The 60,948-nt window shown below is 46.6% G+C and overlaps 1 protein-coding gene across 1 annotated transcript; it reads left to right on the top strand.

Annotated features, from left to right (window-relative positions):
* Positions 1-4,236: 4,236 nt before the first annotated feature.
* LOC142251771 (vomeronasal type-2 receptor 26-like) lies at positions 4,237-59,697 on the top strand. The gene is made up of 10 exons (XM_075324821.1): positions 4,237-4,283; positions 4,380-4,601; positions 8,573-8,864; positions 12,219-13,010; positions 14,889-15,020; positions 21,663-21,800; positions 24,911-25,123; positions 28,823-28,946; positions 45,403-46,293; positions 59,630-59,697. Exons 1-10 carry the CDS (start codon positions 4,237-4,239, stop codon positions 59,695-59,697), a joined length of 2,919 nt encoding a protein of 972 aa, XP_075180936.1.
* Positions 59,698-60,948: the final 1,251 nt, after the last annotated feature.

Here is a 60,948-nt window from a genome sequence, read left to right on the forward strand (position 1 = left end):
GGTTTCTAAACCCCATTCGTAAATAGTCAATAGTAATATTATGGGACCCTTACAGAAAGTCCTGACTATACATTTCCCCTTCGACATTGGGAGCATAGAAGATGTAAAGGACTCCTCTAATTAAAGGATCTCCATTAACGAGCAATTAGGTGGGAAATCAGTCTAGGGGTTATGGAAAGGTAATATAGGAGAAAAAAATACCAGACTTCTTTGTCTTGGGTGGCAAAACCAAGCACCATAAGGAGAGTTTGTTAGGAAGTCCTGATTTAAAGGGGTTGCACCAAAATGGTTGGTGGAGTATCAACTACTGGGACCTACAATGGTCATGAGAATGGAGTATCAAGTCTTCTATTTGCATGGAATGGAGGTTGATAATTTCCAGTGCAGCTCCATCTAAAGTCTATGGTACTGAAAGAGTTAATCGAGCCCTGTTATCACCTATCTTTCTCATGCCGTCAGCTTATGAATTTCACATGATCAACTAATGCTCAATTCAAACAAGGAGCTCGAATTCCTGTTTCAGGATTTGTGGTGGAGCCGAGTTGTCTTCCTGATTTCGTCACTTACCATCTATCCTCTAGGTGATTAGTTGCGATTTGTGATGCTAGTCACATCGACAGGTGAGGCAGGCGTGTCAAACATTACGGGGTCATATACCAAGAGAGTATATTGTGGACTAAGGGAATAGACAAATTCATAGTCAAGTCACGGTCCCAGATCACAATAACAGGAGGATAGAGGATCAAAGCAAAGAGACAAGGCAAATGCATGGTCACAAGAGGTCACAGGTCTGACAGCAATAGATCAGAACACAGAGCACAGATGAACAGAGCCAACAAGCACCACAGAGCAAAACACTATGACTGGCAGTGAGCTGGGATACAGGAGAATAGAGGATCAAAGCAAAGGGACAACGCAAATGGATGGTTAAAGGAGGTCACAGGTCTGGCAGTAATAGATCATAACACAGAGCACAGATGAACAGAGCCAACAAGCACCACGGAGCAAAACACTATGACTGGCAGTGAGCTGGGATACAGGAGAATAGAGGATCAAAGCAAAGGGAAAAGGCAAATGGATGGTTAAAGGAGGTCACAGGTCTGGCAGTAATAAATCATAACACAGAGCACAGATGAACAGAGCCAACAAGCACCACTGAGCAAACCACTATGACTGGCAGAGGTCTGGGATAAGAGGAGAATAGAGGATCAAAGCAAAGGGACAAGGCAAATGGATGGTCACAGGTGTGGCAGCAATAGATAAGAACACAGAACACAGTTGAACAGAGCCAACAATCACCACTGAGAAAAACGCTATGACTGTCAGAGATCTGGGACTAACTGCTCAGCTAAGCAGCTGGGCAATAATAGAGAACAGGGAACATCTGAATAAGCCCAGAATAAGAGTGGATGGCTGAATTGTCAATCAACACACCGACAGCTCAGTATTAGATTGGATGACTCACCAAACTGTCACTCATTGCGTCAAAGACACACTGAGTTGAGGAATCGGGACAAGATTTTGGTACAACTTGAATAGATGCTGACCCCTAGCATACTTGCTAAAGTTGAGTGCAATGACATAGATTATTTCTTGTTCTGGAGGAGCCGGCATGTACATATTATATACTAACTGCCCAATGAGGTCAATGAGAATTGTGTAATGCTTTACTTCCCCGGTGAATGCACTGCAGGAATACTGAATACTTGCTCCTGAGAAAACCTACACATTGCAGCTGGTCAAGGGAGGTGCCACGTGTGCTCGGTCTGGTCTGGTATCTGTTTTAACTTTCTTTTTAAGCAATTAATGAACAACTAAAAGGGATATCAAATGGAAATCCAACCACATGTAAACGGCCACTCAATATAGCATTGCAGAAAAAGAGAAAGGAACTGAGTTTTATAAGGCCATACATAATCAAAGACATAAACGCACCCAATAATATATAATTATTTATTAATGTAGTAAAGTTATATAAATAGGGGCACTGTCATAAAAGGTGAAAACATAAAATTATAACAGTGGCTTGGAGTACAGAGAATCAGAGTGTCCCATACTAAGACCTCAACAGCATCATACTGTATAGGAATAGTTCCATCGTTTACTAGATGTAATATACAGTCTCTAAGTAGTCAAAACTAATCAGCCCACCAGGGCATATATAAATATAAAAGACGGTATACTATATTCAGGGTTGGAACAAGTGCTTACCCATGTTAAGATGCCAGTATGAACGCCGTATCAAGGGCCCATGTAGAAGAGGGGGGAATCCCCGACGCGTTTCGCAAATATGCTTCCTCGGGGGGGCAGTGTGAACCTGTATAGTGAGCTCCATATTTATACTAGTGAGGAAGTTTCATAATTGCCGCTGTTCTGAGCGCCGCATGCGCCGTGACAATGCCAGAGTCCCGCGCGTCACTTCCGGGTCTCCCGGCGGAAGTGATGTTCACAAGGGGAATGTCACCACTCGCCGAACGGAGCTCCTCAGTGCGCTCGAGATCACAAGCAGCACGGGGCATGCGAACCACGCGCGGCCATGTTGGATGCTGGCAGATTCATAGGTAAGTGGAACCGTTGCCCATAGCACGAATATCAATATATTAGGGCAAAAATCATAGTCCCATCATTATGTAATCAGGCAGAATAAGGCACACGACTAAAGGATGCCTCAGGATAGTGTGCACCCGCCGTGACTCAGCAGCATAGCACATAAGAAAAAGTGCAAATATAAGCATTTACGGGTTCAGGTGCCACAAAGGACATAGTATCCTACAACCCCATAAACACTATATATCACAATAGATAACTAATTGACCATAAAACTGGCATATATCAGTCCCATGCTGAATCAGGGCGGAGCCAAACCAACAAGAGACATAACAACTCTCCCATACATTCTACGGGTAATTTTGTAGCTCTTTGAAGGGATAAAACCCTATACTCACACAAGAAAAACAGTATACATATTAATATAGAGATATAAACACATAATCCCGAATGTTCCTGGACACATAATCAGTACAAATATATATCAATTGATCCAAACATAAGCAATTTTTTTATCTATACACATAACATTACAAAGATGCATAGGATCATTAAAGAATATATACAAGACTTAATCATGGATCATAAGATTTAATACATGGAATATGTAATCATGGTGGGGAAAGAGGGGAAAGGGAAGATGGGGATGAGGATAGGGAAAAGGGAGGGGAGGGGGGAGGAGGGAGAAGGGGAGGGGAGGAGGGAGAACCACAGAAAAACAACAAATCTTTTTAAGTAATTAGTAGACATAAGGGGATTTTCCTTTTTCAGATTATCCCTGTTTCCTGGTTAAAAAAAAGCTCACTGATTGGCAGCAGCGCTGTCGACATAATGTCAGCTGAAAACAACACAGTGCAGAGGGAACTACCCTATTCTCATCAGCACAAGGAAAAACAAGAAGCAATCTGATGAAAGTTAAAGGAAGGAGATTCAGATTAGACATTAGGAAAAACTTTCTGACAGTGAGGGCAGTCAGGGAGTGGAACAGGCGACCACAGGAGGTGGTGAGGGCAGTCAGGGAGTGGAACAGGCGACCAGGGGAGGTAGTGAGGGCAGTCAGGGAGTGGAACAGGCGACCACAGGAGGTGGTGAGGGCAGTCAGGGAGTGGAACAGGCGACCAGGGGAGGTAGTGAGGGCAGTCAGGGAGTGGAACAAGTGACCACAGGAGGTGGTGAGGGCAGTCAGGGAGTGGAACAGGCGACCACAGGAGGTGGTGAGGGCAGTCAGGGAGTGGAACAGGCGACCAGGGGAGGTAGTGAGGGCAGTCAGGGAGTGGAACAAGTGACCACAGGAGATGGTGAGGGCAGTCAGGGAGTGGAACAGGCGACCAGGGGAGGTAGTGAGGGCAGTCAGGGAGTGGAACAAGCGACCACAGGAGGTGGTGAGGGCAGTCAGGGAGTGGAACAGGCGACCAGGGGAGGTAGTGAGGGCAGTCAGGGAGTGGAACAAGTGACCACAGGAGGTGGTGAGGGGAGTCAGGGAGTGGAACAGGTGACCACAGGAGGTGGTGAGGGCAGTCAGGGAGTGGAACAGGTGGCCACGGGAGCTCTCCATCAATGGAAATCTTCAAGCGGAAACTGGATAAACATATAGCTGGAATGATTTAGGAAACCCCGGACTCCAGGAGGTTGGACCCGATGGCCCTTGAGGTCCCTTCCAACTGTACCAATCTATGATTCTATGATTGCATGACTTTGGGATCAGTGCTGGAAACTCAACGCTGGACCCGGCGAGAGTGAGTAAAGCATAGAAACTCCTTTAAAGTTTAGTTTACAAGTTCTTCCCTTGTTTTGTCAATGTCCTACTAGATAACTTGTTGTTTGCTCTACAGAGAGAAGTCAATGAAAGCAGTTGTGACTCTGATCCTGCTATGTATGTTATGGGTGACAAGAGCAGAAGATAAGAAAGTTATGTGTAGTTTGAGAATAGGTGGAAACAGAAAACGATACACGAAGGACGGTGACGTGATCCTGGGTGGAGTGTTTCAGTTATTCCAGTTTACGTATGGAAAACCTGTATGCCAAACGAGACCGATCTCACAGCTGTGCCACGTGTAAGTGACGCATTGTAAAAAGTTTACTTATAAATTCTTTTACTTATAAATTCTTTTCTTTGACTTCTATACTAAGCGTAAAAATCTAATGTTCAGCTTCTGTAATTGCTCAGTAGAAGGGGAGCAGGGCCGGCTCCAGGTTTTTGTGGGCCTTGGGCGAAAGAGTCTCAGTGGGCCCCATCCACACATAGACATGCACAGATACATACACATGCAGGCATATGTACGCATACTTATTTAAAGAGAAATTCACAAAAACACATATAAATAGACATAAATCTATACACAGTCATATAAACTGACATACATAGATACACATCATACATGCACACAGACACATTAGAGATATTTCTAAGGGCTCATTCACATGACCATTCCGTTTGTCCCGGTAAGTTCCTGTTTTTTTGCGGACCCACGGACAGGACCATCTTTTCAATGTCTTTTGTGTAGGATCGGATGGCACACGGAAGAACTTCCGTGTGCATCCGATTCTACAAAAAAACACATTGGATGCCGTATGTCCATTCCGTTATTATGGAACATGTCCTATTCTGTTCCGTAATAATGGACCGTGACTCAATACAAGTCAATGGGCCCGCAAAATGCCTGGAAGCCACACGGAAGCACTTCCATGTGACCTCCGGTGGGTGCCCGTGCAGTCAGTGTCCCGCTTCCTGCCAGCTCCGCGGCTGCTCACACTGCAGTGCCGGCAGCCACGGGGATGACGAGCACTGCTGTCAGGAGGTTAGATGAGATCATTACCTGCTGTGACGATCTCCTGCTCTCCTGACGTCAGCGCTGTCACTGACTTCTATGCCCCCCGCGTTCTCATGTCACGTCTCGCGGGCGGCCCGAGACTGTCACTAGCGGTGACATTACAGGCTCCCGCGATTCTTCGCTGTGAATCCGCCTGCATAGAATTCAGTGACAGCGCTGACGTCAAGAGTGCAGGAGATCGTCACAGCAGGTAATGATCTCATCTAACCTCCTGACAGCAGCGATCGTCATCCCCTGCAGTGACCTGGGCTGACCTATTGATGTTGGCTCAGGTCACTGCACTACTCTCCCAGCCAATGGGGAACATTCTGTTGACTGGGACATTGACTACGGTATGGATCGTCGTGGGACCCCCTTATTGGATTATGCCGGACCCGGATTTGATTGTTCTTTTCAATAAATTGGTGAAAGAGGGAAATTTTTGGGGAGTGTTTTTTCAAATAAAACTTTTTTTGTTGTCTATTTTTTTTTTTTTATTACTGACTGGGTTTGTGATGTGACATCACTAGCCCCAAGGCCTGATGCCAGGTGACATTACACATCTGGCACCAACCCCATATATTACCCTGTTTGCCACCGCACCAGGACAACGGGATGAGTTGGGACGAAGCGCCAGGATCTAATGGATGCGCCACTTCTGGGGCGGCTGTGACCCGCTAATTTTTAGGCTGGGGAGTGTCCAATAACAGTGGACTTCCCTACTCTGAGAATACCAAACCACGGCTGTCTGCTTTACCTTGGCTGGTGATCCAATTTGGGGGGGACCCCGTGTTTTTTATTTCAAATTATTTATTTAATTTAAAATAACAGCGTGGGGTGCCCTCTGTTTTGGATTACCAGCCAAGGTGAAGCTGCCAGCTGTGGTTTGCAGGCTGCAGCCGCCTGCTTTACCCTAGCTGGCTACAAAAGATAGGGGGGACCCCACGTCATTTTTTTTTTTTAATTATTTATTTATTTTTTGGCTAAGTACCCTTTATTAGTGCCACATGAAAGTCACAAAAGGGTGCTAGCTTAGAATATGCAGGGGGGTAGGACATTATATATGTCTTACTCATCTATCTATCTATCTATCTATCTATCTATCTCTCTATCTATCTATCTATCCCTCCATTCATTCATTCATTCATTCATTAAGTCAGTCATTCATTCATTCATCCCTCTATCTCTCTGTCTCTATATCTATCTATCCATCTCTATATCTACTCATCTATTTATCTTTCTGCTTCCGTTTTTTTCGGTCCGCAAAAAAGGAAGGCACACGGATGACACACAGACTGTATACGGAACGGAACGGATGTCACACGGATGCCACGCGGATGCATCCGTGAAAAAAAACGGACCGTTTTTTTGCGGCCCGCAAAAACGGAATGGTCATGTGAATGTAGCCTAATATTGAGAAGCCAGCAACAGCCTCATTCACCTCCCCGCTTGTCTCCATCCAGCTCCTTCTGGGCATGTGTCTGTGGCACGCTGATTGGTGGCCGTCACTAACAGACATGGCCGCACATAGAGAACACTAACACTGCTGTATATACAGTACATCACAAGAGAGGCTGGGGACATACACATTACTTGGGGGCATACATATTATTGAGGACAGGGATATACAGCAATGGGGGCCATACAGCTCCAGAGGGGGGCAGTGGCTCTGGGGTGGGGGGACAAACGGCTCTGAGGTAGGGAAGTGACATGCAGCTCTGGGGGTATACACAGCTCTGAGGGGGTATACAGCACTGGGGTGGAGGTGACATACAACTCTGGGGTATAGCAGTATGCAGCCCCCATATTCCTCCATATAGTGTTATGAAGCCCCCATAGTTCTCTATGCAGCCCCCATATGGCACTATGCAACCCCCATATAACATTAGCAGCCCCCATATAGCACAATGCAGACCCATATAGCATTAGGCATCCTCATGTGGTATACAGCCCCCATATAGCACAATGCAGACCCAGATAGCAATAGGCACCTTCATGTAGCATACAGGCTGCATATAGCAGAATGCAGACCCACATAGCATTAGGCACCCTCATGTATTATACAGTCGCCATACAGAACAATGCAGACCTAGATAGCATTAGGCACCCTCATATAGTATACAGCCACCATATAGCACAGTGCAGACCCACATAGCATTGGGCAACTTCATGTAGTATACAGCCGCCATATAGCACAGTGCAGACCTAGATAGCATTAGGCACCCTCATGTAGTATACAGCCGCCATATAGCAGTGCAGACCCAGATAGCATTAGGCACCTCCATGTAGTATACAGCCGCCATATAGAACAGTGCAGACCCACATAGCATTAGGCACCCTCATGTAGTATACAGCCGCCATATAGCACAGTGCAGACCCAGTTGGCATTAGGCATCCTCATGTAGTATACAGCCAACATATTGCATAGAGCAGAGCCAGATAGCATTAGGCATCTGCATGTAGTATACAGGCTGCATATAGCACAATGCAGACCCACATAGCATTAGGCACCTCCATGTAGTATACAGCCGCCATATAGAACAGTGCAGACCCATGTAGCATTAGGCATCTCCATGTACTACACAGCAGCTATATAGCACCGTGCAGACCCTGATAGCATTAGGCACCTCCATGTAGTCCATGTAGTATACAGTCCCCATATCATTTAATGCACCTCCATGGTCGTCTGGCCACCACAATTACATAAATATTCACTTCTCCTCATTCCCCTGCTGCTCCGGTCTCCTCGGCGTGTTCACTGCTGTCGCTCTGACCTCTCAGCAGACGCGCAGTGATGACGTCACCGTGCTCCGCTGCTGAGCTGTCAGAGGCTCAGAACGCTGACAGTGTCAGACATAGCAGGGAGAATGGTGAGAGAGGGAGCACGCCGCTCTGTCTCTCATCATTGCTTTCAATTGTATCGGCAACTGCGATGCCGATACAATTGAAAGTGCGATCCTCAGCGGGGGGGTCACCGGGCACCCCTGCCACCATGAGTGGGCCCCCCCGGCAGCCCAGCATTTGACCAGGTTTGCAGGGTGCTGACGCCGGGCCTGAAGGGGAGTCCACCTTGAAAACAGCTTTGTGCTGTCAAATAAAGTGTAAGTGACTCCGCTAATTAATTTCATAGTTCACAATGACTGGTGGACTGAACTTTTTTTAATTAAATTTTAAAATTAAAGATTCAGTCTCTTAATATCATATTTCTTTTTCAGAGCGTCTCCTCGCTTTCTAAGGCATTTCCTCGCCGTTGACTTTGCCGTTGAAGAAATAAACAAAAATCTAAATATTTTACCAAACATCTCTTTAGGATATGATATTTTTGATTCCTGTTTTTATGAAGTTACTGCTGTCGAAGGGGCTCTGCAAATTTTATCTGGAGGTACAACTTTATATCCCAATTATGATTGCCGCAAAAATAATAAGGTGGTCGCTTTCATTGGACACTTACTATCGTCATCATCCCAAGTCATTGCAAACCTTCTTAACATTTATGGCTACTCCCAGGTAAGGTGAATCTTGTCTTGTTTAACATTGTCGTTAAAAGATGGAACAAAGCTTTGGTAAATTTTTGTTTGGCAATTTTTTTTTCTTATTAAATGATAATGTGCATTTAGTTTTCCCATCTCTCATTCAATGGCAAATATCATGTAAAAGAAGGGTTAAAGGAATGATGGATTTCAAAAGGTAAAAGTTGACATGGAGAAAAAAATTAAGACCTACCACTGAATCTCTTCTCCGTTCCACCGTTTCCGTTCTGACAGTCTTCATCATACTGAAAGAGATGACATCCAGATCACCAATCTTCCTGGGTCTGCAGATAATCCACTGATTGTCTGCAGGGGTCAGGAGATAATTGATCAGAACGTCATCGGTTTCGGTCCAATGGAGACTGTTGTAATATCAACAATGGAGTAAAGTGCAGATTCCAGTGGAACGTCTTAATATTAGTCAATTTTCATTTATGATCTAGTGGAGACCAGTGGTAAGTATGTCCTTCTTTTTACTTTACCCAGACTGTCATGAATAAAGCTGATTTTAATCAATAGATCTTCAAAGCAGGAGAGGAGAAGTTGCGCAGATGCCAAAAAAGATGTAAAATTGTTGATTAACTAATAATTATTTTATACCATAGGTCTACACGTTTCGACGTATGGGGCCTCTTCCTCAGGACCAAAAAATCAACAATACAATTGTATTGTATTGCAGAGCAGTGCATCAGCCGGCAGCGGAAGAGACAGGGAGATAAATCCCTCCCTATCCTCCGCAGCGCTAGCCCTCCCTTCTGTAGCGCCGGCCCTCCCCTCCGCAACTGTGGTCCGATCGCACGATTGGACCACAGTCGCATGACTCTCGCATGACACTCCTGCTGTGCTGTGAGCGTGAGCCAAGTGTCATGCGAGGACTCGCACATATCCTCGTGTGGCCTCAGCCGTAACCCCAAAATGGTACAAAAAAAACTGTGAAGGAAGGTGCAGATGCTGGACAATGAGGGCTCCGCACACCTTTTCCAGGAAGAGCTAGTACTTGTAAACTGCTGTGTGTAAGGTATTCAACACTTATTGTATCTTCAGGGCAGCGTCAACCAACCCGCAGCTGGTCACCGTCATAGACATAGTGGAGAGACACAGGACACTGGAGAATTCTTGGCAAAACAATAGTAAACGGTTTATTATATCTTCCATCTTCTTGACAGACATGACCACACTTATACGGTTCTGTTGCCGATTTCTTCCAGGGAACTCAGTCTCGGCCTATCCCACTATCTAGGAGGTCCTAGTCCTCCAGCTGCCGGCATATGTCTCCTCCTTCCCCTTTCTTACTCCATGGCTAAGCGTGGTCCTTTCCACTGCCCTGGACAGCTTTAGTCACTCAACTTCCTTTGGCCCATCCAAGGTATTCTACCCTGATGGCTATCTAGTCTCTGGACTCATCCAAGCCCATCCAGGTGAGCCATAGGATCCGGACCCCTCGAGGATACCTTCAGGTTCCCTGATGGGACCAAATTACAAGGTCTTGTCTACACTCCAGTAACCTCACTGCATAAATGGCACCAACAAGGCCCATCTCTCTAACCATCCCACTAGCCATCTGTCACTCCTCCCATCACTCAAGGAAGAGTCTAAAGCCTGCTTTATACAGGACGACCGATTGTGCGATTTCACAATCGATCGTATTCGCCCCCGTCGTTTTTGCGTCACGGGCAAATCGCTGCCCGTGGCGCACAAACTCGTTTAACCCCCGTCACACGTACTTACCTGCTGAGCGACCTTGCTGTGGGCGACGAACGTCCACTTCCTGAAGTGGGAGGGACATTCGGCGTCACAGCGACGTCACACAGCCACCGGCCAATAGAAGCGGAGGGGCGGAGATGAGCGGGACGTAACATCCCGCCCACCTCCTTCCTTCAGCATAGCCGGCGGGTGCCGTGGGACGGAGATAAGCTGCTGTTCATCGTTCCCGGAGTGTCACACGGAGCGGCGTGTGCTACCCCGGGAACGATGAGCAACCGGCACCATTTTAATTAAACGAGATTATGAAACTTAGCGATGAGTACACGACTCACGATTTGTGAGCGATACTGCGTCGCTCGGAGGTGTCACACAGCCCAACGTCGCAAGCGATGCCGGATGTGCGTCACAAAAACTGTGACCCCGATGATCTACCGTGCGATAGATCGTCTCGTGTAAAGCACCCTTTACACTGCTATAGCTGTATAACCTCCACCGTCAGCTTATCTGGCTAATACCTCTCACTATACATCCTTAATACATTTGCATCACATTAGACATTAAACTACTTTACATTGGGATAAAGCACATAAAACAGCATAGAACACAGTAGGAGTGGGGGTCACACGACCACTTTCTACAACTACATCATCGAATAACAAGTCCTACAAAGCTCCATTGATGGAAAAAAAATAAGAGCAATAGTTCAAACTTCCTGAAAAAGTTTTCACTACTAAAATAGAAAAATAATCTTTTTTTGATGTGGACTTATCACAAAAAAACAGTGGGTGAAATGTGTGTTTTGTTTCATCATTTTACGACACTTGGAATTTTTTTTACCATATTTCTGTACATTATATGATAAAGTGCATGGTGTAATTGAAAACAACAACTCATCTTGCAAACAACAATCTCTAGTACTGCTATATAGATGGGGAAAAAAGAGGCTGCTTTACACACAGCGACATCGCTAGCGATGTCGCTCGTGAAAGCACCCGCCCCCGTCGTTTGTGCGTCACGGACAAATCGCTACCCATGGCGCACAATATCGCTAGGACCCGTCACACTATACTTACCTTGCTATCGACGTTGCTGTGGCCGGCAACAGCCTCTTTTCTAAGGGGGCGGTTCGTGCGGCGTCACAGCGACGTCACACGGCAGGCGTCCAATAGAAGCGGAGGGGCGGAGAGCAGCCGCATGAAAGTCACGCCCACCTCGTTGCTGGAGGGCGCAGGTACGGTGTTGTTCGTCGTTCCTTGGGTGTCACACGTAGCGATGTGTGCTGCCTCAGGAACGACATCCAAAATCAGCAACGACATTTGGGAAATGGACGACGTGTCAACAATCAATGATTTGGTGAGTATTTTGCATCATTAGCGGTCGCTCGTATGTGTCACACGCAACGACGTCGCTAACGAGGCCGGATCTGCGTCACGAATTCTGTGCCCTTAACGACATCTCATTAGCGATGTCGTTGCGTGTAAAGCCCCCTTTAGAAGTAGCGGAGGAAACAACTAAAAGGCAAAACCCGTTAAAAAGCCATCAACAAATAGGTCCTTTTCTAGTCTTACAAACTCGATGACCTCTTTAATTTTGTCTGTTACTTTATGTGCCTGATTTTTATTTCTAGGTTAGCTATGGTGCCACCGATCCCATTTTCAGGGACAGAATGCGCTTTCCGTTCTTATTCCGTACTGTGCCCAATAAACAAGTTAAGAACAGAGTTTTGGTGAAGTTACTGAAGCACTATGGATGGACGTGGGTTGGAATTGTCTACTCAGCGGATGACAGTAATCAAAAAGCAGCAGAGGAACTGATACCCCTCATACTAAAGAGTGATGGTTGTGTGGCCTTCACAGTGAAGATATACCAGGAGGACAGTGAAGCTTTTGAGGAGGCTCTCCGTGTGATCCAGAACTCTTCTGCTAATATAATCATAGTGTTCAGTCCATTGGAACATCTGCTCCTTATGGTGGGCCATTTGCAGAGACATGATCTACTTTTTGGAAAGGTCTGGATTTTACCCAATTTTCCAATAGTCGAACATCTTGCGCTTAAAAAGTACTTAATTGTCTTCAATGGTTCTCTGATCATCTCACCTTATAGAGGGGATATTCCCAACTTTAAGGAATTTCTGTACAATGCAAATCCATACAAGTATCCTAACAGGTTAATGAGGCTATTATGGTACTATACATTTAATTGTGAAATTCAAACACCAGATAACAAATACCTGCCATCACAATTGTGCAAGGGGAACTTTTCTCTTAGAACTGTCCCTGTCTGGAAATATGATGTAGACAATTTCCGACTGACCTACAGTGTATATATAGCCGTGTATGCATTGGCTCATGCCCTTCATAGCATGAACCTCTATCACCTTCAGAAGAAAGCCGCTCCGGTATTCCATTATCCTGGAAAGGTAATGTCAGGCAAAAAGTTATCCAACATCTATGCAATCGAAACACATATCCTTCCTGTATTCCCTACTCAGAATGTACAAGAGGGAGTGAGCTTAAAGGGGTTGTCCAGGAATACCATATCTGAAGGATGGCTCATTAATATTGGCACTTTAGTGATCCAACACTCAGAACCTTTATGTAACTGAAGTAATGTGGCTCAATATATGGTGTAGCGGATACTTGCGAGTGCTGCACCTAATCTTCACTATTCAATTGAACGGGAGAAAAGGTGCAGTGCCTAGGAGCAGTCATGAAGCAATGTCCAAAACTGTACTATTCTTCCTCTGTACATTGTTTACATCCAGTCACTGGTTGGGCAAATAACTTCTGATGGCAACGAAAGGTTTTGTCACAGGTGTGTTAAGGGTAACAGACAGCCATGTGGTTTCTGGCAATAGAGAGTCACAGCATTTGGCTGCGCAAAAAGCTCCCTGACTTTCTATTCTTCCTGCTGTTAGTATTCATTGGACTAGGTAGCTTTCCTGCTGGATTTTTGTCTCTCCCCCTTTTAGACCCAGCAGGAGCTCGACTTCCACCCAGCTGCTGATCATCAGTATTCTCTTGGTGCTTAAATACTCCCTTCTTCCCTGAACTGGTGATAGTGATATTATTCAGTTCAGTCTAGCTTTGATTGCAAGCAGGTGGCTTGCTCTTATCTGTAGTATTTTTGCTGCAGCTTTGTTAAACTTCTGCCTGCGTCATCTGTGGATAAGTAGTTCATGCATTTTCTTCTTTGTGTCCTCCTTGCGTCTTCCTTTAGCATTTAGTAGGGTTGTCGAAAAGCTCATCCAACCCATTCCCTATTTAGGATCCAGCACTAGGGTCAGGTATCCGGTTCGATGCATAGGTGCGAAACCTATCTAAGGTGGTGAGGGATCCCGGGGACCAGCAGTAGGTTTGCTCAGGGGTCACCATCTCCCCCTTCCCTAGACACATGTGACTTTACTACAAAATCATAACATTATAATCAGCCCACTCCATTTTTTGTGTGCTGAGAAGCCATCATGGACTCTGTGGACGCCCTGGCCGCAGAGTTACAGTCCTTGTCCTTAGAGGTGGCTGACATTAAGTGGTAATCTGCCTCTACAGAGGTTCCAGTCCACGAAAAAAATGTTTGCTGAATTTAAGTTAAATTTACTGGAGTGCTTCGAAAGGGACCAAAGTAAGATTTCTGTCTTTCTTTCTTCATGTAAGTTGTCTTTCCATCTTCTTCATGTTTCATCTGGAGGAGAGAGTCAACAAGTGGACATTATTCTATTGTTTCTCCATGGAGATCCTCAAGGTTAGGCTTTTTATCTGCCTGAGGATGCTCCAGTTTTTTCTTCAGTTGACAACGTTTTCTGTCCCCTGGGGCTCACATATGACGATCCCGATAAAGTTGCTGTTGCTGAATCAATGATTTGCAGTTTGATTTAGGGAAATCGTAAAGTGAAGGGCTACTGCTCTCAGTTCAGACATTGGGCAGTGGAAACCTCACCAGTTGCGGTGGGATGTTGCTTTGTCAAGAAAAAAGATGGAGGGTTGCATCCTTGTTTGGATTTTAGAAAAATTAATAAGATTACCGTATTAAATCCTTACCTTCTACCTCTTATTCCTGACCTGTTTAGCCAACTGGTAGAGACCAAGTGATTTTCTAAACTGGACCTGATATGAGCATATAACCTTATATGTGTTCATTGGGGTGATGAGTGCAAGACTGCCTTCAATACACTTGAGGATCACTTTGAAAATTTGGTGATGCCATTTGACCTAAGCTTTGTTTTGAAACTTCATAAATTATTTTTTCTTCTTTAGTGGGCAAATTTATAGTGACATTCTTGGATGACATCTTGATTTAGTTAGATTCTCGTGAAGAGCATCAGGAGCATGTTCGACAGGTACTTCAAGTTCTTCATCCATTTGAGGTGCTGCAGATTCAGTTTTTGGGTCATACGGTTTGTGCTAATGGTTTTCAGATGGATCCCGTTAAGGTACAGGCTATCCTTACTGTGTACAACCTAGTAATTTCAAAGTTTTACAGAAATTCTTAGGTTTTGCTAATTATTATTGAAAACTCATTAAGAACTTCACTGTGGTAGTCAAACCTCTCACTGATATGATGAAGAAGGGTACTAATTTTTCCGCTTTGTCAACTTTGATGCCTTTTCAACTCTCAAGACCACTTTTTCTGAGTACCCTGTCCTCAATCAACCCAATATTGATTGGCCTTTTGTGGAAGAGGTTCTTGTGAGAATCATGTTTGACATGTATTTCAAGTTCTTTGTGAATTTGAGATGCAACAGATTCAGTTTTTGGGTCATTTGGTTTGTGCTAAAGGTTTTCAAATGGATCCTATTAAGATACAGGCCATGCTTAATTGGGTGCAACCTACTAATCTCAAAGCTTTACAGAAGTTCTTAGGTTTTGCTAATTATTATCGTAAATTCATTAAGAACTTTTCTCTGATAGTCAAACCTCTCACTGATATGACCAAGAAGGGTACTGGTTCCGCTTGGTCAACTAAAGCGGTTGATGCCTTTTCAGATCTCAAGACCTGTTTTTCTAAGGCCCCTGTCCTCAATCAACCCAATTGAGTTGCTTTGCCTTTTGTGGTTCAGGTAGACGTCTCTTCTGTGGAGATGTGTGCTGCTCTTTCGCAGAAGAAGAATGGTTACCTTCACCCTTGTGCTTATTTTATTAGAAATTCTCACAGACAGAATCCAGCTATTGTTACATTGTTACATTGTTACTAAGGTTGAAAAAAGACCTAGGTCCATCTAGTTCAACCTTCCTCCACCAGTTCTACACCTGGTCACCAAGTCATTTATAACCAACAATGTTGTGTACTGAGGAAATCATCCAGCCCTGATATAAAAGCTGTTATAGTATCTGCCATTACTATCTCTTGTGGTCGGCATTCCACAGTCTGACTGCTCTAACTGTAAAGAACCCTTTCCTATTTAGCTGTTGGAATCGCTTTTCTTCCACTCGCAGTGAATGCCCCCTGGTCCTTAGTATTGTCTTTGGAAGAAATAAGTCATGTGCCAGTCCTTTATATTGACCACACATGTATTTATACATATAAATGAGATCTCCTCTGAGACGTCTTTTTTCTAAGCTAAACATATCTAACTTATTCAATCTGTCATCATATGGGCGGCCTCCATTCCTTGTAGTAGTCTAGTTGCCTGCCTTTGAACTGACTCTAACTTCTGAATGTCCTTTTTAAAATGTGGAGTCCAAAACTGAATCCTATATTCCAGATGTGGCCTTACAAGTGATTTATAGAGGGGTAACAATACGTTGGGATCACGGGATCTAATCTCTCTTTTTATACACCCTAGAATCTTGTTTGCTTTAGCAGCTGCTGCCTGACATTGAGTGCTGCTGCTCAGCTTATTTGTAATGAGAATACCCAAGTCCTTCTCCTGTTCTGTAGTCCCGAGTTTACTTCCATTTAATGTATACGCAGTTATAGGATTACTCCATCCTAGGTGCATTACTTTACATTTATCAACATTAAATCTCATTTGCCAAGTATCTGCCCATTCTGACATCTTATCCAGATCTTTTTGTAATATTATACTATCAAGTTCAGTTTTTAATATCCTACATAGTTTGGTGTCATCAGCAAAGACTGACACTTTACTATCAATCCCATCCACAAGGTCATTAATAAAGAGATTAAAAAGAATTGGTCCTAGCACAGATCCCTGCGGCACCCCACTGCTGACTATGGCCCATTTAGAGAATGTTCCATTTATGACTACTCTTTGTTTCCTATCTTTTAGCCAATTCCTTACCCAGTTGCATATAGTTTCCCCTAGTCCTTGCTTCTGGAGCTTTAGTATAAGGCTATTATGTGGTACAGTATCAAATGCCTTTGCAAAATCCAAATAAATCACATCAGCTGCATTACCAATATCCAGGTTTGCACTTACCCCCTCATAGAACCCCAACAGGTTGGTTAGACACGACTTATCTTTCATGAATCCATGCTGTCTGTCAGTTATTATTATTTTATTTTCTGCAACATATTTTTGCATGTCATCCCTTAAAATGCCCTCAAAAACTTTGCATACTACTGATGTCAGGCTTACTGGACGGTAGTTGCCTGGATATACCCTCTTACCTTTCTTAAATATCGGTACCACATCAGCAATCCTCCAATCCTGAGGCACGAACCCTGTTACAAGCGAGTCTAAAAAGATGAGATACAGCAGTCTGTCAATTACGGAGCTCAATTCCCTCAATATTCGTGGATGAATGCCATCTGGCCCTGGGGATTTGTCAATGTTTAATTTTCTCAGACGTAGGCGTACTTCTTCTTGTGTTAAATTAATTATATCGGGTGGTGAACTTTGATTTTTCACTTGTTGAATAATGCCTGGTACAGTCAGTTCCTTGGTGAACACAGATGAGAAATGCCTATTTAATATCTCAGTCTTTTGTTTGTCCTCTAAAACTAACTTGTTATTATATTTTAAGGGGCCAATACTATCCTTTGTTTTCCTTTTGGCATTAATGTATTTATAAAAGATTTTGGGATTTATTTTAATGTCATTGGCGATTTTTGTTTCAGTAGCTAGTTTTGCTTGTTTGATTTCTTTTTTGCATTGCCTATTGATATCTTTATACTCCTGCAATGCTATTTCTGTATTCTCAGCCTTCAAGATTTTAAACGCCCTTTGTTTTTGTTTTATTATACTTTGTACAGTCTTATTTATCCATAGTGGTTTCTTTTTATTCCGGGACGTTTTATTACCAGAGGGTATAAGTTTATTACAGGATTCTAGCAGTATATCCTTAAACTTTCCCCATTTATGTTCAGTATCCCCAGTTACCATGACTTTGTCCCAATCTACACATTTAAGCTCTTCCCTTAATTTGTTGAAATCAGCTTTCCTAACATTCCAGGTTTTAGAATTTCCTCTTTGAAATGTTCTATTGAATATTACGTTGAAGCTTACCATATTATGATCGCTGGTGCCCAAGTGCTCCCGGACCTGTAGATCTGAAATTGTATCCGGTCTATTTGACAGGACCAAATCTAGCAAATTATCTCCCCTCGTCGGTTCATCTACCATCTGAGAGAGGAAATGGTCTTGAATGGTAGATAAGAATTTACAGCTTTTAGCACAACCAGAAGATTCTATGTCCCACTGTATGTCTGGATAGTTGAAATCCCCCATAATAAGAACCCGATTATTATTATTAGCTGCCTTGAAAAAAAAACAAGGAGAAAATTGTAGAAAAAATACCCTGACTATAAATAAATAAATTGCAAGTGCTTAATAAACAGGGTACTTAGTATATACATTTTTGCAAAAAGGTAAGAAGCTGTCTCACCTCGTCACGGTGTACCCATCTGAGACAGTCCCTAACCTACTAAAGTTAAAAACATATTCTGTACCTGACTTGTGTCATGTCAAAACTTCAATATGGATGGTAAAGTGGTTAGCTGGGTCCCAGATTAAATACACAGCAAAAAGTGAGAAGCAGGTAATTGTTCAGCCTCAGTATCAGGAGGGCTGCACCCCCAACTTGCATTAAAGCAAGATAACAGACAAAAAAAAACAAAAAACTGAGCTGTGACAAATGTTCAATAAACATGCAACATTACAAGCATGTGAATTGCAGCCTCAAGACTAGAAAAAAAAAAACAAGGAGAAAATTGTAGAAAAAATACCCTGACTATAAATAAATAAATTGCAAGTGCTTAATAAACAGGGTACTTAGTATATACATTTTTGCAAAAAGGTAAGAAGCTGTCTCACCTCGTCACGGTGTACCCATCTGAGACAGTCCCTAACCTACTAAAGTTAAAAACATATTCTGTACCTGACTAGTGTCATGTCAAAACTTCAATATGGATGGTAAAGTGGTTAGCTGGGTCCCAGATTAAATACACAGCAAAAAGTGAGAAGCAGGTAATTGTTCAGCCTCAGTATCAGGAGGGCTGCACCCCCAACTTGCATTAAAGCAAGATAACAGACAAAAAAAACCAAAAAACTGAGCTGTGACAAATGTTCAATAAACATGCAACATTACAAGCATGTGAATTGCAGCCTCAAGACTAGAAAAAAACCAAGGAGAAAATTGTAGAAAAAATACCCTGACTATAAATAAATATTTGTTTCAGCATTTCACCCTCTATTTGTTCAGGTATGTTAGGAGGCTTATAGCAAACTCCAATTAGCATTTTTCCATTATTCCCCTCCCCATGTACATTTACCCATACTGACTCTACATTGTTGCAGTTCCCCCCCAATGTCATCATTCAACACAGGTTTTAGGTTAGATTTGATAAATATACACACCCCACCACCTTTTTTGTCTTTCCTGTCCCTCCTAAATGTACTATAACCCTGTATGTTTGTCACCCAGTCATGGCTTTCATCCAGCCAGGTTTCCGTAATGCCCACCACATCATAATCCATGGTTGACATAAGAGTCTCCAATTCATTCATTTTGTTTGCAAGACTTCTTGCATTTGCCAGTAGACATTTAATCCTATTAACACCTTTATTACTCCTAGCCTCCCTACGTTCCTTGCATGTCCCATCCCCCCCCTAATCCTTCATTGACCCCTACCATCTCACTGTCTCTATCTGCTTTATTTATCCCCTTTTTTGCTCCACTACCCTCCCTCCCCCCCGATCCTAGTTTAAAAGCTCCTCCATCTGTCTGACCATTTTCTCCCCCAGCACAGCTGCACCTTCCCCATTGAGGTGCAGCCCGTCCCTACCGTAGAGCCTGTAGCCGACTGAGAAGTCAGCCCAGTTCTCCATGAACCCAAACCCTTCCTTCCTGCACCAATTTCTAAGCCACGTATTTATCTCCCTAAGCTCCCGCTGTCTTTCTAGTGACGCTCGTGGCACCGGTAGTATTTCTGAAAACACCACCTTGGAGGTCCTGGACTTCAGCTTCTCTCCTAGTTCCCTGTAATCATTTTTAAGGACCTTCCACCTGCCTCTAACTTTGTCATTAGTACCAATGTGCACCATGACCGCTGGGTTTTCCCCAGCCCCACCCAGCAATCTGTCTATCCGATCCGCAATATGCCGAACCCGATGTTCGCTATGATATAGCGATTGGAAACTTTTGGGTGTTAGAAGTGCTTTTGAGGAATGTAGGCATTGGTTGGAGGGAGCTAGGTATAGAGTAACTAATAATGATCTTAACAGATCTCAAAAATTTATGATGACACTGCTAAGTGCTTGAATACTCTCTGTGACATATCACCCTGGTACTAAAAATATTAAAGCTGATGCTTAATCACATAATTTTGTTCTAGAGTTAAGAGATCAAAATCCAGTCAAAATTCTAAGTGAAGGGGTGGTATTGGTGCTCTAGTGATTGATCTCAGACAGTGAATTTTTGAAACTCAGGTTGGTGCATTGGAGGGCTTGCCACCTGTCAAGCTGTTTGTGACATCACCTCTTTGTACTGACCTTCTTGACAAAGTGCATGACTCTGTCTTGCCTGGAAATTCTTGTTCTTCTGCCACCTGGAGAGCTGTTTCCAGGTCCTTTTTGGTGGCAGAGTGCTTGAAAGGATGTTGATGAGTATGTTTGTAGGTGCAGAATTTGTGACACATCTAAAGCCTCTTGCCAGGGCCCGGCATGGTTTCTTTTGCCTAACGAAGCTTAGTCTCCCCCTAAGGTGGGCTTTACATGTTGCGACATCGGTAACGATATATCGTCGGGGTCACATCGTTAGTGACGCACATCCGGCACCGTTACCGACATTGCAGCGTGTAAACCCTAGGAGCGACGATCACCGATTGCAAAAACGTGAAAAATCGATGATCGGTGACACGTCGCTCCATTCCATAATAACACATCGCTGTGTGTGAAGCCGCAGGAACGACAAACATCTCCTACCTGTGTCCACCGACAATGCGGAAGGAAGGAGGTGGGAGGGATGTTATGTCCCGCTCATCTCCGCTCCTCCGCTTCTATTGGCCGGCCGCTTAGGGACGTCGCGGTGACTGACTGCCGAACAATCCCTCCTTCAAGGGGGAGGTGCGTTCGGCGTCACCGCGACGTCGCCGACCAGGTATGTGCATGTGAAGCTGCCGTAGCGATAATGTTCGCTACGGCAGCTATCACAGGAAATCGCAGGAAATAGCAATTGCTAGCGATGTCGCAGCGTGTAAAGTACCCCTTAGACTAATTTCTCCATGGATTTTGTCTGGATTTACCTAATTTTGGTGGTAATATGGTAGTATGGGTGGGGGTGAACCATTTCAGCAAGATGGTTCATTTTTTTACTCTACCAAAATTACCTATGGCTAAGAGTTTAGCTACATTGTTTATCTCTCATATTGTTAAGCGACATTGGGGTCCTAAAGTCATCATTTCCAATAGAAGGATTCAGTTTATGGCTACCTTTTGGTGTAGCTTTTGTTCCAGGTTCCAAATTCAGCTTTCTATCTCCTCAGACAGAAAGAATGAACCAAGAATTAGAACAATATTTAAGATTTTGTTTCATGTAATCAAGAGGACTGGGGGGATTTTCTTCCTCTGGCTAAATTTTCTCTCAAAAACAGAACCTCTTTTGCTATTGGTACATCTAATTTTTTGTGTGGAGTTTTTCATTAAATTTTTGGAAATTTCTTGGGTTTTCAGTCCTCTGTCCCAGAGGTCGAAAGATATTCTTCTTGTTTGATTAAGGTCTGGAGAGAAGTTGAAAAAGATTCTTTGATAACTTGCGATCGGAACAAGACAACTTGGAACTGCAAGTGTAGGAGGGCTTCTGCTTTTAAGGTAGGATATATTGTTTGGCTTTCCTCAAATGATCTTTGTCTTACAGTTCCGTCAAGGAAATTTGCTCCTAAATCTGTTTGTCCGTATAAAATGAGTAAAATAATCGTGTGACAGTTAAGTTCGGACTCCTGGTGGTGTGGCGGCTCAATAATTCTTTCCATTGCTACTCTTCTTAAAAGCTTTAAGGGAACATCAGGATGTCATGACAGATATACTTGTAGGAGCAGAAGGAGTATGAGATGGAATGAGTTTTGGGTTCTGGACGTGTCAGATGTTGACTACAGAATCTTATTAAATGGAAAAGTTTTGGTCCAGAGGATATTTCCTGGGTTCATGCGCATGATTTACATGTGGATTGCCTTCTGAGATAATTGTTTCAGCAGTTGGTTCTTTGTGGGTCCAGTGGCCACTTGTAAAAGGAAGGGGTACTGTCATACGTCAAGGTTTGAACCCTTGAGGCTGTCCTTTAAGGTTGACTTGTCAGAAAGCCACGGACCCACTTGGGGGGGAGGGGCGACATGACCAAGGGGGAGGTAGGGAGTGATGGGGTTAATAGGGACAGTTGTGTGTATGCCTAATATGGCATTTGGGGATGGTCTTAGCCTGGGAGGAAGAGGAGGAGTAGGGAAAGGGTTAGTCCGGGAGAGGGAAGAGTTACCTCCTCTTCTGTTTCCGGACGCCGAACAATCCCCGCCCACCCTCCCTTTGTGTTGTTATGTGGGGGATGTTTTTTGGGTAGTTGGGATGCTATTTGTCACAGCAGCGGGGGGGGTAGGTCTGGTCCAGAGGTTTGGAAGTGATTGGTGGCTGGACCGGGAGTCATTGTCTTGGTATGGTGGCTCTCGGTTCCGGGATGTGGCCGGCACGGGGTTCTGCCAAAGTGTGGGGGTCAATCCGTGGGTGATTGGCACCTCGTCTCTGGGTCGGTGTGTTGCGGCCGGGGACAGGGGGAGTAGTAGTTAGTGGACTGGGCCTACCCCGGGGGGTATTGTAAATGTTATTGTCTATTGTTACCTTTATGTGGTTGTTTTGGGTCGCCCGTTGGACGGCGTCCCTAAGGTGCTAGTTTGTAAAATGATAGGCAATAAAAGGCTGCTGTGGCCATTTTGAACCAAGTCGCATGCAGTCCGTGTGTTTATTCTTAGAGGATAAGGGGGTTTGGTAACACAGACATCACGACCGGAGAATCCTCCCTCAGCTGGTCATGTCCACTGAACCACAGCAGATACACCTTTTCTCTGGATGTTTATTATCTGCTACCCTTGCTTTGGTTCGGCTAGCATGTGTTTTTAGTTACTTATTTGTCTGTCCAGTCTCTTTTAGAGTGTGGCTATAAAGACCTTCCCTTGCTGGTGTTTCCTGTTGGTGATATTTTCATTTTGTTGTCATTTTGATACTGCCATTTTTTATGCCAGTCAGTGAAAGACCAGCTAGGGGTTTTTCTCTCTGTTGTTTAAGCATTTCACCCTGCACCCTCTATCTTTTTCTTAATAGGAAGTTGGTGGTATACTCTCTCTCTCAGTGTTTACCTTATCCTTTCTCTAGTATTTTGTAATTTAGTGTTACTCACTTTGGGAACCTTTTCTCTCTCAGTACTTCTCTTCTATAAGTATATTGCACACTGCTCTCCCCTTTATTTCCATAGGAAGAATATGAAGAACTTGATAGCCTTTCAGGCTGTGTAGGCTCAAGTTGCCACTATTTAGTCTAGGCTTAGGACCATTCCAGTCCACACAGGGACCACTAAGGATTACAGAGCCCGGATCTCTAGTCTGCACAGGAACAGGGTGGGTCAGTTGCAGTATTTTCAGTGTTTTACCAATTCATCCCTCTGGAATTTACTGCACAATCATAACAAGCACTTGCATATGTTCTGATCTTCAAATAAATGGTGTTGGTGTAAGCTTTTGGAGGCTGAGTGGTGATGCAGGTGATGCCATCTATATCAATCACATGGAGTTGTCATTGGAAGGTACAGAAAGGGTGGAGAACATGATGTGCATCAGACTGCTCAATCATGATTATAAAGTGGAAACAATTACAAAACTAGGTGCTTTTTTTTTTGATATAGAAAACCTGACAGTTTTATTTTAATGCCAGATGTAACATATTGTAATGTAATGTTCAGTACTTGAGGTTAGGTAGTACTGCCTCTATCCCAAGACCTGTGTCATTTTGCTTGGCTATACACTGAAAAAAGTTTAGTGACTTTTTGTAACGCCTGCCTGGAACCACAGACTCAGACTGGCTGTCTAGGGAGGCCAGAGGAAAGCCACTCGCAAATCAGGACCCCGAGAACTCCGCAACCTTTTAACCCTTTTACAGGGATTTGGAATTACACAGAGCCCCAGAGATCACCACCTGTGGTAGTCAGGCAGGGTGAAAAACTAGGAAATGCAATACAGGAATAGAATCAGCAGGCAAGGACCTAATCGGAAAACATAGCAGAGGTCAAATCCTGATCGAGCAGCGAGGTACATAAACATCAGGCAGGAGGGTAGTCAGGAAACACGCAGAAGTCAGAATACAAGAATCACTAAGCAGATCAGGGCGGGAAAGGAGCCAGGAATACAGAACTATCTGTGGCAGTGGTCAGATGACAGGAGGGGAAATAAGAAGGGTGTGGTGTCTTCCCATTGGTTGTAGCTGAATGATGGTACTTCAGCTGGGGGACACACACCACCTACAGTCAGCCAGTGGTACTGCAGATCCCAAGGAAACCCAGCCCAGTGGATGAGCGGAGCCTGCACCCACCGGCGCCGCTGGCATTGACTCCTCTCCCATCACCAGCACTATACACAGCAGGAACAAGGCGTAGCCTGGTGATCAAAGTAGAAGTCGCAGGAGCGGACTCCGGTGGGGACGTAAAACTTTACTTTTTATGGATGGGGATTATTTGGATTGGAGTGTCATCTCATATCCATTGCTAGAAATTTATGGAAATCATATAGGGACATTAATGGTCAGATATATCTTCCCTCAGTGAGGTTACAAAAAACAATTCGTGCTTAAGTAGTGTTTCATCTATTTGTATTTTCCTTCTGAGCCAAGAAAATCTTTTATCCAATGCTGTCATTGAACCATGATTCTTTATTCTTTATTTCCCTTAGTTGGCTCATTTTCTAAGACATGTCTCTTTTGAAACTAACTCCGGAGATAAAATATATTTTAATGAACATGGTGAGACCCCGGGCCGTCTAGAAATCCAAAATTGGTTAATATTTCCAAATGAAGCTACAGAAAGTGTGAATGTTGGTAGATATCTTTCTGAGCAACTCTCTCTCAATGACAGCAGCATCCAATGGCCATCAAATAGTTCTACTGTAAGTTTATACATAAAGTTTGCATTTGATTACTTTAAAGCGGACCTCATTTTGAACTGAACACTGTAAGGCTTTGTGCCCACGGGGAAAGTGTCCTGCGGATATATCCACAGGACATTCCGCAGGAGCTCCCAGAAATCCGCAGCACAGCTTTGTCTGTTTCCATGCTGCGGATGTATTGCGTAATGTCCTGCGGATATGCTGCGGTCATTCTGCATTGAGGATACAGTACCATGGCTTCGGCACTGCATCCTCAATGCAGAACAAGTGCTGCAGTGATCGGGGAGTTCATACTTACCTCCATCACGCAGCAGTTCAATTTCTGGCCGTGTCTGTCTGCATTTTGCAGGAGAAGGTGGGCGGGCCTGAACTATCTCCGGCTGTCACATGACCGGAGCTCGTGCAGGCCCCGCTCTCCACCTCCTGCTTCCTTCTCCTGGCTCCACCGCGCTCCTCCGCACCGGAGGAAGTGACTCTGGTGTCTTCTATCAAGGCAGGTAAGTATAGGATCGCGTGGAAAAATCCGCAGGATAATTGACATGCTGCAGATATTTCCGCAGGGAAATCCGCATTATTTTTGCTGTGGAAAAAAATGGAGCATGGGCACAGCAGTTCCAAAATGCCATAGAAATGGATGGGGACTAGCTGTACTGCGGATTTTTGAGAAATCCGCAGAATTTCCGTGAAAAAAATCGCGGCAAATTCCACAAATTTTCCGTAGCGTGAGCACATAGCCTAATAATGACTTCAGAGCAGAATAAAACTTTTATTTTTAATTCAGCTTTGCTCAAGTATTTGGCACCTATTACTCTAACCTTCTGTAATGTCCAAGTGGGTGTTATCTGGGGGAGTGTACACTGGGGGTGTGTAATTCTTCTCCCTGTATGATGCTGACAAATCATAAGCAGGCAGTCATACCTACAGTAAAGAACATGCCTCCACCATACTTTAGAGCAAGTTTGTGAGTGTATGAAATGCATAATGAGAACAGCCCTCATGACTCACAGCTTTCGGAAAAGACATGGATGTGGGCCAAGAGGCAGTACAGCTGAGCTTAGCTGTGTCATACTACAAAGCCTTCTTTCAGCTTTCCTGCTCATGTACCACTGTTAGCTCTATTGTACTCTGCTTGGAATCCCCAGTGCAAATTATCCACCAAATTCTTCGACACCTGGAATGCTGTGTACAGGTCTGGGCACCCAAATTCAAAAAAGACATCGATATATTGGAGCAAGTCCAGAGAGGAGCAACCAAGATGGTAGAAGGTCTGCAAACCATGTCATATGAAGAACGGCAAAAAGAACTAGGGATGTTTAGTTTGAAAAAGAGAAGGCTGAGAGGAGACTTAATAGCGGTCTACAAAGATCTGAAAGGTAGTCACAGTGCAGAGGGAACCACCCTATTCTCATTAGCACAAAAAAGTACAAGAAGCAATGGGATGAAACTTAAAGGAAGGAGATTCAGATTAGACATTAGGAAAAACTTTCTGACAGTGAGGACAGTCAGAGAGTGGAACAGGCAACCACGGGAGGTGGTGAGCTCTCCATCAATGTAAATCTTCAAGCGGAAACTGGATAAACATATAGCTGGGATGATTTAGGAAAGCCTGCACTCACAGGGGGTTGGACCCGATGGCCCTTGAAGTCCCTTCCATTTCTACCATTCTATGATTCCATGATCATGGGTTGTTAATTCTGTTCTCCACTATTGGAAAATCCAGTTTGAATGCCACCAGTGTGCTAAATAAAATGATTAAGATGCATACTTACTGTAACATTGTTTATATTACTGGGAGGACCGCAGCCTTTCATTACCCGCTGATGGATCACAGATTTCGTAATTCTGTCAAATGGAACCTGAAGGCTGCGGCTCCTTATGCACAAATGTGAAGGCCACTGCTCATATGGAACATATGAAGCAGTGAGGTATCAATCAAGTCAAACTGGCAGAAGGCAGAAACATGGGGCCCATAGCAATTATCATCTCCTTTGCATGTGAATAAATATTTTAATTTCTCAAGAATGCGGCCTTTGATAGAAGCTATAAAGGTATCAATGGATATATCTTTCAAAACACACATACCCATATATAGCCTGGGAATTGGGTTATCTTTGTAGTGGAGCCCGTGAGAAACTACCTGGCAGGACTTAAATATGGTACGGTAGACGAGGAGGCAGAAATAAAATGCCCCCTTTATTAAAGGACAGAAGATTTTATGTAGGATAATGCAATTAACAGTTTATTTGCTGATAACAGTAATAACAGGTACAAGGAAGGGTAGCGGGAACGTGTCACACCAGCTATGCTCCAGCTATTGCAATGAAAAGTTCAACACCAACAAGATAAACAATTTCTACAGACAATTCTCCTTTGAATTCGTAACTGGCTTCCGCTAATCGGGCCATGCGGTTACAACACGCTAACTAATAAAGCCTGCTCTAATGCAGATGACCACCAGTGTCACACTTACAGTATTACAGCGATGAGGAGGAAGTCTACAGACTTCTGCTTGGTCCCAATGTACCTGAGCTGAGTTTACTGTGTTGCCCTCTCCATTAAGGCTAATGTTTTCATGCTTTTCCAGGGCTGGAGCAGGCATAGTCCTGCTTTCTATCTGCTTTCTATGGTGAGAGGCTGCTTGTTCCACCGTGCTGCGTTTCTCTCTATCTTTGTGTTACAGGTGCTGGAAGCAAACCGCCTAGGCTCTGCTTCGTGACCCTTTACCTCTGACACTGTCCTGCTAGTTGATACTGCGGTAGCGAGGCACTATGTTCTGCATCTAGGCCGCTGATCTGAACAGTGTCACAATCTCAGATACCTCTTCCGGTCCATCTTCCTGCCACAGGCCAGCATGCTCGCTCTCCTCACTTCTAGCTCTATCTCTCTGCACTACAACAACCCACGCTTAAATCAAGACACAGTACACTGCATGGAGGGTGGACTAGTCCAAGTGCACACAAATCAGAGGAAAACATTGACTCTTAAATTCAGGAGCTGACAATTACACCTTACAGAAAAATTCCCTTTAGGTCTCTTTCACACGTCCGTGCAAAACACACATTTTGCACGGTCCGTGGAGTAGGTGTATATGTGTTTGCGTGTGTCTGTGTGTGTGTTCAGCGTGTGCTTTCAGTGTGCTATCCGTATGACATCCACATAGCACATGGACAGCACGAATCTATATACTTACCTGTCCATGGTGCTGCTGTGTCCGGTGCTGCTGCTGCTTCTGGTCCTTGGTGCAGTGCATATTTAATGAGCATAATGAGCGGGGGTCAGAAGCAAGTGACAGCAGCGGAAGAGACAGCAGTGCTGGAGAAGGTGAGTATAGAAATTCATTTTATTTCAATGTGGTTTTCTCCGAGACCACATCAATGTGTGGTCTGTGGGCTACCCGTGCTGCCGGAAACAAACGGATATGTTGACATGTGGAGCACACGGACGCATGCATGCTCCACACGGACACAATGTCCATGGGAAAACATGCACGTGTGTGCAAACCCATTGATTTTACTGTGTCTAAGTGTGCCCGTGTGCCCGATACGTGTGAAAATGGACCTCACACATACCGGAGACACGAATGTGTGAAGGGGGCCTAAGGAGTGAAAAGTCATCACATATCAGTTGTCACAGAAAATTAACTATATTAAATATATTTTTAGAAATTTTACAAAATATGATTTTGTCATTACCTTTCAGATCCCTCGCTCAGTTTGCACAGTGAGTTGCCCATCAGGATTTCGAAAATCTGGTCGAGAAGGAAAACCCATCTGCTGCTACAACTGTGTTCCCTGTTCTGCCGGAGAAATCTCGAATACCACCGGTGGGTAGATATAGACCAGTGTGAGGAGAAGTCCATCGCTTAATTGTTTTTATTTAACAGTTTTTATGCATAAAGTCTAGTTATAGTCTACACTATGTTATAATTAATAAAATTAAAATTTTAATTTCATGACTGATCAAATATTTTGATCAGTCATGCATATTATGTGACACCATCGTACTATAAACTATCACTATTATTTATCTGCTATAAGTGCCAAGTTCCTTGTTTGCTATTTAAAACGGCTGAGACCCTACTTGATCACTAAGTATTATACAGGAGCGCCTTCCTATTTATTTACAGATTGTACTAAAAACCTCATGTTCAGTTTTTTTTTTAATTTCCCTTAGCTGCAATAGATTAATGTATAAGTTTTGGATTTGTGGTCCATGTCTTTCTCTACATCTGTGGTATTGTCATGACTAATGCGGGCGTCACACGGTACGATATATCTGGCGATATGTCGTCGGGGTCACGTCGTTAGTGACACACATCCGGCATCGTCAGAGATATCGTACCATGTGACACCTATGAACGAGCAGAAATACTCACCTTCTCGTTCATCATTGAAATGTCGTTCATTTTCATAATCTCGTTCCTCCTTCTGTGCTCCGGTTGTTCGTCGCTCCCTTGGTAGCACACATCGCTCCGTGTGACACCGCAGGAGCGACGAACACAGCTTACCTGCGTCCCGCCGGCAATGCGGAAGGAAGGAGGTGGGCGGGATGTTACGTCCTGCTCATCTCCGCCCCTCCGCTTCTATTGGCCGACTGCTGTGTGACGTCTCTGTGACGCCGAACGTCCCTCCCCCTTCAGGAAGAGGCTGTTCGCCGCCCACAACGAGGTCGTCCGGGAGGTAAGTACGTGTGACGGGGGTTAACGACTTTGTGCGCCACGGGCAACTAATTGCCCGTGACGCACAAACAACGGCAGCGGGTGCGATCGCTTATGCGATCGCACGATTTATCGTCCCGTGTGACGCCCGCATTAGTCTCGAGAGTCAATTCAATGACGTCTTGCTGCTTGGTCAGTTTCCTTCCCTTAAATATGAAAAATAAACAATTCGTGTCAGTTGCTTACCCAATGTAGCTGCAATTAGCAAAGCAAGATATGGTCTCAAAAGTAATGTGGTAACAATTTAAAATATAACTTTTAATAGTTTATGATAAAAGAAATTTTTGACCACACAACATAAAAGGTTGTAAAACCAACCTAAATGACTAGGGCCCGAAATAGGCTCCTACTATTACCAAATTAGGACACAGGCACGGTAGGAAAGTCACCCACCGTAATCGTAAAAATAAGGTGACCAGACAGAGTTGTCACCCTGATATGCACACCAAGATATACCACACTTCAATATACAGTGCTTAAAACAGTCACTAGGACCAATAGTTAGGTCCTGCTATGGTAAATAAATGATGCAAAAGGTTGTCCAATAGAGGGGGGGGGCAGACCCTTCAGCCACACAATACCCCTCAAATGGCAACACTCTGACCTTAGTTTGTGCTTAGACCTCCCAACGCGTTTCTTAATTCACTTAGTCATCAGGGGACTGTGGTCAAGAAACCAAGGGCTGCAAGAAACGAGCAGTATTGTCAGAATCAAATAGAACAAACATGAATGCATTAAGAGTCACAGCATATATCCAGAGAACATGTCCCTACCTTCAGTATGAAGCAGACTTCCTGCATGGTGTGTCAGGGCATGGCATAAAGCACAGGGCTTTGAATTTGCCGCCCTTAAATATCCTGTGGGAGTGTTAGAATATCGTCCCACGTCAGAGGTCCCGCCCAACCACATGTCTCTCAACAAACAAACAGTACGGGACGTTTAACAGTGGTGCCGCCCATAGGCAGGTTCTCTGATAACCCCCAAGAGTCTGGAGCAAGGGAGTGACACCTGTTACATCTCGTGGCTCTCCTGAGGCAAGGACTGAGGCAGTCTCCCATTCCTTGCCTGCCACGAGCACTCCTGCTCAGCAGCGCCGAAGGTCTGCCAGACTGCGCAGTGTGCAGGAGATGCCTTCTCAGAGAGGCAGCAGAAGGGTGACACCTAGTGGTTCTCCTGTTACAAGGAGTGAAGCGGTCTCCCATTCCTGGCCTGCCGCAGACTCTCCTGCTCAGCGGCCCCGAAGGTCTGCGAGGCTGCGCAATGTGCAGAGGTTTACTGCTCAGGGAAGCAGTGAGATTCCCGTTATCTCTGCACATTGTGAGACCGAGGATCCCGCCTCTATTTCCCAGAGGCAGGAGGGTGAGCATGTGCAATGCGTGGTGGGTCCTGATTCGCTCACTGACGTCACACGGCTTGATGACAAGGCTGGTGACGTGGTGAATCCTGACTGGCCAGGCTGGGACGTCGTGGACCCTGATTGGGTCAAGTCCGTCATCTCCGCCTCGCGCCCGCCCTTGGGTGGAGCTGCACCTCCTTAAAAGCTCCCCCTGCCATCATGGCGGCGCGCGACCGTCCTTCTATGTTTGGATGTCTGGCAGCGTGCTGCCACGCCACTGCTCAGGCATTTCTGTCTCTTGTGGGCTTGGCCCTTGCTGCTCCGGCAGTACCTCGTTTGCAGGCCGTGTTCCTGCCTTGCTGCTCCAGCAGTACCCCCGTCAACAGGCCGTGTTCCTGTCCCAGGTGAGCTCCTCAAGTCTCCATTGGACTCACCTGGTTATTGAAAGCACACGTGCGTGGGCACCTCTGTGCTACCCTCGTGCCATATTCTCGTGACTTCCACTGGCACACGTGCGTGGGCACCTCTGTGCTTCCCCGTGCAACAGGTACACCGAGCCGTGAGATCTGTGCCATACAACCCTCAGGGGTTAGGGCAGATCGGTGTACATAGATCGTCTGTGACATTCCAGACGATCGCTAGCAGCAACCCGCTCACTCTTCACCCACCATAGCGGCGGTCCCTTACACCGCACAGTGGACCTTGACCGGCGGAAGCAGTCCATTTCCCATCTTGGCACGCTTCCCCGGGTCCCCCTCGTAACATTACGGTCGCGCCAAAGGTCTGCCCATGGCTGAAGAGCAGCAGCAGTTGCTGCGTTATGTGCAGCAGTTGGAGTCACGATTGGCAGCAGTGGAGCAGTCTTCCTCCGATAAGACTACTCTGACGACAGTCGCCACCCAGGCGGCTACCCAGGCTGTGCTATTGGGCGGAAGGTCTCCTCGCCTTGCGCTTCCAGAGCGCTTTAGCGGCAACAGCTCTGAGTGCCGTGGGTTTATAAACCAGGTTACCACCTACTTAGAGCTGTCCGTGACTCTTTACGCTACCGAGAAGGCGAAGGTAGCCTTCGTCCAGTCCCTGCTCACAGGGAGAGCGCTGAAGTGGTCCACGCCGTTGTGGGAGCGCGGAGATCGTGTGGTGAATAACTTAGCAGCTTATCTTGGGGCCATGAGAATGGTGTTCCTCGGGCCTCAAGTCACCCACGATTCCGCGCTGCGCCTCCTACGACTTCGGCAAGGGTCTGCTTCAGTCGGGGACTTTGCTGTACACTTTAGGACACTGGCCGCAGAGCTGGACTGGCCGGATAAGGTCCTTGTCCCTGTGTTTTGGGAGGGCCTGGCAGGGTTTGTCAAAGACGCACTGGCCACACGTGAGGTGCCTGCCACTTTAGAGTCCTTGATTCAGGTTGCCTCTCGCATAGACATCCGCCAGGCGGAGCGAAGGCTCGAGGTCTCTTCAGCACCCACGTCTTCTCGGCCTAAAAAGCGTCTGACTCCCGTCTTCCATCAGACAGGTCCCCCAGCCAGTCCTGTAGGCGACTCCGTGGATTCAATGGAAGTGTCCAAGGTGGTCTCCTCTGCCCCAGGTTCTCGGTCTTGTGTCATCTGCTTTTCCTGTGGGCAGAGGGGACACATAGCTACCCTATGTCCCAAACCGTCGGGAAAAGACAGCGTCTAGTTTCTATCAGAGGGGGGACTCTAGACGCTACTTCTCCCTCTAGGTTGACTATCAGCGCCCAGTTGCAGTTCGGCACTACTCTCTTCTCTGCCCTGGCTTGCTTGGACTCAGGCGCTGAAGGCAATTTCATCTCGACCTCCCTGGCAACCCGATACTCAGTTCCCCTGGTTCTGTTGCCCAAGCCACTCAGGGTCCGGGTAGTCGACGGGTCCATACTACTCGATCCTATCACCCAGATCACCATCCCTCTCAGGATGGATGTACCACCGGGACACCATGAGCAGGTGTCCTTCCTGGTGCTTCCAGGGGGGACGGATGAGATCCTACTGGGTCTTCCCTGGTTGAGACAGCATGCTCCTATACTCAACTGGGCAACAGGGGAGATCTCATCCTGGGCAGGATCCTGTAGAGAGCACCTCGTGACTACCGAACCACCCGCTACCATTAGGTCGGTTGGGTCCTCAGGGAATACTGAGGGGCCGGGTTTACCGACACCTTATGAGGCCTACAGGGATGTCTTTTCCAAAAGGGCCGCAGATACTCTTCCTCCCCACCGGCCATATGATTGCCGAATAGACCTGAAGCCAGGCTCCGAGCCCCCTAGGGGCAGAGTGTATCCACTCTCTGCTCCAGAGACGGAGGCTATGTCCAAATATATTCAGGACAGCCTGGCGAAGGGGTTCATTCGCAAGTCTATTTCACCGGCTGGTGCAGGGTTCTTTTTTGTGCAGAAGAAGGAAGGGGATCTGCGCCCCTGTATCGATTACAGGGGATTAAATGCAATCACAATCAAGAACAAATACCCTTTGCCCCTCATTACTGAGCTATTTGATCGATTCCGCGGGGCAAAGGTCTTCACAAAGCTGGATCTACGCGGGGCGTATAATCTAGTGCGAGTCCGAAAGGGCGATGAGTGGAAGACCGCCTTTAACACCAGGGACGGTCACTACGAGTATCTAGTAATGCCCTTCGGACTCTGCAATGCCCCCGCCGTATTTCAAGACTTTGTGAATGACATTTTCCGGGATTTGTATCTTTCCGTGGTTGCATACCTGGATGACATTCTTATCTTCTCCCCCGATCTTACCACCCATCGGAGGGATGTCATCCGAGTACTTAAGAGGCTCCGCACCCATTCGTTATATGCTAAGCTGGAAAAGTGCGTTTTTGAACAGGAATCCTTGCCATTCCTGGGGTACATAGTGTCCAGTCAGGGGTTAGCAATGGATCCGGGGAAGTTGGAGACAGTGATGAACTGGCCTGAGCCCCGCTCGCTGAAGGCGATCCAGCGATTCTTGGGGTTTATCAATTATTATCGCCAGTTCATTCCCAACTTCTCGACGGTGGCAGCACCCATCATTGCCCTTACCCGCAAGGTCGCTAATCCCAAAGCATGGACACGGGAAACGGTAGAGGCATTTCACACCCTCAAAACTCACTTCTCCAGAGCTCCCATCCTTCATCGTCCAGACATCTCCAAACCCTTCCTACTGGAGGTAGACGCCTCTTCGGTCGGTGCAGGTGCAGTCCTGTACCAGAAAAACGAACGAGGAAGGAAACATCCGTGTTTCTTTTTCTCCAAGACCTTTTCTCCGGCCGAGAGGAACTACTCCATAGGGGATAGGGAGTTACTGGCGATGAAACTAGCATTCCAGGAATGGCGGCATCTCCTGGAGGGTGCGAAGCATCCATTTGAGGTTTTTTCTGACCACAAAAACCTCACATACCTCCAGACAGCACAACACCTGAACCCAAGGCAGGCCCGTTGGTCTTTATTCTTCTCCCGGTTCCGCTTTATTATCCGCCACCTGGCCGGTGAGAAGAACGTACGGGCCGATGCCTTGTCACGTTGTATGGTTGTGTTGGAGGAGGACGAGGAGGAGCCTCGTCTTATACTACCCCCGGACAGCTTGAGGATGGTCACTCCCACTTCTTTGGACCAGGTGCCACCTGGCAAAACCCTCGTTCCCCCTGAACTACGGAACGAGGTGCTATCGTGGGCCCATGCCTCCAAGGTCGGGGGTCACTTCGGGGTCAAAAGGACCAGAGACCTGGTGACCAGGCATTATTGGTGTCCGAGACTACCCCAGGACATACAGGAATATGTGGGAGCCTGTATGTCGTGTGCTCGGAATAAGCCGTCCCGGCAGAGACCGGCAGGTCTTCTTCACCCACTGCCAGTGCCGGATCGTCCCTGGGAAGTGGTAGGGATGGACTTCCTGGGAGATCTGCCCAAGTCAGCAGGGCACAGGGTCGTATGGGTCATCACGGACCACTTCTCTAAAATGGTCCACTTGGTTCCTCTCCCACGACTCCCGACGTCACGTGCTCTCGCCACCTTGTTCATTCGGCATGTATTTAGGTTGCATGGCATGCCTGACAAGGTGGTGAGCGACCGGGGTCCCCAGTTCGCGTCTCGCTTCTGGAGAGAGCTCTGTAAGCTCCTGCAGATAGAGCTGAACATCTCCTCCGCATACCATCCCGAGACCAATGGACTAGTGGAGAGGACTAATCAGACCTTGGTAACTTACCTCCGCCATTTTATATCCGCGCACCACGACAACTGGGCTAACCTCCTTCCTTGGGCCGAATTTGCCATTAACAATTCGGTCCATGAATCCTCTGGCCAGACTCCGTTCCTACTCAATAACGGACAACATCCCAGAATCCCGGTTCCGATGCCCATTACGTCACCCGATACTAGAGTGGAGGATTGGGCGACCAAGGCCCGGGAGATCTGGGATGACACCCAAGAGGCTCTTAAAAGGGCCAAAGACCGGATGGTGACAACGGCTGATGTTCGCCGCCGCCCTGCACCATCCTTCGCCCCTGGTGACCTAGTATGGCTGTCCTCTAAGAATGTTAACCTACGGGTACAGGCAGCCAAATTCGCCCCTAGGTATCTGGGTCCGTTTAAAGTACTACAGCAGGTAAACCCAGTGGCATATCGACTCCAGCTCCCTCCACGCTGGGCTATAGCCAACACCTTTCACGTGTCCCTCCTGAAACCCGTACGACTTAATAAATTCTCGGGGTCCCTGCCGGCTCAAACTGACTCCCCGTCCGACGACCCTGAGGTGGCAAAACTTGTGGAGACAAAAGTCATACAGGGCAAGAGGTACTACCTCGTGGAGTGGGCCGGCCGTGGTCCGGAGCATAGATCCTGGGAGTTGGAGGATCATATCCGCGCCCCGGGTTTGATAGCGGCCTTCGAGCACGGACAGGGGGGGGGGCCTAGACGGGGGGGTAATGTTACATCTCGTGGCTCTCCTGAGGCAAGGACTGAGGCAGTCTCCCATTCCTTGCCTGCCACGAGCACTCCTGCTCAGCAGCACCGAAGGTCTGCCAGACTGCGCAGTGTGCAGGAGATGCCTTCTCAGAGAGGCAGCAGAAGGGTGACACCTAGTGGTTCTCCTGTTACAAGGAGTGAAGCGGTCTCCCATTCCTGGCCTGCCGCAGACTCTCCTGCTCAGCGGCCCCGAAGGTCTGCGAGGCTGCGCAATGTGCAGAGGTTTACTGCTCAGGGAAGCAGTGAGATTCCCGTTATCTCTGCACATTGTGAGACCGAGGATCCCGCCTCTATTTCCCAGAGGCAGGAGGGTGAGCATGTGCAATGCGTGGTGGGTCCTGATTCGCTCACTGACGTCACACGGCTTGATGACAAGGCTGGTGACGTGGTGAATCCTGACTGGCCAGGCTGGGACGTCGTGGACCCTGATTGGGTCAAGTCCGTCATCTCCGCCTCGCGCCCGCCCTCGGGTGGAGCTGCACCTCCTTAAAAGCTCCCCCTGCCATCATGGCGGCGCGCGACCGTCCTTCTATGTTTGGATGTCTGGCAGCGTGCTGCCACGCCACTGCTCAGGCATTTCTGTCTCTTGTGGGCTTGGCCCTTGCTGCTCCGGCAGTACCTCGTTTGCAGGCCGTGTTCCTGCCTTGCTGCTCCGGCAGTACCCCCGTCAACAGGCCGTGTTCCTGTCCCAGGTGAGCTCCTCAAGTCTCCATTGGACTCACCTGGTTATTGAAAGCACACGTGCGTGGGCACCTCTGTGCTACCCTCGTGCCATATTCTCGTGACTTCCACTGGCACACGTGCGTGGGCACCTCTGTGCTTCCCCGTGCAACAGGTACACCGAGCCGTGAGATCTGTGCCATACAACCCTCAGGGGTTAGGGCAGATCAGTGTACATAGATCGTCTGTGACATTCCAGACGATCGCTAGCAGCAACCCGCTCACTCTTCACCCACCATAGCGGCGGTCCCTTACACCGCACAGTGGACCTTGACCGGCGGAAGCAGTCCATTTCCCATCTTGGCACGCTTCCCCGGGTCCCCCTCGTAACAGACACCCACCCTCTCACCGCTCCAATAGTGAGCACATGCCCACATACCGGCGTCAGCCAGAGCGACGCCCACCATCGCGTTGCTGAAGGCAGTAACAGACGCCGTGTTACCGGCCGAGGTCACGCCCCCACGACGAACGTCACAGGCCTGACGCTACACTGTCCCGCCCCAACAGTGACGTGTATGCTCACCAAGGGGAAGCCCAGGGCAGACGTCATACGGGCACTGCTCACGCCCCTTAATTAGCCTCGTCGGCCAGCCGGTCCCGCAGCAATAGCAGACGCCCCCATACCATGTCACTGACTAAGGCCACGCCCCCTCACGGAGCCTTATAGGTCTGACACTGCACAATACCGCCCATACAGTGACGTGTGTGCTTGTCCATATAGATGCCCCAGAACGGACGTCATCCAGACACTGCTCTCCACCTCTCCATTAACCCCATGAGGTGGCCGCTCCAACCAGGCACTTAGGAGTGTAGACCAATCCCACTACTGCATCACCCATTGATGGTGGGAGCGTTTTCATCAAAATAAAAAGGGGCATAAAACGATGCTTGTAAAGTGCCAAACGCTACCCACTAAGGGTACCCACCTATGTAAACAGGCAGGGTAGTGATGCCTGGGTAAACATTATATGGGTGGGGAGGAGGAGGGAGAGAGAGTGATTGGTGTAGGGGGGGGGGTTTGATGTGTGTGGGTGGGTATGAGGGGGGGGGAATAAATAAGAGATATTATAAAAAGAAGGTTGAATATATGCTGGACTCACAGGTCCCAAATAATATCCCCTCGCCGAGAGAAGGAGGGGAAAAGGGGGGACACGTAAATCGGATAAGCGACTGCTCACAAACAGGTAACAATGACAAGGGAAGAAGGCAATGAATAATTTCCACAAAGAATTTCAAAAACAAAAAAACCCCTATGTGAAGAAATTTGAAAAAATATATTTTGGAGAAAAAAACTCATTTTGGAAAAATGTTTTTTCTTATCAAGAGAGCGCAAAGGGGTACGGACCCGGCGAGGCAGAGGGAAGGAGAAGTATCCCTACACTGCCCTGCTCTATTTCCTACCTACCGACGGAGTGTAACAACACCATAAAGTACCAGGTGCCCCCGTACCACAGCGGCTTTCCCTGAAAACCCTATGCAGCCCTACAATTTATAAGAAGCAACCAAATGTTAAGATCTCATTAAGGCCTAGTGGTGTTTGTGTTTTTAGTGTGTGAATCCATCTACATTCACGTTGGAGGATCTTTCGGTCCCAATCTCCACCACGGACCAGATAGTTGATGAGGTCAATGCCCATAAAGACTAGGCCCGAAACATCCCCATTGTGCATAGTTGCTACATGTTTTGCCAAGGGGGTGTCTCTTTTGTTGGCTATATCTCTGAGGTGTTCTCCAACCCGCCTCCTGAACTCCCTGCTCGTCTTTCCCACATACTCGAGGCCACAAACACGTCTAACCTTGTAAATCACGCCTCTCGAGCGACAGTTAATGAAAGCCCTATTGTGGAAGGAGTCCCCTGTTACTGAGCTGGAGAAGGTTTTGCCAGTCTGTATGTGTGGGCACGCAATACACCCACTACATCTGAAACAACCTTTGAGATCTGAGTGTAGCCAACTAGTCTCACGTGGGCGAACAAAGTGGCTATGAACAACCCTGTCCCCAATAGAACAGCCCCTTCTATAGGTGCATTTAGGATATGTTCCCACTGCATCGCCGATGTCGATATCCATCTGCAAAATCGGCCAATGCCTCTCAAGAATCCTCCGTATCTCCGCAGAACAGTTATTAAACGTGGAGATAAACCGGAATTTTCCTTCTGTCATTTCGTTCTTCTTGGGAGAAGGAACCAGTAGACTTGCCCTCTCTCTTGATTGTGCTGTCTGAAAAGCCTGGGAGAGGATATAATCCGGGTATCTTCTCTCCTTGAAGCGGCTACGCAAATCAACCGCTTGTCTAGAAAAAGTTAGGGAACTGGAGCAGTTCCGTCGTGCTCTCAAGTACTGGCCTTTGGGGATCCCAGCCTTAAGAGATCTGGGATTGTTGCTTTCCCATCGCAGAAGTGAATTTGAGGAAGTTGGTTTGCGGAAAGTACTAGTTGTCAATGTTCCGTCTCCATTTTTAGTAACCAAGATGTCCAAAAAAGATATTTCCCTATCGTCACTTTGTGCTGTAAAGTGCAAACCCAGAGGGTTGTGATTAATGGCCGAGACAAACTGTGAGAAGGTCTCCTTTGTTCCCCGCCACAAGACGAACACGTCGTCTATGTAGCGGGTCCACAACACGATCCTGTCCAAATCAAACGGGGAACACTCCCCAAAGACTAGGTTCTCCTCCCACCAACCCAGAAGCAAGTTGGCATAAGAAGGTGCACATGGACAACCCATGGCAGTGCCTCTGAGTTGGTAGAAGAAGGACCCGTCAAAGAGAAAGAAATTCCTAGCAAGGCAAAAGCAAAGTAGCCTAATCAGCCACGTGTTGTGTCCAACAAGATGGCAGCCCCGCCCTCTCAAAAAATATTCCACCGCTCTTAACCCGTCACTGTGTACAATGGAAGAATAGAGAGCCTCCACATCAATCGAACACAGTAAGGTTTCCTCATCAAGTTCCACACCCTCAATCTTCCTCAGAAAGTCCGTGGAATCTAGGGTGAAGGAATTTAGAGCACTCACAAATGGTTTCAAAACCTGATCAATATAGGTGCCAATATTTTGACAAAGGCCTCCCACCCCGGAGACTATCGGTCTGCCCTTCAGGGGTGCGAGGCCTTTGTGGACCTTGGGGAGGCAGTAGAATGTAGCCAGAGTCGGGTGCAAGGGAAGCAAGAAATCGAATTCATTTTTGTCAATGAGCTTAGCTCTTAACCCTTCTAATAATAGTTCCTTGAGTTCTAGCTTGAACTCATTGAGGGGATTACTCGTCAACCCCCCCCCTCCTCCAATCCCTCTCTCTCCCTCCTCCTCCCCACCCCTATAATGTTTACCCAGGCATCACTACCCTGCCTGTTTACATAGGTGGGTACCCTTAGTGGGTAGCGTTTGGCACTTTACAAGCATCGTTTTATGCCCCTTTTTATTTTGATGAAAACGCTCCCACCATCAATGGGTGATGCAGTAGTGGGATTGGTCTACACTCCTAAGTGCCTGGTTGGAGCGGCCACCTCATGGGGTTAATGGAGAGGTGGAGAGCAGTGTCTGGATGACGTCCGTTCTGGGGCGTCTATATGGACAAGCACACACGTCACTGTATGGGCGGTATTGTGCAGTATCAGACCTGTAAGGCTCCGTGAGGGGGTGTGGCCTTAGTCAGTGACATGGTATGGGGGCGTCTGCTATTGCTACGGGAGCGACTGGCCGACGAGGCTAATTAAGGGGCGTGAGCAGTGCCCGTATGACGTCTGCCCTGGGCTACCCCTTGGTGAGCATACACGTCACTGTTGGGGCGGGACAGTGTAGCGTCAGGCCTGTGACGTTCGTCGTGGGGGCGTGGCCTCGGCCGGTAACACGGCGTCTGTTACTGCCTTCAGCAACGCGATGGTGGGCGTCGCTCTGGCTGACGCCGGTGTGTGGGCATGTGCTCACTATTGAAGCGGTGAGAGGGTGGGTGTCACTCCTGTTATGGGGGAACCGGCAGATTAGGACCAGGGGGTATATATCCTAATCGCCAGTCGGGGCCCACCGTGCTCCAGATGACAAAGGAGCTGCTGGCACCTGAGGGTTAGGCGGAGACTATAGAGCTGGATGGCTCTGAGATAACCCAGGAACTCTGGGAACCGGTCACGTGTGTTGGGACACGTCAGACCAGACGACAACCCGATTAGCGTTTTGGTGCACCTAGCGCTACACCAACCACGTGTGCAGGAAACACGTCAGGCCGGGTGGTAACCAGGTAGCGTTGACCGGAAGACCGCCACGAAAGCACCCTGTCGGCCACGTGTGTAGGACACGTCAGGCCGAGCGGTCCTCCGATTAGCGTTTCTGGCCACCTCTCGACTGGCCACGTGTGTGTAGGACACGTCAGGCCAGATGGGTACACCAGTAGCGTTGACAGGGAAGCCGAGGAAAATAAGGAACACCCTGTTAACTCCACAGGGGTCCTGGAGTACGCTGTCCGTGCGCGTAGGGGGCACAACCGGACAGGTGGCGCAGCAGGTGCGTTGTCCGTGTGCGTAGGGGGCACAATTGGACAGGTGGCGCAGCAGGTGCGTTGTCCGTGTGCGTAGGGGGCACAATCGGACAGGAAGCACAGCAGCCGCAGCCCAGTTAACACCACTGGGCTGCTATAGCAAGACTGGAACGGCAGGAGGGAAGCACGGCGCCTGACCCTGATGTGCCGAGCCACGAATCTTGGCGTGACAGGCACCGTTCGCCTAACCCTACCTACCGCTTCCCAACATAGGCTTATGCCGCAATGAGGCTCTAACATGGAGGTGTGCTCTGACTGAGCAAAAGTGAAGACTGCGCACCTCCATGTTGTCTCCAGCCCCTTTTATAACCTGGGTCCGCCCCAAACCCAGGGTGGAACCACCAAGGTCCAATAGCAGAGTGCCATGTCATCAGTGACGTCACATGCGATCTATCCGGAACCGCCACGTCATTGATGACCTCATGGCAGCCACGCCCCAAACACTTCACCAGTCATCGTCTGACGACCAATACTGAGGTGCCAGATCATAGGGGCGGGCCTCTGCGAGCCAGTCCAGAGTTACCACGTCATCAGGACACCTGACACCCTCTGCCCTATCAGGGCCTACCACCTCACGGACATGCTCAGTGAGGTCCTTACCGGACCTAGCCTCTGGTGCACTAAGTGCCTGAGCATGCCCAGTAGCCTGAGCAACAGGCTCAGAAAGCAGACTATCAGTTTGAGCATGCTCAGTAGGCACATCCCAGAACTTAGACACAGCACGAAGTCCAAGTACCTGTGCAAAGAGGCTGTTAGGGTTAATTGTGGGAGCATGCTCAGTAGCCTGAACTGAGGACTTAGTCTCAGACATAACACAATCAGGCTGAGCATGCTCACTAGGCAAAACACCGGGCTTAGACTCTGGCTGGGGTAAATCGGCGCACGCATGCGCACTAGCCGCCTCTCCACACTTAGACGTGGTGGAAGGAACACCCAACTGGACGACCCGAGACACGGCCAAGAACGGCAGCCGGCGCCTGGGCGCAACAGGAACCGCAGCAGGCTGCTTGCGGCTATGGCGACGCCGGTTCATAACAACTCCCTTGCTCCAGACTCTTGGGGGTTATCAGAGAACCTGCCTATGGGCGGCACCACTGTTAAACGTCCCGTACTGTTTGTTTGTTGAGAGACATGTGGTTGGGCGGGACCTCTGACGTGGGACGATATTCTAACACTCCCACAGGATATTTAAGGGCGGCAAATTCAAAGCCCTGTGCTTTATGCCATGCCCTGACACACCATGCAGGAAGTCTGCTTCATACTGAAGGTAGGGACATGTTCTCTGGATATATGCTGTGAATCTTAATGCATTCATGTTTGTTCTATTTGATTCTGACAATACTGCTCGTTTCTTGCAGCCCTTGGTTTCTTGACCACAGTCCCCTGATGACTAAGTGAATTAAGAAACGCGTTGGGAGGTCTAAGCACAAACTAAGGTCAGAGTGTTGCCATTTGAGGGGTATTGTGTGGCTGAAGGGTCTGCCCCCCCTCTATTGGACAACCTTTTGCATCATTTATTTACCATAGCAGGACCTAACTATTGGTCCTAGTGACTGTATTAAGCACTGTATATTGAAGTGTGGTATATCTTGGTGTGCATATCAGGGTGACAACTCTGTCTGGTCACCTTATTTTTACGGTCACGGTGGGTGACTTTCCTACCGTGCCTGTGTCCTAATTTGGTAATAGTAGGAGCCTATTTCGGGCCCTAGTCATTTAGGTTGGTTTTACAACCTTTTATGTTGTGTGGTCAAAAATTTCTTTTATCATAAACTATTAAAAGTTATATTTTAAATTGTTACCACGTTACTTTTGAGACCATATCTTGCTTTGCTAATTGCAGTTTCCTTCCCTGCTGAGCCTGGACTGTCTCTGCCCAACTGCTGATGGTTCTCTTTTCCTTGGTTTTCTTCCCTTGCTGTGCTGCTAGTTTGATGTTTTCCACTTTCCTTTTTTGTCTATGTCCTATCACAGCTTGGGTGGGGCTATTTATACTGACCTTGCGCCAGTTTTCTTTGCTGGGTATATTTATAGGTGGATTTTAGCAAAGGAGTTGCAGCCCTACAACTAAGGTATTTTGCTTGCTAGCATAGACCAGTTTTGTTACTGCTATGTGTTTGCTCATTTACACTCCCAACACCTTTCCTTGGTCCTCAGTTAGGTTGGTGGGAAATTGCCTTTGCTTTCATTTATTTTTCTCTTTTTTCCCCCCGTTGTATATGTGCCTTAAATTTCCTCACCTTGGGTCCTTATCTACCTTTGCACACCTTTTCTCTTTTGTTTATGTCATGATCCAGGCTGGCTTTTCCCTGCTGCTGGTTACACCCAGCTCTGGCCTGGTCATGTCAGGGGTTAACTTCCCTTGCCTCGTTCCGGATTGCAGGATGCTATATCTTGCTTCTCTACCTTTGGTTCAGCACCAGTGATATTTCTGCCTTGCAGCTTGTATACTGGTTCTGGTGAGTGTTCCCGATCTGTCCAGCCTCCCTGCTACTGTATCCTGACTTGTACCCTCCCCCGTTCATCTGCCTGTCCCGGTCCCTGACTTCCCGCTCCTGTCTGTTGATTGTGTTTCCCTCTGCATACCTGATCTCCAGGCTTCCAACTTGGTTGAGTTTTCTGACTTGATATTGATCCTCCCTTTGCCGTGACTCGATTTTCCTGACTAGACCCTGACTGTTTGACTACTCTATTGCCCCCTGGTGGTTCGCCTGTTAACTGCCTGCTGAAGTTACCCTGCTGTACTTCAGCTGCCTTTCCGTTAGTATTTATTTGTCTCAACTTCACTCCTCTGCTGCCACCTAGTGGGGATTACGCTGTACTACGTCTTACTAGCCTTTGTACAGTGTGACAGTTTATTTGTGCCTAGCAGCCTCCCCTCTTGTTCCTCAGGAGGAATAAGAAGCAGCTTGATGGCCTTCAGGGAGCCAATTCTGAGTTGTGTTTTTTAGTTTTGCAGCTATTAATCTCTTCGTCTGTACAAGAACTAGTTGGGTGTGGGTGCAGCTATTGTGTTGTAGACTTTATTTCCCCCCTTTAGCCATGTTTATTATAGGTATTTGCATTACAGGTATAATACTCGCATTTCTGACTGCACGGCTGCTCATTACTAGGTGTCCATTTCCCTAAGGTTCTTCTTTCTGCTGTCATGTGACGTATCTCAGACACTTTGACTTTGAAATGAAATTTCTGGGTGCGACCAGACCTCGGACGTCTCTGCGCTTGGTAATGATGTAGAGTATGACGCATATGTCTCAAACTCTCCATGTACAGTGACCTCTGAGGCCTCTCATGCCAGGTAGTGCCATTTTGGAGTAAAGGCAGTTGAGATGTGGTGTTCAATGCCAAAAAGAAGAACCCCAGGGGACCAGATGGTGGGCAGTAGAGGCAGCCAGACAGGTGAGAGGTTAGGTGGGCATGATATTTTATCTTTACCCAAATACTGCCAAAGTTGTCAATTAAAGACATAGAGGGGGTGGAGGGAAAACAAGCAGGTGGACTGAAATGTTTGGCCACAATATGATGCACCGAGCGCCTAAACTTGGTTTGAACAGTCATTCTGTACTGACCAAGTCCCTTTAATCTATTGACAATGGTGGAATAGTCAAATCTGATGTGGTTATATGCCAAAAACAGAGAGACAATTGCCATGACTGGGAGATTACTGGGAGATCACTGCCGGACTGACGAGAGGTAAGACTAATTAGTCCTCAACTATAGTAGATTTGCTACTATAGTATACAACAGCAATTTCAACATAAAACAACAGTAATTACAAAGGAAAGGTGTCAGTTGCCAAACCTGTTTCTATCAATTAATAGCAAACAGTCCCTAACTGGGAGGGAAGGTTGCCCCTATTTCCCCATTATCAGCAATTGCCAGTATACCAGCGGCAAATCTACTGCATAAAGAAAACCTCATATAATGTTCAGAATGTTTTTGTCTAAAACAAATATATTAAAAATGAGAATTGTGTCACCATCTGAAAATTTCACAGCACATTTTTTTTCTGTTTCTTAGATATGGATGGTTGTATCACCTGCCACGAAGATGAATGGCCCAACATACAGAAAGATGAATGTGTTCCAAAAATTGTCACTTTCCTATCGTTCTCGGATCCCATAGGAATAACACTTACAACGTCTTCTGCCGTCTGCTTTACCATATCAGTAGCAGCACTGGGCATATTTACAGTGTACAGAGACACCCCCATAGTCAAAGCCAGTAACCGGGATCTGAGTTACATTCTGCTCTTGTCTCTTATGATCTCCTTTCTGTGTACTCTGATGTTCATCGGCCGACCATCAGCTCTAAGCTGCATCTCGAGACAAGTGACTTTTTGTATTGTGTTCACTGTATCTGTTTCCTCAACTCTGGCCAAGAATATTGCGGTTTTTATGGCCTTCAAATCCACCAGGCCTGAAAGTAAATTGTGGCCCAAATTCCTATTCCCTAAATTCATCATATTGCTCTGCTGTCTAAACCAAGTTACAATCTGTAGTGTTTGGTTGAGTCGATGGCCACCTTTTCCAGAGCTAGATAGACATACCGAATTAGGGAAGATAATATTACAGTGTAATGAAGGTTCAAGCTTGGCGTTCTACATGGCTTTGGGATACATCGGTCTTTTGGCATTCTTCAGTTTTGTACTGGCCTTCTGTATTAGGAAGCTACCTGACCGATATAATGAGGCCCATCATATAACTTTTAGCATGTTGGTCTTCAGTGCTGTCTGGATCACCTTCATACCAGTGTACCTTACGACCAAAGGCAAATACTTGGTGGCCGTTGAGATGTTTGCTATCTTGACATCAAGCTTTGGGCTTCTGGTCTGCATCTTTTTTCCAAAATGCTACACAATTATTCTGAAGCCAGAGAGGAACATTCGGAATAAAATACATGTCAGATCTGGTTAGTGATGATAATTGCTTGGAGAGTTATGTTTTTTAGCATTGAAAGAATAAACTTTTCAACATGTAGTTTAGATTCTGTGATGTTCTTGAAGGTATCATCTGAAGTGTTGACAAAATTTGAGTGTAGGCTGCTTTACATGCAACGATATCGCTAGCAATGTCGCTAGCAATCGCACCCGCCCCCGTCGTGCGTGCGTCACGGGCAAATCGCTGCCCCTGGCGAACAATATCGCTAGTACGTGTCACACATACTTACCTTCCTAACGACGTCACTGTGGCCGGCGAAAAAACTCTATTTTAAGGGGGAGGTTCGTGCGGCGTCACAGCGACGTCACACAGCGGGCCACCAATAGAAGCAGAGGGGCGGAGAGCAGCCACATTAACGTCACTCCCACCTCATTGCTGGAGGACGCAAGAACGCTGTTGTTCGTCATTCCCGGGGTGTCACACGTAGCGATGTGTGCTGCCTCAGGAACGACGAACAACCTGTATCCAAAATGAGCAACGATATTTGGGAAAATAACGACGTGTCAACAATCAACGATTTTTGCCATTTTTTGTATCGTTAGCGGTCGCTCGTAGGTGTCACACTAACGACACCGGATGTGAGTCACGAATTCCGTGACTCCGACGACATATCGTCAGATAAGTAGTTGCGTGTAAAGCAGCCTTTATAATAAATACAATACTTTTGAATCCCAATGTATTCATAGGGGTAGCATTGGGCCCATGTTCCCAAGGTAAATAAAGGCTTCACTGGTGTGACCTCTATCTAAAGCACAATTATCTGTTCCAGTTGGTACAACACTTTTTCTAACTGTCCATATGCTTTTATACAATCGCCAATAACCTCTTAAGGATACCACCTAGATTGGTACCCAAAGGTCTTTGTCATTGTAAAGACCTTTGGGTACCAATCAATGTAAAACAAAATTGTATTTAGTTCATTTAAAATCCATTTTTTTTTTGTTTTCATGCTAAAGTATTGTAATATATTCTCTGCAATTGTCCCTCTGAGATCCTCTAGTCTCAATAACTCAATATTAACCTTACGTAAGCAGATATTATATTATTATATTATATTAGGAGCAGATCACGTTATTTCTAGTGAAATGAGAGAAAAATCCTAGCTTAAAATATACAATGTATAAAAAAATAAAATAAATACATAAATGGAATATAACACAGAAGACTCTGCATTGTTTTCTTACGTTGGATTTTCTTCTTTTTGGTCAAATTTCCAAAACTCAAGAATCACAAATCAAAAAAAGAAGGTACAAAATGATAAATGGCTGTGTTGTATTGTATTAGATATTTTTCTGGTGTTTTATGTAATTTTTCCACAGAAGGTAATGTTAGAGATGATCAGATATATTAATTCTTCTTTCCTCATTCTTAAAAATAAAGAAGAATTTGTTATTGCTGCAACATGCTATACATTAAGATTATAGTAGAAGTCACCTAATGGTTATTCATCCAAACAAATATAAAAACCTATAAGTACACATCGCTATGTGTTATGCCGCTGGAACGACAAACATCTCCTTACCTGCGTCCACTGGCAATGAGAAAGGAAGAAGGTGGGCGGGATGTTTTTCCTGCTCATCTCCGCCCCTCCTCTGCTATTGGGCGGCCGCTTGGTGACGCAGCAGTGACGTCACTATGACACCGAACGCACCTGCCACTTGAAGGAGGGATTGTTCGGAGGCCACAGCGACGTCGCACACAAGGTATGTGCGTGTGACGCTGCCGTAGCGATAATGTTTGCTATGGCAGCGATCACTAAACGTCGCACTGGCGATGGGGGCGGGTGCTATCGTGCTCGACATCACTAGCTAGCGTTAGCGATGTCGCAGCGTGTAACGCACCCTTTACTGCACTATTCTATATCCTGTTGTGTATAAATATGTGACTCATCAGATTTTGTGTTATACCCCGCCTGATGAAGAGACCTGAGGAGTCTCGAAAGCTGCTATTTATTATCAGCTTTTCAGTTAGCCATTGAAAGGTATCAACCACTGAGGACTCTCAGTTTTTTAAACATTTTTGATAACTGCATGCACACAGAAGCAGGCACATTGCTTTTTGGACGTTTCAAACACATTAAGGAGTGTCTTCAGACATATTCTTGCAGCATGTTCCATTTTAAATACCCTTATCCTTTCCCATAATCCTGAGCCACTCTCTACCATCCAGCCTGACCTTATATCCCAGCACTCTAAACTCACTCTGTCTTTACTGCGGCTCCATGTCATATTCTTCTCCCGAGGGCCGCCTTATGGCTCTTCAAAATTTGTGAGTGAGGGCTGCGTGTTGACCCTCCAAGATTTATGAGTGAGGGCCACCTGATGGCCCTCTAAAAATTTAGACTAAGGGCCGCATGATGGCCTGGTTTATATGGTGGAATCTACAAGTAAAATGTTAGCATGGGAATATAAAATTAAGAAAGGAACACCTAACCCTTGGCCTGGGAACTTGCAGCATGTGTGTGCTCTGGGGAAGAGTTGTCTGCCTTCTCTCTCTCTGGCCTCCCCACTGTATCTTCCTGCCAGTTGGGGTGTTGCTGATCTTGCACTGCTGTCCTTGCTCTGCATTTCACCTTGCCAGGATGGGTCACTGACTTCATCGTCCACCACCCTGTCTTCCACTTCCACACTCTGGTTCTCCTCCTGACTTAACAAAATTACTTGTTGGCATTTGTGTCTCATCATCAACTGCTTGAGGCACTAATTGCACAATATCATCTTCCTCTGACTGTGGCTGCTCAAATATTTGGGCATCATTATACACAATTTCCTCATTTCACTCTTGTAACATGAAGGGCGAGATGCCAAAGACAATGAATCGAAATGTAAAGACTCACTCCTCCGAAGAAGTTAGGTCTCCTGGATGATTGTTTTTCTTGTGCTTCTATCTGCAAACTGAATTATTTTAATTTTGAAAATAAAAATGCAGCCCTGAAAAAGAATATTGGTATTAATTAATATAATATATTAATATTAATTAATATAATTAATAGTCAGGTAACTCGCGGCCACCGCTGGATCCAGCTGTGGCCGCGGGTAACCTCAGTGACAGCAGCTGATCGCGCTACTCATCTCATTAGCTGTGTGGAGGTGACCGGAGCGGCGGTGTATTCTGCTGCTCCTGTCACCTCCATGCAGCAGAGCTGGAAGCGACGCTGGAGGTCCGTGGATTACGCCGGACATGGAGGGTTTGTCGGGGTTAATAAATAGGTAATGAGGGAATTTGTTTGTGTTTTTTATTTCTAATAAAGGATTTTTCGGGTGTGTGTGTTTTTTTACTGTCACTTACAGATAAATCATGGAAGGAATCTCGGGGAGACGCCTGACATGATTAATCTAGGACTTATTGGCAGCTATGGGCTGCCAATAACTCCTTATTACCCCGATTTGCCAACGCACCAGGGTAAATCGGGAAGAGCCGGGTACAGCCCCAGAACTGTCGCATATAATGTATGCGGCAATTCTGGGCGGCTGCTGACTGATATTGTTAGGGTGGGGGGCTCCCCATAACGTGGAGCTCCCCATCCTGAGAATACCAGCCTTCAGCCGTATGGCTTTATCTGGCTGGTATTAAAATGGGGGGGGACCGCACGCCGTTTTTTTAATTATTTATTTATTTATTTCACTGCACAGTATAGACACGCCCACCGGCTGCTGTGATTGGGTGCAGTGAGACAGCTGTCACTCAGCGTGGTGGGCGTGTGTGACTGCAACCAATCACAGGCGCCGGTGGGCGGGGAAAGCAGGGAATACGAGATTGATTAATGGGCGGCTGGCTTTTTCAAAATAGTAAAAGCCGCCGGAGTTATTATAACAGCCGTGCAGCGCCGCGCCGGAGATCGGGGAACGGTAAGTATGAGAGAGGGGGGAACTGACCGACAGACAGCTAGAGGGACAGATAAGACAGAGAGACCGACCGACAGACATAGAGACCGACCGACGGACTGAGGGAGAGAACGAAACAGAAAAAGAAAAAAGACCGACATCACATGAAAAAAGCACAAAACGTACAGGGAGCAAACAGAGATGCGTCCGTGTCACTCGGACGTGCGCACAGACCCATTGACTTTCATTGGGTCCGTGCTGCGTGTTGCGTGCAGAAAACGGACATGCTGGCGTGAGACACGGACCAAAAAACGCATCACGGAGACGGACTCACGGACATAACCAAAAACGCAATTGTAACCGCTGAGATATAGTAACATTGGTGCACGTTTGGCCGTGTCTCCAGTATACACGGAAACGGACCAAACACGCACGTGTTTCACGGATGTGTGTTTCAGGCCTAAAGCTGTGTTCACATAGGGCAGGTTTTTTTCATTGTTTTTTTTTTCATTGGTTTAATGTAAATACATGCTAATAACAAGCTGCAGCTTTTGCTCAGATTTTGCTTCAGAAAAAAACACCCAGTGTGAACATAGGCTAACGCCTCATGCACATGTTCAGTATTGATGAGTATTTACCTCAGTATTTGTGTGATGCCCTGGACTAGTCAGGTCGTCCCAGGTAGTCCCATTCACACACACCCTGTTACGAACCGGCGCCGCCATAGCCGCAAGCAGCCTGCTGCGGTTCCTGTTGCGCCCAGGCGCCGGCTGCCGTTCTTGGCCATGCCTCGGGTCGTCCAGTTGGCTGTTCCTTCCACCACGTCTAAGTGTGGAGAGGCGGCTAGTGCGCATGTGTGCGCCAATGTACCCCAGCCAGAGTTTAAGCCCGGTGTTTTGCCTAGTCAGCATGCTTAGCCTGTTTGTGTTATGTCTGAGACTAAGTCCTCAGTTCAGGCTACTGAGCATGCTTCCACAATTAACCCTAACAGCCTCTTTGCACAGGTACTTGGACTTTGTACTGTGTCTAAGTTCTGGGAGGTGCCTACTGAGCAGGCTCAAACTGATAGTCTGCTTTCTAAGCCTGTTGCTCAGGCTACTGAGCATGCTCAGGCACTTAGTGCATCAGAGGCTAGGTCCGGTAAGGACCTCACTGAGCATGTCCGTGAGGTGGCAGGCCCTGATAGGGCAGAGGGTGTCAGGTGTCCCGATGACGTGGCAACTCCGGACTGGCTCGCAGAGGCCCGCCCCTATGATCTGGCACCTCAGTATTGGTCGTCAGACGATGACTGGTGAACTGTTTGGGGCGTGGCTGCCATGAGGTCATCAATGACGTGGCGATTCCGGATAGGTCGCATGTGACGTCACTGATGACATGGCACTCTGCTATTGGACCTTGGTGGTTCCACCCTGGGTTTGGGGCGGACCCAGGTTATAAAAGGGGCTGGAGACAACATGGAGGGGCGCAGTCTTCACTTTTGCTCAGTCAGAGCACACCTCCATGTTAGAGCCTTATTGCGGCATAAGCCTATGTTGGGAAGCAGTAGGTAGGGTTAGGCGAACGGTGCCTGTCACGCCAAGATTCGTGGCTCGGCACATCAGGGTCAGGCGCCGTGCTTCCCTCCTGCCGTTCCAGTTTTGCTATAGCAGCCCAGTGGCATTAACTGGGCTGCGGCTGCTGTGCTTCCTGTCAGATTGTGCTCCCTACGCACACGGACAACGCACCTGCTGCGCCACCTGTCCGATTGTTCCCCCTACGCACACGGACAACGCACCTGCTGCGCCACCTGTCCGATTGTGCCCCCTACGCACACGGACAACGCACCTGCTGTGCCACCTGTCCGGTTGTGCCCCCTACGCGCACGAACAGCGTACTCCAGGACCCCTGTGGAGTTAACAGGGTGTTCCTTATCCTCCTCGGCTTCCTGGTCAACGCTACTGGTGTACCCATCTGGCCTGACGTGTCCTACACACACGTGGCCAGTCGAGAGGTGGCCAGAAACGCTAATCAGAGGACCGCTCGGCCTGACGTGTCCTACACACGTGGCCGACAGGGCACTTTCGTGGCGGTCTTCCGGTCAACGCTACCTGGTTACCACCCAGCCTGACGTGTTTCCTGCACACGTGGTTGGTGTAGCGCTAGGTGCACCAAAACGCTAATCGGGTTGTCGTCCGGTCTGACGTGTCCCAACACACGTGACCGGTTCCCAGAGTTCCTGGGTTATCTCAGAGCCATCCAGCTCTATAGTCTCCGCCTAACCCTCAGGTGCCAGCAGCTCCTTTGTCATCTGGAGCACGGTGGGCCCCGACTGGCGATTAGGATATATACCCCCTGGTCCTAATCTGCCGGTCCCCCCGTAACACACCCCCTCCCTAAAAAGGTGACAGCAGCCAAACTTCAAAACCCTTGTCACCTCCCTCCAGGTTTGATGTCCACACCAGGGGGCGGAGCCAGGCAGTTGGCTCCGCCCACCGAGGAGTTCACAGGCCTGGAGGCGGGAAAAACAGTAGTTCTAAATAGATTAACTTTGACAGTGCACTGGAGTAGTCAAGTTCAAGGGCAGACCTGTGACCAGGCCTTCCATAGTCTACGAGGTGTCTGGGTTGGAGCACAGTCACCTCTGGCAAGGAGGCAGATGGTGGTGGCCGCCTGCAGGAGCTGGGATTACAGCCGGTGGAACCGTAGGGACCAGGGACGGGCGGTGGCCCGCCAGTACCGAACCGGGGAACCGATTGGAAACCGAAGCACCAGGAGGGGTACTCAGACCCAGTACGAGGCCCAGAATCAACTAGGCTAAGTTGAATCAACTGATTGAGGACTGGACTTTAGGACCTTTCTCACACAAGACTCGACTGAAGACAACAATCCAACCATTAGGGTAAAGCCACCACCAAGGCATAGAGACCCAAGGGGCCAGCGTCTGCAGGCAAATAGGTCTCTCCCGACACCCAGCAAGCCGGGGAGCGGACTACCGTTGCTTAGGCATAGGAGTCATAGCGTCTACACTAAAGAGGTGCAGGAGAAAGGCGGAAACCACCAACCTGTTAAGGGAAAGCTGCAGCCAGCTGCGGGCCCCGTTCATCATCCCGTTTGGTTTACCAGAGACTCCAGTGTGTTGTATCATAGTGAGTACACCAGTGCCTTCGGGCCGAGCACCACACCGCATCGCACTAGCACCCAGCACGCACCCGCTCCCCCGCCTCAGCACCTCCCTCGGGCCCCCGGGACCATCACTCCCCTACCCACGGAGGGGTCAACACCAAGTTGCGCAACACTGTCCCCGGGAGGCCTAGTCAACGGCAGCGGTGGTGTCCATCCATTCACCACAACCCGTGGGTGGCGTCCCGAACTTAAATACCCTACAAACCACCGGCGTTGAACTCCCCACCGAAGTCCCTTCGTGTAGCGCCAACCCCCTTTCAGAGCGATGTGACCCCCAGGTCCGTGGAGAGCTCGAGCCACCCACCGACGAGCACGGATCCGAGCGGCTCGGCAGCCGGCCAAGCCCACGAGCCAATACATTTGTAAAGCCTCGTGCACACGCAGAGAATTTGATGAGATTTTTTACGTCAGTATTTGTTAAACTATGTTCACACAGGGCCTTTTTGCGCACTTTTTTCATTTTTTTTGGGCAAGTCTTGTTTATAGATTAAAGTTGGACTGTTCCATACTATGCCTTAGTGTTTTTTTTTTAATCTTTTTAATCTGAAGGGTATATTTATTAGATTAGTGGATGTTTTTAAGGTTATAGTTTTAGCAACAATTTTTCAGAAATTATGTTTCAGGTGTATGATGATGGACCCATCACATGACCCATCACATGACCAATGTGTAGGGATGGGGGGCCCACAGATCCTGAACAGCCCGGGGCCCTGGTTACAAGTGATGGGCGAACCCCCCCCCCGATGTTCGTGATCAGGAGCCTTGGACAAACTTTTTGTAATGTTTGAGTTCGGGGCCAGACATAACGTGAACTTGTATCCAAACTCTGAGCTTGGACTTTACAGTTATGTGATGGGGCGGGGAGGCTGTAAAATAAAGAATATAATTAAGAATAAACATTGTCATTATACTTACCGGTCCTGTGATGCATGCTGCAGACCCGTTCAGCCGCTGTCTCCCGGCCGCTCCTGCTTCCAGGTCCGATCATTAACTTCCCGTGGTATTGACTGCACTGCTCGTCACTCAGCAGTCTTCGTCTTTTTTCAGCCTTGTTCGCAGTGACGTCAAGGTTCACCCGAGTCCATGGCTTAGCCATGTAATCAAACGGATAAGGCTCCGCTTCACCATAAATAATTGGTGCTCAGAAAACATGCCTAAATGACGAGCCGAAACTTTGGCATAAGGAGTTTTTGGCATGACTTTTTGCAGAAATCACTTAAAAATGAATAAAAAAAAAAATCATTTTTCACCACTCTTTGTGTGGCAGAAATTTCCTCCATGGCTTAGCCATGGACTCGATTGAACTTGGGTATGGTTACACTAGTGTATAGCTTCCGATGCGAGAGCATCGGAAGCAATATGCAAATGACCCTCTGCTGCGGGTGTCAGCCAAGGGTCATGCGACTGTGATGTGATCTTGTGATCGTATCACAGGTGCTGAGAAGAGTAAGGGAATACTTTCTCCCCATTTCCTCTGCTGCCTGCCTCTGTGTATATCGCACTGCACTCGGATTACATGCAAGTGCAGTGCGATGTTTCCCACACTCCCATAGACTTGTATGGGGGAGCGTTAGCTGAGAGTCGCTGACAAATGCAGCATGCTGCGATTCATTCTGCATGCCGATATGGCATGAGAAATCAATCACAGATGAAGACTGCCCTGAAGTATTACACTAGAGAGAGAGCAATCTGATGTTTTATCGGATTGCACTCACTCTTGCAAACCGCAAGTGGAACCGTACCCTCAGTGTCAGGGTATGATTCCTCTTGCATATGACTCGTGTTAGTCTCGCACCAGTATCACCTGGCATGGTGCAAAATCTCCTGACAGGAGCGTCAGCTGCATGTATTTCCATGCAGCTGAGGCGCTCCTGTCAGAAGAGTGTGCGCCGTGTCGGGTGATACCGATGCGAGACTCACATGAGTCATACGCAAGTGGAATCATACCCTCAGCCTGCTTCTCGCTCTGTAGAGACGCTTGTCTGTTCAGCGCAATGAAGCAGAGCTGACATTGCTCTCCCTGTGGACTACGTCGGACTAAGGATTTTTGTATAGCACGGAGTCTCTAAATTTTTTTTGTTTTATTTCTAATTAAAAAAAAATCTATGTGTTGTGTTTTTTTTGTTTACTAGAAATTCATGGTGGCCATGTCTAATTTGGCATGACATCATGAATTTCAGGCTTAGTACCAGCTGAGAATTCAAAGCTGGTATTAACCCCTATATTACCCAGTGTGCCACCATCATCAGGGCTGCTGAATGAGCTGGGTAAAGCACCTGGAAATGGCACTAAGAAACAATGCGCCATTTCCAGGGGTGGCTGCAGTTTTTAGCGTGGGGGCCCAGATCACTTGGGCCTTACCACGCTGAGAATCCCAGCCCTCAGCTGCCAGATTTTACCTGACTGGCAATCAAAATATGGCGGGAGTCCACGCATTTTTTAAATTTTTTTTTATAAATAATTAAAAAAAAATTAATGGGCTTCTCTGTATTTTGATTGCCAGCCAAGGTAAAGCCAGGCAGATGGGGGTGGCAGCCCGTAGCCATCCGCTTTATCTGCGCTGAGAATCAAAACTGCCACGGAGCACTACGTCTTTTTTTTACATTATTTATTTTTAAAAAATTGTGTGGGCTCACGCCATATTTTGATGGCCAGCCAGGTAAAACTAGGCAGGAATCCTCAGCGCAGGGTGGCTCAAGCTGTCTAGACCTCCCACACTGCAAATTGCAGCCCACAGCTGCCCCAGAAAATGGGTCATTCATAGAAGGGCTATTTTCTGGCACTTTACCTGGCTCATCCAGTGGCCCTGATGGTGGTGGCACACTGGTTAATAATGGGGTTAGGGCCAGCTTTGTATTATCAGCTGGTACTAAGCCCGAAATTCATGGTGTCTAGCCAAAGTAGACATGGCCACCATGAATTTCTAGTAAACAGTAAAAAAAAACACAACACATAAAAAAATTATTAGAAATAAAACAAAAAATAAAAATTTAGAGGCTCCATCTTTAGTATAACAAAATCCTTAGTCTGACATAGTCCACAGGGAGAGCAATGTCAGCCCTACTTCATCACTTTGTAAAGACAAGCATCTATACAGAGCGAGAAGCAGGCTGACAGTGATAGCCATGGACTCGATTGAACTTTGACTAAGGCCAGAGTCACACTTGCGAGTGACTCGGTGAGTCTTGCATCGGCATCGCCCGGCATGGCCGCACACTCTCTGGACAAGAGTGGTTTGGCTGCATAGAAATACATGCAGCCGACCTGCTCCTGTCAGGAGAGTGTGCAGCAGCGCCGGGTGATGCCGATGTGAGACTCGCCGAGTCACTTGCAAGTGTGACTCTGGCCTAAGCCATGGACTTGGGTGAACTTTGATGCCACTACGAACACAGCCAAAAAAAGCCGAAGACTGCCAAGTGACGAGCAGTGCCATGAATACCGCTGGAAGTTAATGATTAGACCCAGAAACAGAAGCAGCTGGGAGATAATGGGTCTGCATGAAGCTGGACCTGTGAGTATAATCCTAACATTTTTTAATAATGTGCTTTTTTACAGCCCCTGGACCCGAACTGTAACACGACGAGTTTCCCAGGAAAACTTGTGTTTGGGACCTTGTGCATGAATACTACGTGTGTGATACAGACCCCGAACTTTACAGTTTGGGTTTTCCCATCACTACTAGTTACCCTTAATCCACCCCTGATTAGTTATATGCATGAAATCACTGTCCATCTTGCAGAACATAAACACAGGAGGCAGCTACTGGAAATTCAGACATAACAATCAAAACCAGGTCTGAGTGTCTGAGGTGACCAAAAATGCCCCCTGTGACATAAAAAGCAATAAAATAGCTTACAATTAGAGATGAGCGAACCTTTGGAGGTTTCGTTCGCTGGCAGCAAATGAACCAAACCTACACTGGTCCGAACTTGGCCCGAGAAGGTTCGGAATCACTGATTGGCATTTCAAGTCTCCGCCCACATACAGCCAGCCATAAGAAGAACACTTCCAAAGGAGGGTGGCAGGTTTTTTTTCGAATTTTTGTTTTGTTACACGCTACATCAGGTCACGCTGTTGTTACCCCCAGTCCAAGCCGTTCAAACACTGCAAGCGGCTCTCACTGGGTTGAGCACCAAGTGCACCTGAGCACAGCATTGCTTGCGCAAGTTAACTTCACACGTAAAGTATCCAAACTCCGATCTCGAGCTCGTAAAAGAACCTTAAAGGGTCCATTACACGCTGCGATATATCTAACGATATATCGTCGGGATCACGTCGTTAGTGACGCACATCCGGCATCGTTTGACATATCGTACCGTGTGACAGCAAAAATACTCACCTTATCGTTGCTCGTTGACACGTCGCTCATTTTCAAAAAATCGATAGTCCTTCTGCGCGCCAGTTGTTCATCGTTCCCGAGGCAGCACACATCACTCCGTGTGACACCCCGGGAACGATGAACACAGCTTACCTGTGTCCCGCTGGCAATCAGGAAGGAAGGAGGTGGGCGGGATGTTATGTCCCGCTCATCTCCGCCCCTCCGCTTCTATTGGCCGGCCGCTGTGTGACGTTACTGTGACACCGAACATCCCTCCCCCTTCAGGAAGAGGATGTTTGCCGCCCACAGCGAGGTCGTTCGGGAGGTAAGTACGTGTGACGGGGGTAAACGACTTTGTGCACCACGGGCAACAAATTGCCCGTAACGCACAAACGATGGGGGCGGGTGCTATCGCACGATAAATCGACGCGTGTAAAGTGGCCTTTAGGGCGTCATACCCTCCATTGCTAGGTAGGGAGAGATTTCATTAGGGCTTATTTAGGGCCAGTTTAATTCTTTAACCCTCCCGCCTAGTTTATTGTGCAATTATACACTCTGCAGGATCTTTTCCTTTGCTGTTTGTGAGTATCTGGTCCTTGACTTTTTAAGATATTTATTAAAAGTTATATTTTAATGGGACATATTTCCATGGTCTGTTTATAATTTTGTTCCTATTCTATTGGCTGCGGCCTGGTTATACAATCATTCTTTCAAGCATTCAATATTTTATTTGCCACCTCATCTTCATTTACTGGATCTTTAAACTATTCTATCATATTTCTTAGTCATTTACCCACCATAGAAATCCTGTAAACAAAGTATAGTCTTAAAAACCCACAGAGGACTACTATTACATATGGAAATACATTTAACAAAATCATTTTATTCAAAGCAACCCTGAATGCTAGTCCCGAATTACATTTCTACGGGGTCTTAAAGGTGTTTTCCCATGAACAAAGTACAATTTAATCAATAGATCTTTGAAGAAAAATAAGCTAATTGGCTGTGGCACTGAGTTACTTCTCATGGACAAGCCATGTGGCGGGAAGTCAAGGAGATGGAAGTTAAGCCAGGAGACTACGTAAAAGACAGAGGGATCAGGAAAAAAAGCATAGTGGAAGGCCAAGTCCGGAGTCAGATAACAGGTCAGAGGGTGTCAACGACAAAGGGGGTCAATCCAAGAAAGTTGTCGAAATGAAATGTCTAGGTCATTTCAGCAAAGGATCAGAACAGCAGACAAGAGGAATGAACTCCAGAGTTATCCGACACTTACAAAGCCCCCTCAGGAAAACAACGCTTGAAACGCGTGTCGGGGTATAGTGGTATTCAAGACTTGTGACCATCCTAAGGTATTGAACCCCTATAATGATTTATATAATTTGGGCTTATTCATATATTTTTGGCACTTGTTAAGTTTGGGGACGACCTTTAATCACATCTATATCCAGGGTATATATAATCTTTACCATCTGGTCACTGCACTAGGCACTTTATAAAACCTGTTAATCCGCGGCTAATATTTGGAAATTTGATCCGGTCCAGTATTTATGTTTTTTACTATTTTTTCTGCACTTGATATTTTTAATGTTAAAAATTAATAAAAATGTATATTTTATATCATTAATCTGTCACTATCCCTTTCATTTGAATCTCTGGGGGTTCTCATTGGTTTTTTTTTACTTGCATTGCATTTAAGTACATTATGAATTAAAATGAATCATGCAATTCGAACCATCAATTTGGTCCACATAAAAAATTAATCTGAATTAAGAAAAAAATAAAAATAAAAAATCTATGACTCTTGGATGGCGAGGTAGAAAAGATTAAAGTTAAAATATAAAATTACTGCATTTTCAAGTGTTACATTTATCTGTTAGTTATAGATGTCGTTGTGCGGCGCTGCTGGTTGATATGGAATAAAAGTTATCCAAGGAATCCAGACTAATAAAGATTTATAGCAGTTTTATCAACATGTTTCAAAATATCCGTAACTTCTTCATCAGGAAAAACTACAGAAAGTGCGGATTCTCCTGAAGAAGTTATGGATACTTCGAAACACGTTGTGAATTAAACTATCATTCATTATACCGTGGATTTTTTGGATATCTTTTGGTTCATTCCAACCAATAACACCCCACACCGGTATCTACTCCAACTTAACCTTACGTTGGACTCCCCAACATGCAGAGCATCAGCAGCAGATGGATTTATATCTTGTGCCTATAAAGTGTTGTGCTTTCTCACTACCACATCACCATTTGATGTTATTGTCTGGATAATGCCCTATTGCACTTTTTTGTTGCCTCCAGATTTCCTTTAAGTTTATCTGTTAGTCTCTTGACATTCCAGGAAAAGATATTAAAGTTGGTCGGTCATGTATACACCTTGATCAATATATTCTCTAAGGCCATATTTTCTGAACCAGAGGGATAAAAGTGAGAAAAATTAAAAAAAAAAACAGAGTACACCCTGGGGGAAAAATGAACAATCCACTCCTCCCTCCCATTTCTAAAAAAAAGACCCTGTCCCATAGTGAAAAGTGGCCAGTTTTTTTATATTATTTTAGTTTGGCTGCTCCCCTGAGAATTTCATCTTTTTTGTGTTTTAAATCCACTATACGTTTCCAAAGATATAGATATTTTTTGCTATGCTAATTTTTATGGTTCACAGGACTCTCTAGGGACATGTCCTTAGCTTATTCTGCAACTGTTACCCTGAAAGTAACACCCCTTGAAAAACAACATGAAGCCTAGCACTAAATTAAAAGGCCCACATCTCTGAACCGCATGGCACATTTGCCACCTTTGCAGATTTATTTTCCCAGAAGAGCATTGCATGGCCTATAAGTCTCCTTGCACTGGCATGCCACACTCCACAAGGAAAGATGTTATCCCTTAGAACCCAGTCATAGACCTTTCATACAGCCAAATCAAATCTTTTGTTTTGCACTCAGGAGAGGCCACACCTCAGAATACATATAGAGATTCTCGTTTGGCTTTTATCCTAAGTCATGTAGCAAGGGTTTATATTGACTTTTAAGATTACTGCTTCTAGTAGATGGCACTAGAATTAATGTTACCTTCCCCTCCTAAGAGGCAATTTGCATATTTAATTTCCCAGAGGAGCATTGTATGACCTAAAAGTCTCCTTACATTGGCATCTCAGGCATGTCACACAACACAAGGAAAGACATTACCCCTTAAACCATTCAAAAACATTGACATCAAAGACAATATTGTGATAATATATGACTGAAAAAAAATACTGTTTTTTTAGATTGTAAGATGCACTTTTACTCCCAAAAGGGAGGATAATGAGGGGT

Source organism: Anomaloglossus baeobatrachus, chromosome 9 (assembly GCF_048569485.1).
Source record: "Anomaloglossus baeobatrachus isolate aAnoBae1 chromosome 9, aAnoBae1.hap1, whole genome shotgun sequence".
Taxonomy (NCBI): domain Eukaryota; kingdom Metazoa; phylum Chordata; class Amphibia; order Anura; family Aromobatidae; genus Anomaloglossus; species Anomaloglossus baeobatrachus.

Coding starts and splice junctions, on each gene's coding strand:
- LOC142251771 (XM_075324821.1), top strand. CDS start 4,237: ATGACTTTGGGATCAGTGCTGGAAACTCAACGCTGGACCCGGCGAGA. Junction 8,865..12,218: donor ACATTTATGGCTACTCCCAG/GTAAGGTGAATC, acceptor TTTTATTTCTAG/GTTAGCTATGGTGCCACCGA. Junction 21,801..24,910: donor GGAGGGCTTCTGCTTTTAAG/GTAGGATATATT, acceptor TATTTCCCTTAG/TTGGCTCATTTTCTAAGACA.